General features: G+C 34.1%; 5 protein-coding genes and 2 long non-coding RNA genes across 9 annotated transcripts in view; 2 read left to right on the top strand and 5 right to left on the bottom strand.

Annotated features, from left to right (window-relative positions):
- LOC112003983 (carbon catabolite repressor protein 4 homolog 4) overlaps nt 1-16,131 on the bottom strand; it is a 19,495-nt gene extending 3,364 nt beyond the window's left edge. Inside the window, exons 1-7 of one of the 2 annotated variants that reach the window (XM_024036212.2) lie at nt 15,876-16,131; nt 14,194-14,291; nt 11,682-11,722; nt 8,271-8,320; nt 5,823-5,892; nt 5,502-5,623; nt 3,200-3,330 (exon numbers count right to left, since the gene is read on the bottom strand). In XM_024036212.2, the coding sequence (XP_023891980.1) occupies nt 3,200-3,330; nt 5,502-5,623; nt 5,823-5,892; nt 8,271-8,320; nt 11,682-11,722; nt 14,194-14,291; nt 15,876-15,934 (571 nt within the window). In that variant the 5' untranslated portion in view covers nt 15,935-16,131. Of the gene's footprint in view, nt 1-3,199; nt 3,331-5,501; nt 5,624-5,822; nt 5,893-8,270; nt 8,321-11,681; nt 11,723-14,193; nt 14,292-15,875 lie in introns of those variants that run through there. The other variant, XM_065773455.1, reaches the window with a different exon arrangement.
- Nucleotides 16,132-23,449: 7,318 nt separating this feature from the next.
- LOC112003977 (uncharacterized) lies at nt 23,450-27,119 on the bottom strand. The gene is made up of 5 exons (XM_065773486.1): nt 26,994-27,119; nt 25,235-25,970; nt 24,737-25,023; nt 24,272-24,556; nt 23,450-23,485 (listed from the first exon to the last, which is right to left on the bottom strand). Exons 1-5 carry the CDS (start codon nt 27,117-27,119, stop codon nt 23,450-23,452), a joined length of 1,470 nt encoding a protein of 489 aa, XP_065629558.1.
- Nucleotides 27,120-33,350: 6,231 nt separating this feature from the next.
- On the top strand, nt 33,351-37,867 carry LOC112003978 (pectin acetylesterase 8). Its single transcript, XM_024036202.2, has 13 exons — nt 33,351-33,626; nt 34,103-34,224; nt 34,334-34,416; nt 34,814-34,943; nt 35,039-35,118; nt 35,244-35,330; nt 35,413-35,537; nt 35,643-35,703; nt 36,020-36,073; nt 36,166-36,243; nt 36,944-37,049; nt 37,212-37,357; nt 37,508-37,867. Exons 1-13 carry the CDS (start codon nt 33,436-33,438, stop codon nt 37,634-37,636), a joined length of 1,392 nt encoding a protein of 463 aa, XP_023891970.2. The 5' UTR covers nt 33,351-33,435; the 3' UTR covers nt 37,637-37,867.
- A 778-nt stretch (nt 37,868-38,645) lies between these two features.
- Nucleotides 38,646-41,755, bottom strand: LOC136067495 (uncharacterized). Its single transcript, XR_010628965.1, has 2 exons — nt 39,578-41,755; nt 38,646-39,222 (listed from the first exon to the last, which is right to left on the bottom strand). It is a non-coding gene; the product is annotated as an uncharacterized LOC136067495 (long non-coding RNA).
- A 2,929-nt stretch (nt 41,756-44,684) lies between these two features.
- Nucleotides 44,685-46,029, bottom strand: LOC136067515 (uncharacterized). 2 transcript variants are annotated; one of them, XR_010628968.1, is made up of 3 exons: nt 45,869-46,029; nt 44,895-45,016; nt 44,685-44,773 (listed from the first exon to the last, which is right to left on the bottom strand). It is a non-coding gene; the product is annotated as an uncharacterized LOC136067515 (long non-coding RNA). The 2 variants fall into 2 exon arrangements; XR_010628967.1 differs by lacking the exon at nt 45,869-46,029 and adding an exon at nt 45,383-45,483.
- A 125-nt stretch (nt 46,030-46,154) lies between these two features.
- On the top strand, nt 46,155-60,799 carry LOC112003980 (pectin acetylesterase 8; the record flags this gene model as incomplete). The annotated part of the gene is made up of 16 exons (XM_065773485.1): nt 46,155-46,284; nt 46,405-46,484; nt 46,587-46,673; nt 46,754-46,878; nt 46,992-47,052; nt 47,287-47,340; nt 47,426-47,503; nt 48,513-48,618; nt 48,820-48,965; nt 49,131-49,232; nt 51,638-51,722; nt 51,835-51,904; nt 57,249-57,358; nt 58,645-58,759; nt 58,919-59,027; nt 60,286-60,799. Coding segments are annotated over 15 exons (1,434 nt in total), but the record flags the coding sequence as incomplete, so codon positions are not given.
- Nucleotides 60,247-70,497, bottom strand: LOC112003981 (cold-responsive protein kinase 1). The gene is given in 8 exon segments (XM_065773484.1): nt 60,247-60,592; nt 61,302-61,452; nt 62,118-62,349; nt 62,623-62,836; nt 63,273-63,400; nt 68,696-68,818; nt 68,947-69,365; nt 70,100-70,497. Coding segments are annotated over 8 exon segments (1,983 nt in total). The 3' UTR covers nt 60,247-60,274.
- Nucleotides 70,498-72,089: the final 1,592 nt, after the last annotated feature.

Raw genomic sequence — 72,089 nt, 5'->3', positions numbered from 1 at the left:
TCATCCCTATTCATGTCTGACTCTAACTCTCTAAGGGGCCGTTTGGTAATGTTGTTCTAGTAACGTTGTATGTATTTTTTGGAAATACATGTGGGTGAAAAAGTGTGTAAAAATACGTGTAATATTATTTAAAAACTGAAAACATGTGTTTAAACACATGTACCAAATCCCAAAAACCATCACTCAACCACCATGCAACCCACCACCACCACCAACAAAAAACCCAACCTCATAATCCCGGCCACCATCAGAAAACCTAGATCCAGAAAAACCGCAACCCACACTGTCAAATAAAATCTGCAAGAAGTCAGTGCCGCCACATGACACTGTTGCCAGCCTTTGAAGCCACCACCGCCAAAGACATTGCCACACAAGGATTGCCGATCTCTCAAAATCGTGACACAAGGTTTAGAGGTGTACCCGAGATCCATTCCAGTCAACCTACAAGTACCCATCTGCAATGTTGTTCATGCCGGCAAGAGTTGTCACCAACGAGACCCATGATCACTCCAACGAACCTAGCAAATCTCTCAAAACTGCCCTCTGATGTCTAAATTCAACTTCTAGTTTTTGTAGTTTAGGCCTTTGTTTTCACTTTTCAGTATTCTTTTCTTCTCAACTTATTGTTTTAAAAAAAGAATCAACAGCAGAAAAGATCCAGGCAGAGTCAAATGAGGAGCCCACATAGAGTCCAAACCAAGGTGTGGAACCAAAAAAGGCAATTACAAAATTTATTTATTATGTTGATGCAACACCATCCACATTGATTGACATATCAGTTTGTAAGCTATTTTTAGTAAAAATTTATTATTTTTAGCATTTTCCGAGACAATAAATTGAACCACCAACAAAGGGTGGCAAAGGAAGAAACCACCAGCCACATGCTACTACCAACAAAGCACGTGGGCGTATCAAGGGGTGGTAGCAATATTTACACAGGAGTCATTACGGGGAAGAAGGGGAAGATTAATGGGGGGAAGTAATATGAGGCGAAATAAGGGTCACCTGAATAGAGACACTCTCAGTTTGAATCTTGAAATTGAAAATTGGGCCAAATGGGAAAGTAAAGTGGGTTGGGTTGGCAATAGAAGAACACTAGAGATCATCTTAGCCTTCTACTATTCAAAGTAGTTGGGAAGGGAGGGAAGGATAGGTTAATGGGGACCAAAAACCAACTGGAGAGATGCCATGATTGAGGAAATGGCAGCACAACATGAAAATACAACTTCAGAATTAGTCGAGTTTCCTAAAGGGAAAAAACTATTGGCTGTTCACAGTTAAGAGCAAGGCAGATGGTCTATAGAGAGCTACAACACTAGATTGACTGCAAAGGGGTTCACTCAAACCTACAGGACTGACCATGATGAACTTCATATATGTCCTTTTGTCATTTAGAGCTAATTTGACCTGAGCTCTGAATCATCTTGAGGTAAAAAATTCTATCTTCCATGGTAACTTAAGAGAGGAAGTTTATATTAATATTCCTCCAGGTTTTAGGAGGCCCTCAACTCAAGGAAAGTTGAGCGGAATGAAGGAAGCATAGTACAGATTAAAGCAATCTCCTAGACTTTGAGCGATTTACTCAGTTTATGTGGGGTTATGGATAGAAATACATCAAAGTGATCACCCTTATTTATAGAGCATTCACTTTAGGTTACAGCTCTTAAAAAAAGAGTATCATGTGATGACCCTAAGTAAAAAATATTAAAAGAATATCTAGCTACTGAATTTGAAATAAATGACCTGAGAGATTTGAAGTATTTGCTAGGTATTGAAGTAACAAAGTCCGAGCAAGGTATATTTATATCTTGCAGAATGTGTTTTTGTCATCTCCTAGTAGATATAAAAATGCTTGGCTGCAAGGCTTGTGATGCCCTGGAAGATTGAATCATAGACTGGGCGAAGATTCAAGGGATGCAATAGCTGATACAGAGAGATTCCAACGCCTAGTTGGAAGACTTATGTATTTGTCACACACTTGTCTAGATATTGCCTATTTTGTCAGTGTCTAGTCAATTCATGCATGCACCACAAGAATCCATATAAATGTTTACCGTACTCTTCGGTATCTGAAATCATCTCTTGGTAAAGGATTACTCTTATTTTAGTCTTGGTTACTTATCAGTTGAATCCTACACAAATGCAGATTAGGCTGGCTCCATTACTGACAGAAGATCTACCTCATGGTACTGTAACTTTGTTGGAGATAATTTGGTTTCTTGGAGTAAGAAACAGGCAATTGTAGCTAAATCCAGTGCAGAGGCAGAATTTCCAGCACTGGTTCATGGTATTTATGAGTTTTATTTATTTATTTATTTAAGTGGTATTAATGAGCCTCTTTGGGTGAAGATTATTGAAATGATTGGGGTTTTATACTCAAGAAATACTGCTCACAATCCTGTGCAATATGATAGGATCAAACATATTAAGTTTGACAGACACTTAATCAAGGAAAAGCTGGACAATGGCATCAATTGTACTCCATTTGTGAAAACTATGAACTAACTAGTAAATATCTTAATCAAAGGAGTTTCAAGTAGAGCATTTCATACTATTTTAAGCCAGCAGGGCATGAGCAATATTTTCGCATCAACTTGAGGGAGAGTGTTGGAATTCATGTTTTTTTTTTTTTAATAAATAAGTAAAATTTTATCAACTTAAAAGAGATAAGGCACCATACAGTACACAGGTTGTATACTATAGGTGAATCAAAACCCAATAGAAGTATAGCAGAGTTTTGGAATACATAGTTTATTCTAAATGCCTCTACTTGTCAGGGCATATCTGAAATTTATATATTAATTGCTACTTAAGAGCAATAAAAGTATAAAACAGGTGTTAGGGTTAATTAAGAAACCTCACACACAGCTTTTCCAAACCCAACATTCTTATTCTCCACTATTGACAATAAATCAGGAAAAAAAAAATCAACTCAGGCAACTTCCTCAAGCCACACATGATTTCAAGATTTCTTTGGCATTTGAGTTTGCTTTTCTCAGAGCTTTTTGTGACCCGCTCTCGATACTAACAAGAAGATATTGCAATGTACCACACTTTTTTTTTTCTTATGTTAACCAGACAAAAGTGAACAGTGAATAACTACAGCTCCAATAAGGGAAAATGTCAAAAAACAGAAAAGATGCTTGCTCAAATTATTAACAAAAGGAAACTTTATATATAAAAGGACAAAAAAAATTACCATTTTCTGGTTCAGCTCTTATATTTCCACTAGTTGGCACATCATGTTTGTCATCACCTAAAATCTGTCCATCTTGAATTGAATTTACCAGATCATTGTATTCTATTTTCTCCTCTAAAACCAACTCTGCACTGAATCAATAGCAGCAATGAAGTTTAAGAAGATGTACAACTAAGATAAATTGGTACTATTATTATGAGCATATGACTTTGTGAAGTTGTAGAATGATCAGTGATTAATACTTTATGCAAAGTTACCATCTCATTGTTGGATTGAGGTCCCAAGTCATTTTGCCAAGAAAAAGTTAATTTTATTATCTGAATGTTCACCTTTTTCGGAGGGCAGGATTTACCAAGACAATATAAAAATGAAATTTCAAATGACTTGACAAATTTTTTTAAAAATTTTGAGAAACTTCTTCAACTTTCACATGCTTTTTAGAGTGGACAACTATGAAGCATGGACGCTCCAAAATCCCTGGCATGTGCCAGATACAGACACACCAGGACACTCTGGCATGCGTATCCTTAGTGTGTTGGGAGAAAATTTATATATTATTTTACTTATGTTTTTAAAGATTTTAATTGATTATTTTGAAATTTTAAAATAAACATAAAATATACCTAAAGATGTATATTAATTAATTGTTGTATTCTGCAGCTCATTTCCTAATTTTTCAAGAATTTTCATGTCATCATGTCCTGTGTCTGTGCTTCTTGGGTGGACAAACATACATATTTGTGTTTGAAACTCCTATCTTTCACTCATGTTCTGACAAAGAGTTAAAAAGGCCTTTAAGGCCCTTTGCCACTAATATTATTAAGCCAAGGCCATTCACACATTCAGTAATGGTTAGGTAGCTTCCTTTTCAATTTACTATTATTGATTCAGGTTGAAAGCAGTAGAAGGACACATAAAGGCATTGAGAAGAGACTAGATACTTGTTATACATGCCAAGGGAAGAAATCTAGCCACTAAAATTTGCAGGGATTAAGGCTTTGTTTGATTACGCAACCATTGTGTGCCATTGACAACCTAAAATTGTGTCATTTGGGAGTAAATTTTTTTTTTTCTCTGTTTCCCTTTCCTTTTCCTTTTTCATCTTTTTCTGTTCTTTTGTTCTCTCTTTTCTCTCCTTCAATGCCACCCTTTCTCTCTCAGCCACCAAGAACCCAAAAAGCCTATATCAAAATTCCCAAATCAAGCCCTATAACAGCAACACTATTATCACCCAAAATCACCACAACCAAAGCAAATCCATTTCCCTACACCTTCACTCTTTGTGCACACAAAACACATTCAACATCTGTTCAGGGCTTTTTCTTTTTTAACAAACATCATGTGGAAAGATCCCATCGGAGGAGACTTACCCAGTCAGCCCAACAAAAGGACCAAGGCATGTACAAGCACATGGACCCAATAAAACCACACTACACAGGTTTGCCTAACAAATCTCAAATAATCACTACATGGCATGGGCTTAAGGTCCATTTCAACACAATCGGCCCAAAGATTTATCCTCCTCACTACACAGCATGGACCAATAAGCCCAACAAAGTTCCTCAACAAACTGGGCCTAAAAGGCCCAAAGAAGCCCACTCCACACGGACCAAGAAGAGGGCACCTGGCCACCCATTTGCTAGGTAAGGCTTGGTCAACTCCAAAGTGATAGCCCATAAACAAAATTGGCTCAACACATCCCAAGACGAGGGAATAATATAGCAACTAGCCAACTAATGGGAAACTAGACAACTGTTGGACCAGTCATCTCCTAGTTCAGACAGAACCAGATGGACAGCTGGACAATTTAAACTAAAACTCTGAAAGACAAAATGTCAAGATAAAGTAACAACAGTACACATGGGAAGCAATTTAAAAAGCTTTTTGCAGCATGCTATCAACTAACACGTGATTTGACACCTTTAAAAGTCTCTTTTTCTATTTCCTTTGGCATTCTGTCACTATTCATGTGTACTGCTCACGTGTCTGCCCACATGTATTGTTCACAACAATAATCACATTAACACTTCATAGCTTTTGGACAAGTTCAATCTCAATTTCTTCTCACCTCTATTGCAACCCTAAACTTCCCAGTTCCCGTATCAAACCTAATATTTCTTTCTAAAGTTCTAAACACTAAGTAGAAATCCTCCTAACCTTAAGCCTACCTCAAGCACATGTAAACAGGCTCCCCAATTTATCTTACATCATCATTCATGGAACTATGAGTTTGATATCCACAAAAATAAAAAAATCATTGCTCTCATCTATTTTGAATCAGTAAAGAGGAAGTTTAATATACCTTTTCTGCTTATAGAAAATTCCACATCCATCACGCTTCTGCCCATTTCTCTGCACATAAATACTAGAATATCCAAGACTCTCCATATTCCCCTTGTAAAAGCTATCATACTCATCAACTTCCTGATAAAATTGTAACATATAAGTCACAATAACTAACTTCACACACAATATTTATGTATGTCATGGGCCCAAGCATAAAAAAATATTAAGGAAACTCAACTTACTAACTAGTTGGATTAAGAAAACTATAAATTTTTCTCAGTGTGTGAAGTGTACATCAAACAGACCACGAAAAAGAGGACAACAAGTGAAACAAAACCTGCAGGCAGAGAAAATCAGCCCCAAAGTTCTTGAGAACAGATAAAATCGCCTGCGAACGAGCTTTCCACCTGTAATGAGCACAATTTACATATATAAACTTATTGATTTTCTTCAATGTCAATAAACCTCCCACACTTGCAAATTCAAAATCTACAAGGGCAAAAATATAAACTTATAATATTTGAACATTCAAAAAATCCATAACTCTCCGTGTGATATGGCCACCAGCTGACTTCCCAATTGTTGCAAAGGTGAAAAGGGAAAGTTAATGACAAAAACAATTATACTTGAAAGTAGGATACAAGGTCAAAAAGGAAAGTTAATGAAAAAATACACACACACACACACATAAATCAATATACAAGTCCCAGAACTGTGGTAGGAATACATCTGCTTCGTAAAGCAAGAAACTAACAAGGTCTAAAACATTTAGAAGTAGAAGGCTTATCTGATGCAAGAAGCACCAAAATCATTTAAGATTTTATTTTGAATTTGAAATTATTTCTGTTTTTGAATTTTGAATGTAGCTTTTTAATGTTGAGGGTTTTAAAGGATTTAATTAGGTATTTTCCATATTGGTGTAATCTGTAAAACATATTAAAGTCGTACTCTTGTAATTGTGAAAGGGAGTATGATTTGGAATAAGAATTTTATGAGTTGCGAATGTGCTCCTCTTTTTTGGGTGGTGATGCCTAAGGTTTGCAGGCAGATTCTAGGTGGTGAAGCTTAGAATTTGTTTTGTTTATCCTTTTGTTATCCTTATTTTCCTACACTGTTCTACATCATTATCTATAATAGAAAATCCCTTGAACGTTTGCTTTTTCAAAAGCTTGTCACATCAGAAATAATACAATGGAATCCTGTATTTCGTGTGAAACCTATAGGCTAGTCTAAAGAATGAAATAAAGAAAAGAAACAAAAAAGAAAACTGAGAAGGTTGTTTTCTACACCATGAACAGAATCATAAAGCGAAACCTACCACTAAACCAAAAGTACATCAATATGTAAAATTTATAAAGGATTCAGAAAGCTTTTGAAGTGAAGACTAATTGATCTAAAAGAAGTACCAAAATAGTAAAATGCCTATAAAAATAAACATAAAAATAAAAATAAAAAGGTATCAAAATAGTAAAAAACCACTACCAAACAGAAAAAGGGTGGGTTAGAATAAGATGAGCATAATTAAATTGGATGGGATCGCAGATGAATTGCTAAAAAATGAGAAGAATGTAGCTAGAATCATGACCAACATGAGCATAAAAGAGTGAAAGATATATTGAACATTGTAGGCAGCAACACAATTTTCAGAAGACAGAAAAATTAGAGAGAACAAAACTTCCAGGAGGAAGAAAGATAATCACAAATTTGCAGAACAGTCTTCTACAACAGAGTAATACATGCAACTATCAACTTAAGTTTTGTAATTATAGATTTCTGCTTCCATTGCACGCTGAAATAGTCTATGGTTTTTTGTGAACTACAAAGTTTCTAGTAATCACAACTGCCAATTGATATCACTACCAGTTTTAGAAAACTTGAGCTTCAGTTTGTACAGTTTTTTTCTATTAAGCTTAGCAATATATATATACACACACGCACATAGAGCTTTTGTTAAATTTTGATGGTGGGATAGAAGTTCTTAACTTAGTAAGCAATATTTAAATCTGATTTAACTTTATAGGAATTTAGTTTCATGGGAATAGTTAATCCAAGGCTATGGTTGTGTTGATTTAGAAGGTATAGTATCTTTTTGAAAATATTTCAAGGCTGAACAGATTAGTATTCTTTCAAAGGGATAACAATGTAAAGAGTGGCCTTTAAATAATAAATTTGAATTTCTCTTATAATCCAGCTCAGATTAAGACTTATCATACAACCAAGCCCTCAATTTTGCACAGCCTACAGAATTTAAATGTGAAAAGCTTCATATAACATATAAATTTTGTTAAGAGAACTACTTAGAAATAGGAAATGCCAGCAGAAAAACAGGGTGAATTTTCCTGGGCTGTGTTCAATGATTGACTGCAAAAGTTTGTGAGATACAAATAATCTTTTACCAAATTGTAAGAAAATACTAAACATTTAGATTATGCAATGGGAAAAAGGGTGGGGCAATTTTAACTGGCAAAATAACATGTTAGTAGGCATATGCAAAGCACTGACCACATTTATAGATGCAACCAATGCATTTTCCTGTTATATATGTTCATACAAAAACAAACCGAGCTCCACATGTTTTACAAATATATATATGACCTTGATCACTTTCATGAAAAATTCATTGTCTGCTATACAAAACAACAATCTCAAAGGCAATATCAACTGTTATTAATACTAAACCTCATTGGAGCAACCAAAAACAAATGGAAATTATTAATATCAATATGAGAAAGACATAAAGGACACTTATCTAGTAAAGAAAAAAGATTGAAATGAATTATTTCACCTGAGACAAGGAGATGGAGAGTGTGGAAACAGAGAACTCTTCACATACACCTACACCAAATAAAGGGAGAAAAATGATTTTAAAATGTCATGCTCAAAGTTTTAAGCAGTGAAAAGGAATCTTAAATCCTAATTAATAAGCATTAAAAAGCTTTCACATTGTAAACTGAAATAATCCTAATCCTATCATTGAAGTATCCAAGTAAAGACATGTACAAAATTAGAACAACTGATGGTGCAATCATAGCATGGTACAAGAAAGAATATCCTTTTTGGAAGCCTAAGGCTAAGGCAAAGCCCAAGAATAAGTGTCCAGGGTAGTTAATTAGGTTTTCATATTTTATTTGGTTATTCTAGAGTTAAGGGTATTTTAGTAATTTTACAATTGTTGTGTATGAGCTATAGCTAAGAGCCATGGGTTTTATTTTATTAATAAGTCTTATTTACTTTATGGGTCTTTATGTATGGGTTTTGGTTTAATTCAATTAGGTTTTGGTTTATTAGTCAAACTATAATAGTAGGAGTCTTATTACTACTAGTACAACAAAGAGTCTTTATATATATTGTGCTCAATGTATTCAAAGGAGGTAGAGTGTTGATTAATAAAATTATTGAGTGTTTGAGTAATAGGCATGTTGGCCTTCGTTGGTCCTTTCTCCTTCTCTCTTCTCTTTCTTTCTTCTCTTCTTTTTCTTTCTTTCTCACAAGTACTGTTCATTAAGCCACTGAACACCCTAAAATTTTCTCTCTAATTTTCTTCAAATTCCCCAATTTGTCCTACATCAACAATTAATATTAGGAAATAAAAGTATATCACATTATATAGTAAACTATTATTGTTCCAAAATAAATTTAATTTCTTTCACATGGATAATATCACTAGTTTTTGCTATTGATCTCTAACTCAAATGACACCTTTTCTGTAAGAGCAATGTGAAGGGTGATATTGTGGGTTCAAGACTCAAGTGTAACTTACTAGTTAAAATTCTTTTTGCTTTTTTTTTTTTAAAAAAAAGTAAGAATGTTATTGAAAAGGAAAAGGGAACAAGGATGTGAACTAGCCCAATTCGAAGAATACAACTCAAAATGAAAAGGTGTCAATAAAATCAACAAAAGCATAAAGGGGTGCCACCCAGAGCATACATCCAATCAAACAATGCAGCAAAATAGGCTCTTCGATGATATAGGCAGGACATTCGACGCCATCAAAGACTCATCTGTTTATTTCGATCACAGATTCCACATGATGCACAAGGACAAGGCTTGCCACACGGCTCCTCCATGGCACTGAAACCGACCTTGCCAACATTCAGTTAAATCACAGATTTAGGCATCATCCAAGCCAACCCAACCAAAGTAAAGATAGGACCATATATTGGATGCCATAGAGCAATGGAGGAGCAAATGATCTATAGATTCCCTGCTACATTTTGACATACAACGCCAATCAACAATTAAAATGTGATGCTTCCAAATATTATGCACTGTTAGAATTCTTCAAAGAGCCACAATCCACACAAAAAATGCCACCTTCTTTGGAAACTTAGCCGTCCAGATGCTCTTCCATTGGAAAGAGACTCTTGTAGGAACCCTAAGAACATTATAACATGATCCCACCTCATACACTCCTTTCTTTGATGCCAAACCACAATGCTTGGTCTTGACCGAATGAGGTAGGCAAATTATCATATAGTGCCCCAAAAAACATATGAAAAGCTTCTAACTCCCAATCCTGGAAAAGCCAGATGAAGTGAGGATTCCAATGCCCAGCTAGATATGAAGACACCAAGGCATCCTTGTCCACCGCTAAGTCAAACAAGTTGGGACATAAATCCTTAAGGAAGCAGTCCCCATGCCAAATATTTTTCCAAAACCTCACCTTGGACCCATCTTGAACTTCAAACCGTAAGAAATTGGAATAAGAATCCCATCCTGAGCGTATGCCCTTTCACAAGCTAATCCCATGTGAACCCCAAATTTGCTCCACTGTCCAAACCTCCCCCACCCTTCTCCATATTTGGCATAAATTACACTCCACTACAAATGGTCCCTTTCCACTCCAAATCTCCAAAACCACTTTCCTAAGAGGGCTTGATTATAAGAATTGAGTTTTCTGATACCCAAACCTTCCTCTTTAACAATGGAGCAAACCACTCTGCAGTCCACCAAATGGAATTTATTATTGACACCAATGCCTCCCCATAGGAAATCCCTTCAAAGTTTCTAAAACTTATTGGCCAAATTAGTTGGCATCGTAAAGACTGACATAAAATAATACTACTAGTTTTCCAAAATAACTTTTGAATGAGCACACAGGGCCGAGAAAAGTGTTAAGACACCAACTGTATTGCATTATTGAACACAATATAAGTCAATTTTTTTCAATATCAAAAGGGCACTATCAGATAATGATGCAGGATATGTATACCATAAGAATTGAATGGACAGACTTGGTAAGGGATCAGCAATAGAATGGTGCCTAACATAAATTCAATGCTTCTTTAGTACTAATGGTGATACAGTAGAGGCTGTATCAATTAGCCCTAACATTTGAAATTTTTCGCCAAGAAATCAGATTACTGAGGCTCTATTTGGAAGTAAGGAAATAAAAGCTGAATGATGAAAAATGTAGGAAGGATGACAAAGTGGAATATAGAAAAGATACCAAATTTACATCATATGGTGTTTGGTAGGAGGAGAAAGTGAGGATAGAAAATTGGTATCAATTTCCTTTATTTGATTGAGAGGAAAAATTGGAGGAAAGAGATAATCAACTGTACGAATTTACTATTACACCCATATTAAACAAAAATCACTTCTTTTTCACTATTTTTAATATTACATGAATTTTCATTATAACAATATGAATTGTGAAATATCATATTGCATCAAGTAGAATTTACAAAAAATAGGATCCAAATTCATTATAGGCTTCCTGTAGTTTATTGAATAATGTACTGTGATTTTTTTTTTTTTTCATATTAAATCCACTGTATTTTCATAAACAATAATAAGGTAAAAATGAAATTGATTTTTTTCATATTTGATACGAGAAGAAAATAAGGGCTAAAAATATTGCTTTCATACCAAATTTGCATGAAGTTTATTTTTCGCCATCAATCTTTAAAAGGCTCTTTTTTTACCTTAAACTATTGAAAATTTCACTTTTTTCCCTTCAACTTAAAAAATATATTTTTTGTCCCTGAACTATTTCCAAAAGTTTTATTTTCAACCCTAAGCTTTAAAAGATCAGTCGTGCCATGCATGTAATCAAAAGTCTCGTGCCATGCATATATGCCGCAAATTGCAAGCTTCTACTTACTTAATGATAACATAGCCAGTTACTCCTTATGAATGTAATGAAAGAAGAAAGATAGTACAAGGAAGTACATTGGATAATTGGTATTCATACCTGAGCCAAAATATTATACGAGACAAGACGGAATCTGATGCCTGCAATATAACATTCACATTATTTCAAGTTCAAATTGCGAATTAAAATCATGAAACATCATACATCATTAAATTTTATTTTAAATGGTCATCTCATACTTGGTGGGAGTCGCACCAGTTTCGAGGGTCATGGGCTATAAATTGACTAACAAACTGAAGATTTAAAGTTGGATTTGAAGAGATGGAACAAGGAAGATTGGAAGAGTTTAGAACTGTGATTCTCAAAAGGAATAATTTGTTACATGATCTCAATGAGCTGGATACTATAGAGGGAAAGCAGATAGTTAACAAAATGATCTCAATGAGATTTTCTTATCTACTTTATGAAGTTTCATATTTGAATGTTTCTTGAGCCCTTTTTGAGCTTAGAAATCAATATTTGATTGTTTCAATTTCAGTCATTTATCTTTTTCTCTACTTTAATCTTGTTTGTTGCTGGAATTTCTTCTTAAACTCTTCTTTTACACTAAACTGAAATCCTCACTGCATCACGTTGCCCTCCCCCTATCTCCTTATATCATATAACTAATAGAAGTGGTTAGGTTTCTTAACTGTCACACCCCCCCTTTATTAGAACGAATTCCTTTTTCGCCTCCCCTTTTAACTACATTCTCCCCTTCCCCCCCAACCCCCACCCCTCTCTTCGAACACCATATAATTAATAGAAATGGTTAGGTTTCTAAACTGTCACCCTCCCTTTAAGTAAAATTTGATTGCCTCTTCAACTCCCCTTTTGACCACGCACTTCCTTTTTATTGATGAATGGTTGAAAAAAGGCTCATCGGCTGGTTTTCAAAACCTTATAGAAACACAAACTTTTGATGAAACCTAACCATCCTCAAAACCAATCTGAAACCTCCCCTATGCTATGCCAGCTCCTCCAGCTCCTACCCTCTCCTTAGAATTGGCAAGTCAATTCAACTAATTAGTTCACAATAGATGGGACCAAAAGGCATTAGGTTGCCACCTACCACATCCTTCCCCACTACTATGAGCCATAGTGCACCTATTAAAACCTGTGAGAGGTTCCTCCCAGTACCAATCTCAGAGTCAGAGTTGGTCACTCTCATAAAAAATGCAAGCCTGAGACACCTTCGACCTTCGACAAATCACAAATTTTTTTTTTATGAGTAATGAAAAATATATTTAAAAAATTAAAAAGTAATGTCACCTGAGTATACAGGTAGTATACACAAGGGACAAAGCACAATCACGTGCATACAGTACAAGAGTCCATTAAACCATCGACCGAAAAAACAGAACGAAAGCCTAACACTGCTACCCAGTCCATGAGAGTATTAAAAAGGAAAAGTTTGAGATCTAGAACTGTTTTTTTCTGAATACTCAAAAGTGCCGGTTATTCCTCTCCCACCAAAAGCACCACATCAAACAATGAGGGACCACCATCCAAATAGCACCATTTCAATGCCGACCAAACTTCCCTTGCCAACAAGCCAAAAGCTCAACCACTGTCTTTGGCATGGTCCAATGAATGCCAAACAAAGTGAATACCATAGACCACAGGTCCGAAGGAATGGGACAATGAATAAGGAGGTGGTCTATGGATTCCCAATTTCTTTTACACATACAACAGCAATCTAAATTCCACATTTTCCGCTTCTGAAGATTATCAATAGTCAAAATATTCCCCAAAGCTGCAATCCAAACAAAAAAAAAAAAAAAACTCTAGAAGGGATCTTAGGCTTCCAAACAGTCTTCCAAGGGAAGGACTGGTCTGTTCTTTTAGTTAAAATCTAGCAAAGTGAACGAACCTCAAAACCTCTTCTCTTAGCAAGCATCTAGCAAATCTTATCTTTTCCAACTCCCCTCAAAGAGGCTCCATAAATTACTATCCATAAAAGTGGATAAAGACTCCAATTCCCAGTCTTGAATGGCTCTTACAAAATTCAAATCCCGAAAGAGAACACCATTTGGGGATTTCATCAAATCAGCCACATAAGCCTCCTTATTTCAACTTATAGTGAATAGTTCTTGATAGCAGTTTCCCAAAGAGGTGTCCCCACTGCAAACGTCTTGTCAGAATTTAACAATAGACCCAACCCCAACCTCAAACTGGATGTGACAAGAGAAAGAAAGCCAGCCACAACTAATAGATTTCCACAAACTCACTCCATAAGTACTAGTGACAGGACAGGAGCACCAACCTTCCCCTTCACACCCATACTTAATCTCTATCACTCTCCTCCACAACCACAGAGCCTGTTGCTCATTCCCAAATCTCCAAAGCCATTTTCCAAACAATGCTTTATTCAAATTTCTCAAACTCCTCTGGTAACCTAGTATTAGAAAAAGTAAACTAAAGATCCAAACCCTAAAACAGCCCAAAGATGGTAAAACAATCACATTTAGTGACCAAAAATAAGAATAACAAACTTGAAAATGCTCCTAAAAGTAGTCTACAATTTTAAAGCAAATGTTAAAATAGAACAGGCAGAAAAATATAGTTGTACCATCTGGTCTACTTCTCGAATTACTATCACTTCCTTCCACAGAAATGAACTCCCGATATATTGGTGATGGTGTCGTGCTCATTTTGTTTGATACTATCCTGCAACAGATTAGACATAAATCCCAATTAAAGGATAGCCATGATTCTCAGATCTTTGGAAGTTTAACAGTGATAATTGGCATCATGTACTGCAATTGGTGAGCTATTATTATTATAGTTTTTTTTTTTTTTAAGATAAACAACCTGGTTTTAAATGACTAGATTTTCAAACAATATTTCTGCAGCATCCAGTAAAAAGCACTTTAAAAAATACAGCCGGTCGTACAATTCTGAGTATCTTCTACACTTATGCCAATTAAAAAGCATGATACACATCCATTGTTAGGTGCAAATGGCAAATTAACATTTAGGTTTTTAAAAATTTTGGGAAAATACCAAAGCTATACTTCATGTATTTTAAAGCAAAACTGAGAAACACATATCTCACAAATTCAAGAATTACATAACAATGAGAATAGAAAATAGTTCATACATAACATATCAAATGATATTTGCCATCCCATTTGCTTTGCCACTCAATGAATCCAAACAAAATGATACGGTGAAAAGAACTTACATATGGTTTAGAAATAGGGTTTAAAGGGTTACACAAGTAGTCCGTTTTCAATAAAATTATTCTTAATTTTTTTTTAAATAAAATAAAAAAGAAATTTCAAGCAAGAAAACAAGATTACAGCTAGGAGACGAAAATAGGACTAAAGTCAGAACCCTAGGCTTAAAGAGCTCAAGAACTAATCAAGGTTGCGTTTGGCATTGGCTTAAAAAGCCAACTTTTTTTTACTATTTAGCTTATTTTTGTTACTATTCATAAGTCTTATTGCACTTTTTTGTAATATTCATGAGTCCTACATTATTATTTCAGCTACTTTTTAGCTTTATCTACAGTATTTTCAGTAAAAAGTTTTCATTTTCAACTAAATAAATTGTTCCCAAATGAACTCCAAATCTGAAATTCCATAATTAGATTAGAAAATGTCACCTATAACGACCCTAAGAAAAAAGCTATTCATAATAACATATAGTAACCCTAGATTCCTAGCCCTATATAAGAGTTAATTCTTAATTATCTAACTTCACCAAAGCCATTGCATCTTTTTCTTTTCTTTGGACTTAATTTCTCCTACATCACAAAACCCATTTGGTAAAACATTTTAAAAGAACCCCCCCACTCCCAAAAAAAAATCCGAACAATAAAACAACAGAAAGATATTCTAGTCCATTTAACTTGCATTGCATTACTTGGCAACTTCTTTTTTTTTATGTGAAATACATAATTATCAGAACTATTTTCTATTCTTTTCCTCTGCAAAAAGTAAAGTTCAATGAGCTCCAACTCAAATGGTAATTCCTCCTCCCACAAAAAATGAATGGAGGGTGAAACTCTGGATTCAAAACCCATCAGTGAAGTTAGTTCTTTCGTACCATGTATGTAATCTTCATTTTGTTGCAATCATTGAAAATATGAAGCAGCAATGACTGTTTTTTCACAATGAATCACTATAAAACTAAAAACTGAATCCAAAAAATCCAAATCCGAATCCAACCCACTTCAGGAAATCAATTTTGAAATAAGAGAGAGCAAAATAGGATATAGAAGAAGAAAGTGTGGAGTGTAGGGCGTACCTTTTGAAGGAGGGAAAAGTGGGCAGGCGGCAGGGAAGCGCAGGGAGAGCCTTAAGCATTTGATTGATACCAAAAATTTGATACTATCAACAACTCTCGTCTTTTTTACTCTGCTCTCAATATACCTATAATAAATTACATACATATGAAACTTTTCATTGTTTATTCGTTAGAGCCAAAAACTTTTTCTTCATCCTCCTCCTCTCCCTTTTTTTTATAAGATTATATTTTTTATTTTATCATGTTTAATTAGACTTTATCTTTCCAAACCTTTAATTTTTATTTTATTAAAAAAATAAAAAATAAAAATACTACCGCTTTTAATTTTGGGAGAAAAAAAAATAATTGGGTTTGTCAAACTATAAATAATAAATAAATCAAGCCGATCTCTTTGGATTCAATCCAAACAAAAAAAATTTATATAAGACAGTCTCATGAGATTTATGTCTCAATGACATGTGAGTCTTATACTTGTAGAACCCACATGTTATTGACTCATGAGGCCGTTTCATACAATATTTACTCAAACTCAAACAAATTTGAGTTGGAAATTTATTGAACAAATACTAGTTGCTAGATCTATAACCCTTACCTAGTTTTTGATAGATTGGGTCGACCCAGAATGACTAGTATTTTTCCACATACTAAACAAATAATTAACATACTTTCTAGCCTCTTTTTTCATATTTCTTTCAATACAAATTAAAAATATATATATTCAAATATGGAAGTTAAATATAAATAAATCCTTCAATTTATAATTTGATAATTAATTCTAATAGTCTACCAGTCTAATAAGTCCTCAAAAAAAAAAAAAAAAATTGTGTATACATGTTATAAGCTGTGTCTAGCCCAACTTTTTTTTTTTCCAAATAATCTAAATTTTTAGCTTTTTTACAATAAAGACCCACCCTTCTATGAGGAGGAGAAAATATACTCTTGAAGTATGCAATAACAGCCTTGAGCTAGTTTATAGCCTTTTGTCACGCATGTCCATTATTTGTATCTAGCTTATTAGGTTAGCTTTTATGTATAATTTTTTAAACCTCATTTTTTCAAAGTAAGTGTACTTTAGCACATTTTTAATAAAAAGCTAAATAAGCTAATGTCAAATACTCAAATGAAAGTTACCAAAAACTATCTTTTAATAAACACTATGCAAATAAGCTTTCGGAAAAAAGTTGTTCCCAAACTTGCTCACACTTTTGGATTAACTTTTCGCTAAAAAAATTTTTGTTGAAAGTTGGAAAAATTGTAATTTTACTAAAACAAATTTTAGGCTTTTAAAAATGTGAAATTTATTTTTATTTAATTGCTTCTTAGTACTTTTATTTAATTTCTTAGTTTAGTTTAGTTTTTATTACTTCAACTAGTGTACAACCCTGTGTGTATGGTACAATTAAAAATAATTACAATTATATACATATATGGGTTCAAATTATACTTGTTGTAAAAGTTATACATTTTTTAAGTCATAGATATGTACATGAGATTTACTCTCTTTTTTTATAGTTTTTTTTTTTTTTTTTTTCAGATACACAAATGAGTTTACTCTCTTTTTTTTTTTTATTGTTTTTTTTTTTTTTTTTTTTCAGATACACAAATGAGTTTACTCTCTTTTTTTTTTTTATTGAGTTTTTTATGGTTTATTTATATTAGACTCTTCATCTTTTGCACAACATTAACCCACTTAAAGCAAAAAATTTTAAAAACTTAGATAGAACACATGGCATAAAATTAGTAAACAACTGAAATTCAATTTAGAATCTAATTGGATTTTCTCTCATTTTTTGCTTTATATATATATATATATTAATTAGTTTAGAGATATACTCGGATTTTTTAGAAAATTAACTACAAAACCCAAACAATATTATTAGTTAGGCAACGTTTTAAACATATTGCATTTCTAACAATTCGACTTCAGAGAAGTCGATTTTACTATTCATATCGCTTATTTTTGGGCCACGTAGATAAAAAAATTGAGTCCTCTATAATCTTCTTCTATACATAAAAATCTACAATACAAAGAAAATGACTCCAGTGGAGTCGTTTTCTTTGTGTTGAAAGCGACTCCGCTGAAGTCGTTTCACTCTATACAGATCCAAAAAACCATTCACCTTCAAATCCAAAACGGACTGGATTCTTCGTGCTTCGCCGTCGGGGTCTGGTTCGTCGGCGCACATCACAACCTTCAAATCCAAAACGGACCCGAGCGTGTTAGTCTTCAAATCCAAAACGGACCCGAGCGCGCTTGGATTCTTCGTGCTTCGCCGTCGGTGTTCGTCGGGGTCTCGTTCGTCGGCGCCTGGGTTCGTCACGCCTGGGTTCGTCAGCGCCTGGGTTCTTCGCGCCTGGGTTCGTCGGTGCCTGCTTGCTCGACGGTGCCTGGGTTCATCGGCTCGTCGGTGTTGCTCGTCGGTGCTGCTGGTCAGCTGGGTTCGCTTCTTCTGTAGCTGGGTTCGTTTGCTTCTTCTGTGAGTTGCAACTAAAGCTTAACTGTGTTTGTGGGGTTTTGGGCAAATCGACTTCAGCGGAGTCGCTTTCAACACAAAGAATACGACTCCAGTCGCTGAAGTCGATTTCTATGTACAAAAGATGACTATAAAGGACTCGATTTTTTTATCTACGTGGCCCAAAAATAAGCGATATGAAGAGTAAAATTGACTCCTCTGAAGTCAAATGGTTAGAAATGCAATATGTTTGAAACGCTGCCTAACTAATAATATTGTTTGGGTTTTGTAGTTAATTTTCTAAAAAACCCGATATACTCCAAGATAGAAGTAGCTTAAAATCTGGGGGGTTTTCGCCTTGGGATGCGCATGCTACTCGATCCTACGTGCACACAGCTTAAGGAGCATGCGCACACAACCTTAGTCATGCATACACAAACTCATTTAGAACCCGAGTTTTCAATTAAGTTTGTTGTCTTTTTTAATTTTCTACCTTCGATTGCGTAATAGCAAAATGTGTAGGACTTCTTTGATTCCTTAGAAACGTGATTGGGTTGATTTAATTGATTAATAACATTATTGGGATTTGAATGCTGAACAATGATGATACGATGATGATTAGCCTACTATAATGTGATGACAAATATGATGATGATATGGTGATAACATGAAGTTGTGATGATAAGATGATGTTTGTGATGGCATGGTGCATGAGATGACGAATGAATGATAAGCCCATTAGTGCGTTCCTTAATAGAATCAGGCTATGCAACATGAGCGTGGAGCTAAGTTAACCCATAGGTTGAATGAGCTAGGTACACCTTCCTAAGTCCATACCTTAACATGAGAACATTTTGCGACATTTGTAATTGATTTGTTTGTTTGCAGAGAAGTTGGTGAAAGAGCAAAGCTTCCGTGAAGACTGATCTAGAAATGGCAGTATGATCTCTCTCTGAGCAGGCGTGTTTGTTGTTGTGTGTGTGCGCGCTTTTGTTTGTGTATGTGCTTTGATTTCTAAATCATTGTTCAATAAGTAAGGGTTGTCTATTACTATATATTTTGTGATTAATTTGAATTGAATGGTAATTTGATTCAAAATTTGAACAATTTGATCAGAACAACAAGCTAAAGAAATCAATGGATCATAGCCGTGCATAAGAGTAAAAATTGCAGAATGCTTTCAACGAAAATGCTAAGCTCAAGTTGAAGCCGAAAGAAGATGAGAAACTCTAAATTCTCTTCAACGAAGACTCTGTGTGATGAACTCACTACTTGGCTGGTCAGGTTCAGGATGGTAGGTTTTCCTTCAAGCTCTTGAACCTTTTTAGAGGTTGTTTGGTTCACCTGTTTTCATAACTCAATTCTCTGTTTCCATAACTCATAACTCAAAAATGGTGGGACTCATAGCAAAAAGGTTGTTTGTTTGCACAATAACTCTGTTTCCATAACTCTATTCCATCACTCAATTCTCTGATTTTTGAGTTATAACTTATGGAAACTAAAAACATATTTTGGTTGTTTTCAGTTTCCATAACTCATAACTTAATGACAATATTGTAATTAAACACACATAGGGGACCCACAAACAATACTCAGCCGCACCTTTTGACCACCTTTTGACTTTTTTTTTTCCCTTTCTTCTCCTAGGTTGGCTGTTCGGTTCTTTTTTTTTCTTCTTCTTCTTCTTCTTCTTTCACTGGTTTGGTCTTCATGTTCTGAATTTTTTTTTTTTTTTTTCATTGGGTTCAGTGAGTTTGGGTACTTAAAAAAAAAAAAAAAATGCACCAGGTGACATATATGTGTGTGCATATATATATATATATATATATATTTTTGCAGCATTGCCATTTGAAATTAATTATAGAAGTTGGGAGTTGGAAACTATAGTTTTTTTTTTTGAATTGAAAACCATATAGTTGAGCTAAAATAAAAAGCAAATGTTAACAAGCACACCATAGGTGCTTGTTTCAGACCAATTATTATGGGCATAGCTAGCTGGACACTAGAAAGCTGAAAAAAAAAAAAAAAAAATCTACTTCGTTGTCTATGGCAATTCTATATATATATATATATATATATAGAAACCATCGTTTTTAAAATTAATTATAGTAGTTTGAGTTGGAAACCATAAATTTTTTTTTTTGGCTGAATTGAAAACCATAGTTGAGCTAAAATAAAAGGCAAATGTTAACAAAGCACACTGTAGGTACTTGTTAAGGTTATACAGAAGTAGGTCTTATTTAATAAAAAATTAAATAAATAAATAAAAAGGACATAAAATTAATCCTTTAAGTTATTTTAATATTTTTTTCTCTCTACAAAGTTGACTCTACACTGAAAAATATGACATAAAATTGCAAAAAAAAAGGCAAAAAATTGTGTGAACGAGTACCCAAAATAAAAATTGTTTCAGAATTCAACTTCAAAGTCTACATAAATAAAAAGAAAAAGCAAGTTGAACGGTCTGAACTGAAGTCACAGAGTCAAACTGAACAGAGAAAAATATACAATCCTAATTCCCTCTGCATGTATATAGAATTAGATAAAATATCGTATTTACAAGTTTAAATTGTAGCAATAGTAACACAAAAGTGTTAAATTATTGCATCAATAATAATAAGTTGTAATAACTTATAATTTTCAGTTGCAAAAGAAGCTTTAATAAGTTAGGAAAAATTGTTATAATAACTTAAAATGNTTTTTTTCATTGGGTTCAGTGAGTTTGGGTACTTAAAAAAAAAAAAAAAATGCACCAGGTGACAGGTATGAGGCCCACAAATAGTGTGAAAAATATTAAGGGATGAGAAATGAGTGATGGTGCCAAACAAACATGATATTTTAGAGTAATGAGTGATAGAAATTGAGTGATGAAAAAAAATGAACCAAACAGCCTCTTAACATTTTGCTTAATGATCACAGTTGTAATGGTTGTCTACCTTTGTTAGCAGCTAAGAAAGATAAGCAAGTTCGATCGCTATTGATGGCTCGAATCAAACATTCATGATCTATCCCTAAAGTTAGAGTCTTCAGAAGAAATTATTGGAATTCGTGAGTGTTCTCATCCATAATAGGCCCTGTTGGTAAAGATGTTTAAACACCACAATACGTATTTTCACACACTTTTTCATCCACACGTATTTCTACAAAATTTAAACAATGTTACTAGATATCTCTTATCAAATGAACCCTTAGTATCAAAAAAGCATAAGACTTGCATATACTAGGTTCACTTTCACAGCTCAAAGAGTCATAGTCACTATTAAAATTTTTTAAATGACATGAATTGGAGTAATACCATCATATTTTCATATTGTCTTAGTCATTATTATTATCATTATTAGCATGTCACCGCCTAGATACATTATTCTGGATTTTCAACTTTATTGTTAGTACCAAGCATTATTGCTAGTTTTAAAGTTAAACGTAAAAATTAATTTACTATTGGTAGTTCCCCTACAACATGTTTAATTAAAAGAAGAATAGAAAATTTTTGTTTGAATTGAAAATTTTTATAATAAAAGAGTATGAATTTGGTAAGGATGGAGTGTAAAACCTATAGTTTACACAATCCAATAAGAGATTGTCACATCAGTATTTTATTTAAAATTTAATACATCTTACATACCTAATAACATCTCAATAAATTCTCAATTTTGTTGGATTTATATATGAATATTAGAATTGATTGGGTGCAGTTGTGCTTATTCTTAAATATGTGATAAAATGATTGAAAGAGTAAAACATTGGTTTTACACCACATCCTTACATAATTTAATCTCTTATAGTAATCTCTGTATATTAAGAAGATTCAGAAAGCTAGTTATTGTCTTTTTCTATTTCAAAAATATCTCTAATTTAATTAACTTATCATTATTCCTAAAACATAAAAATAAGGTTAAAAATAAGAAAATTATTATAAAAAAAACCTTACCCATGTTTATAAAACTAAGCCATGTTCTATAAAACTTCCCACTGCCCCATGTATACAACCAAAACTACCCCCATTTTCCTATATATATATATATATATAAAACTTCCCCATGTTCTAGGAAAAGAAACCTACCCCAAGTTCCTAAAAAAAAACTACCAAAAAAAAAATCTCATTGCACACGCAAAGCGCATTTGATGAAACTAGTATGTTTTATACTTTCAAAATCAAGAGTAAGGCTACCATGAGAATGTTCTCACTAGCCCTTCTCATATTTGTCACATATATATCTAAGTATGAAAAATATCATTTATTATTGTTATGTTCTAGTTGAGTCACATTTGCGGTTAGGTTATTATACTTTTTCTTTTCAATTTTTTCGTTAATTTTTTCTTGGCGAAAAACCCATTTTCGTCCCTACATTTTCACACGATTCCCACTTTGGTCCCTAACTTTTTTTTTCACCACTTTTAGTCCCTATCTTGGAAAACTCGTCTCGTTTTCGTCCCTGCCATTACATCAAAGACGAAAAATGCACACATAGCAAATGAAGTGTACTGTTGGCACACTAAAAGTTGACGTAGCCATTAAAATAATAATAATAATGCTATTTGGCATTTAAAAAAGCCACATCAGCATTTAATTTTAAAAAAATTAAAAACCAAAAATCACAAGAATTGAGATCTAAGTGTGTCTTGAACAAGAACAACAAGAGCACAAACTCAAATCTAAGAACACAAACCCAGAAATTTAAGGGGAAAAAAAAAAAAAAAACCTCCAGAACAGTTCAAGCTCCCATTGAGAACATCCAACACATCTGGAGGATTTCTTTTTTACACCATCAATATCTCTTAGTCACACTCGTGCTTCTCCAAACAGTCACCAAAATTGCCGCTGTTTACCATCACCAACGATCTCAAAGACCTCGCCTCTTCACGTCTCGACCATCTCTGATCCACGCCGGGGCAAACATGTTCTGAGCAGATGGTAGTGGTCAGGGCAACCAATGGGTGAGTGGGTAATCTTGAAAGGATGCCCACAACAAACCAAAAACAGTTGGTGAAGCCTTAGGGGTAAAAGCTCCAATGTTGAAGTGCACAGGCGGATCTTGGTACAAAATAAAACTACAATGTTGAAGTGCACCCTTCCTAGTTAAGAAATCAGCACAATAATTTGCCTCACGATAGCAATGCCTAATTCAGAATTGGACTAGCTGGGAAATCAGCTGCCTGCAGTCATCAACAATAGGCATAACAAACTGGTTAGTATAAGAAGAATTACTAAGAACATCAACAACAGCTTTCACATCAATTTGAATATCAACAGCGTGTAAATGCAAGTTATGACAGAGGATAAGGCTGTCTTGGAGAGCCCAAAGCTCCAATATAAAACTTGTGGTGACCCCGATGCTTCTAGAGAATCCTCCAATCCAATCTTCACGATCATTCCAAATGATACCACCGCAACCAGCTCTGCCTGGGTTTCCTAAGGCTGGTCCATCTGTATTTAGGTGAACCCAGCCAAGCTGAGGCTTCTCCCATCTGATCTAAATCAACTTTCTGCTACCCGAAATTCTAGGATTCAATACACAATGCAAAAATTCAAGCGCCTGAAACATAGCTTCATTGTGAACATCAGACCGAGTGTTTTGGCCTCTAAACACAACATTATTTCTTCATTTCCACAACAACCAAATGAAAAAAGGAAAAACAATTCTCCATGGTGGCTAATTGTTCACTTGCAACTATTATCTTTGCAATTCTTTTCAAGCCAATTGTGAAGACTATCCTCAAAGAAGCTGTTGTTAGACCGAATACCCAAGCTAGTCCAATTTGTTTTGGCCATCTCACAATCCCTAAGTCTATGGATAATTGTCTCAACTTCCTTTGACAGATGGGACATCTATTCGACTCACTAAGGTGCCTTTTGACAAGGCATTCTCCCACACCAATGCTATTATGCAAGCATTGCCACATGAATGTCTTAATTCAAGGTAAAGTATCCACCTTCCAAACCCAAGACCCCATGAACTCCTCTTCCTCCTCGCTGCATCTAGTGGCTATTGTATAGGCTGATTTAAGCTCAAAATCTCCTCGGTTATCGCCATTCCAAATCAGCCTATCTTCCTCAAGTGATGTTCTCAATGAATAAGGCATGACATTGATTTCCATAAGAATATTATTTGGAACTTGGATAGAAATTTTTGACCAATCCCATCCATGAGGACCAAAAACATCCTTAACTTGGAACCACTCTTCTTCTTCAGAAAGTGGACCTTGGATTAAAGTTCTTAAAGGGGCCTTTGCAATCCAAATGTCATACCAAAGACTCAAATTACTATTTCGCCCTGGAATCCACCGTATGCCTTTATTGAAAACCTCACTACCCTTTTGAATTGCTTGCCACACTCTAGAACAAGGGAGCTTGTCCTTGTTTCTAGCTTGTTATCTTTGGCTATTGCAATACTTGCTTCTAAGCACCTTTGCCCACAAAGCATCATTTTCCATCCGGAATCTCCAATTAAGCTTTGCAAGAAGAGCTTGATTCCTTCCCTTTGCCAATTGAATTCCAAGACCCCCTTTCTCTTTAGCTTTGGTCACTTTGTACCAACCCACCCAATGCATTCTTTTCGAAGATTCCAAAGATCCCCAAAGAAAATTACGGTTAACTCTATCAATATCATCCAACAATTTCTTGGGTAAAGCCGTGCATTGCATGACATAAGTTGGAATAACGGATGTGGAAGCTTGAATGAGCATCATTCTGCCTGCAAGGGATAATAAATTAGCTTTCTACCCCGCCAAATTCTACTTGACCCTATCCAAAATGAAGTTTAGGTCTTGATTGTTCCCTCCCATATGCTTTATAGGAAAACCAAGGTACTTTCCAAGATTTGGAGCTAACTTGAATCCCAAAATATCGCACAAAGATTCTCGTGTCCACATCTATATTTAGGGAGAAATAAACTCTAGACTTACTCTCACTGATGGATTGTCCCAACCGAGCACAAAAAACATCAAGCATATCCCTTATTGTGGAGCAATTCACATGGTCCACCTTCGCAAAGAGGACCAAATCATCCACAAAAGACAAGTGAGAAAAAGCCATCCCACTCTGTAAGCTTTTTATAGGAACCCAACTCTTCTCACTGCACTTATCTTCAATGAGCTGCCCAAGGACTTTCACACAAAGAATGAAGAGATAAGGTGATAATAGATCAACTTGCCTAATTCCTCGCAAAGGAAAAATAGGCTCAACACTTTCACCATTAAAGAGAATAGATGTGGATACAAAAGACACGCAACTCATAATGAGGTTCACCAAGTTGTGGGGAAAGTTGGTATTAATCAGAACTTTTGTTATGAAACTCCATTCAATTTTGTCATAAGCCTTTTCTTGGTCCACTTTAATCGCCATGTAACCTCCCGGTCCCTTCTTATTACTAATAGTGTGAATCAATTCTTGAACCACAATAACATTGTCTACACTTCTCCTACCCAGAACAAAAGCTGATTGGATAGGGCAAACCAACTTATTAACATGCGGTCTAAGCTTGGCTACAATGATCTTTGTGACAATCTTATACACCATATGGAGTCCATTCGAACCTGGGGCGTTGTACGGCTTAAGAGCCCACAAACCCTTTTTGATTTCAACTTCTGAGACCGGTATATTCAAGCTGCCCTTATCCTCCTCCGATAAAACAGCTTGCCACTTGGAGGGGGAGGAAGATGGAAAGGGGAATAGACAAGGGTAGTTGTAAACAATTTGCTAAACCCTTCTCTAATGTAATTCATAGCCCCAAATTCACTATTGATCCATTCTCCCATATCATTCTTTATACAAAAAATTCGATTGCATCTTCTCCTCACAATCGTAAACATATGATGAAAAGCAGTGTTTCTATCACCCTCAATTAGCTGATTAATGCAAGACTTCTACACCCATGACTCCTTTTCTTGACATAAAGATCATTTAATTCTTTGTGTAAAGATTTCTCCATTTCGATCAAAGAATGAGAGGATTTTCTGCCAAGGCTTTCTGAATCCCATTCAATTGAGCCAAAACTCTCTTATTTCTCCCAAAAATGTTTCCAAAATGATGCTTATTCCAATTCAAAGCTTTCCTAGAAAAACATCAATAGCAACTTGGAGAGGGCGGGAAAAGACCTCAGGCTTCCAAAACAATCCCAAGAAATGATAAATCTGATAACCAGAAGCTCTAAAATCTAAAAGGCCTAGGAATATGAATCCCATTATTTGGGTTGGATTCGAGAAGCATAGTACAATGGTCAGACACACATCTTGTAACATGGGTCACCCTCGCATTGGGGTGAGCAGCACACTAGCTTAGGTTAGCGAAAAAACGATCAATTCTTTCTTGGATAAGAGCATTTATATTACGTCTATTTGTCCAGGTGAATCGAGGCCCAGTGAACCCCATATCTATCATGTTGCATAATTAAGACAATCTTTAAAGAGTAAAGACCTATTTGAATTAATAGCTCTACCCCTAAATTTATCCCCATCTGCAAGCACTTCATTAAAATCTCTAGCTATTATCCAAGGTTTCTCATGTAAATTGCCAACAATTTTTAGATTATTCCACAAAATGCATCTTTCATTAAATCTAGGGCTAGCATAAACAGCTGAAAAAAATGAATTCAAAGGTAGAAGAGGTTACCTTCACCAAGACGTGAACCTCCTATTCTGACATGGCTAATTGGGTTATTTGAACCTTATCTAAATTCCAAAGAAGCCAGAGACCACCAGCAAAACCAGTCGTGTCTATGTGAATGGCTCCATCAAACGACAACCTATCCGTGATATCCCTAGCTCTATCACCACCAATTCGGGTTTCCATGACAATTATAATAGTCGGGTCGTGATTCTAAACCAGCTCCCTAACATGATTTTGAAAGAAGGGCTTTAAGGCTCTTCTACAATTCCAGGCTATAATATTCATCACTAAACAATGGTTGGGGGTTGGACACTAATCAAACAAGGGAGTAATCTCACTTCCTCCATCAAATTCCATCCGGTCATCTGTACCATTTCCGTCGTCTAGCCTTTGCCCGACATCAATGTCGCACAATGCTCCAACACACCCATCATTTTCTTCCGTGGCTATTGAGTGAATGTTGAACTCCGTGTTAGGCTGGAAGACTTGCAGTAAACTTTGTTGCATGATTTTTTTTTTTGGCTGAATTGAAAACCATAGTTGAGCTAAAATAAAAGGCAAATGTTAACAAAGCACACTGTAGGTACTTGTTAAGGTTATACAGAAGTAGGTCTTATTTAATAAAAAATTAAATAAATAAATAAAAAGGACATAAAATTAATCCTTTAAGTTATTTTAATATTTTTTTCTCTCTACAAAGTTGACTCTACACTGAAAAATATGACATAAAATTGCAAAAAAAAAGGCAAAAAATTGTGTGAACGAGTACCCAAAATAAAAATTGTTTCAGAATTCAACTTCAAAGTCTACATAAATAAAAAGAAAAAGCAAGTTGAACGGTCTGAACTGAAGTCACAGAGTCAAACTGAACAGAGAAAAATATACAATCCTAATTCCCTCTGCATGTATATAGAATTAGATAAAATATCGTATTTACAAGTTTAAATTGTAGCAATAGTAACACAAAAGTGTTAAATTATTGCATCAATAATAATAAGTTGTAATAACTTATAATTTTCAGTTGCAAAAGAAGCTTTAATAAGTTAGGAAAAATTGTTATAATAACTTAAAATGAAAAACTAGTTGCAATAAATTAATACCAATTATTTTTGCAACCTATTGCAACGAAAATTTCAAACTAATAGCTTATTACAACAAAGTTATTGTTGTAATAATTTGATATTAATTCTTTTACATTCTATGGCGATGACAAACGCGAAACTGCAATGAATATTGTAGGTGAAGAATTTGTTCCTCCCCACATCTAATTGTTGTCCTCCGCGGTGCCTGGCGCGGTGCGGTTTTTGCCCCTCGTCCCCGAGTGCAGGCAAGCAAGGAGGGTTTCATAGTCTCAGCCCCAAGCCTGGAATCCCACATCGGTTAGAGAGAGCGCCCCACTACCCTTTATAACGCTTCAGGAGCTTGGGTAGTTTCAGTACCCAAGTACAAAGTAGCACTATCCAAACCAAGGCATAATGTATTTTATTTTCATTTCTTGTTTTCTGTAAAATTTAACAATGAAAAGTATGTTTGGATCCATTTTCATTTTCAATATATATATATATAAAAGAATATATTGGTCAAAAAATATATATAAAAAGGAATATATATATATATTAATTTTTAGAAAAAATGAGTTATTGGCAATATATCCCAACTTTCAATAAATAAAATCAAAAACAGAAAGGGACAGTAACGACAGTTCATTGAATTTTCTTCGCTTTTGGCTTGTTCGGGCAAGTTCGGCTGTTCGGAGATGACAGCTTATTGACTTTTCTGACAAAAACTTAAAAAAAGTAAAAAGTCTGAATTCTATGTTTTTGATATCAGAATAAAGCATATATTACTTTACTTTTTACAACTCTACAAATTAGAGGGTCCCACTTATTTTAAATTATAGTCAATCACGTGCTCCAGTTGTAAGTTGTAGGTACACCACCGTCACCATCCACCACGTACTCATTCTTTGTTGGTGGGGACCCCATTCATTATGCCCATCAGATTTCCTGTGCACCAAACGAAACCCCTTTCTCTCTCCCTCTCTCAATCAATAAAATTAATTATAGAGGTTTTTCACTTTTCCTCAAATCTTAATCTTATTATTCATGAATCCTGATTATAAAAAAGGAAAAGTCTAGGACGGCAAAAATTTTCACGGCTTCGTGTAACAATTGTGAGATAGCAAAATGTGGTTAGTGAAGAAAAAATTATGAGTCTATGTAAAAGTGATGGTTAACTACTCGCAGTCTATCATATTAAAATTGTAATAAATTTTTTTTGAAATAATTTGTAATCCTATCATTATTCTTATAAACATGAATCACTAATTTCATAACCCATATCACAAAAGTTGATGAGTAAAGTTTATGGTAGATATGCAGTCAAAATAATGTCAATAAGATGGTGTAAAAATAAATAATGTATTGCAAATCATATTTTGTCATTTTAATAAATTGTAAAAAACAATTAATAAAATTGATTGTGATGGTAAAATTCATGAAAAATCAATTACTCAAAATTGAAAACAGTATGATTAAAAAAAAAAAAAAAGCTTTGTTAATTGGAGTGCGAATGCATTGATTAAGGAATATATCAAATGAGTAATAAAAACAAATAAATAATTACCCCTTAAATTGAATGTTATGAAACTCTTAAAAAAAAAATTTGATTACAATAAAAAACTTAACCTTAACGGATGCGTTTTGAGTCTCATTAACTAAACTTGAAATAAGCAAAATTTAAACTCATTTCTTAGCGAGTTCTAAATTGATTGTAGTTGATACATAACAAATTTCTCGTCAATATATATAAACAGTCGTGGTCTTGAAGGAGTTAGGATTTGTTTGGTTAGATGGTTTTGAGAGATTAAGAGTGTTTTTAATATTTGAAACTCTTTTTTTGCAACCACAACTCCTCATAGTTTTTTTATTTTTATTTATTTTTATTTTTTAATTTCTTTTACAAACATTCATTTTAAACTGAAAATACAGTTTTCTAACCGCTTATACAAACGAACCCCTATTCTTGGACCACAACTTTTGTGCCACAATTTTGATGTGCTGTAATTAGTTGTTTATCACTTTTACATGAATCCAATATTTTTATAGAATATTTCTATTAATGAATGCTCTAAGAGTACTAGTTTAGAAAATGTTTTTAGAAATTTTTTAAGGAAAAAGAAAAAACAATTAATTTTTTTGAATTAAAAAAAAAGAATTAAATGACTTTTTTTAATGGTGCCTTGCGCTTCAACCCAAGCCCAAGCAATAGAATTGTTTTAATATAAAGATGGGAAGGTAATCACAATACAATTGTACATTTAAGGCTAATGATGTAGGTCACAGTTAAGGAAAAACAAGAGTCAAATAAGTAAAAAAGCTATCCTCGGTCCTTCCCGAGGATGTGTTCTTATATAAGTCTTTCTTAGGTTTTCTTAGTTTATACACTATTCTTTCTCCTTTTTTCTTGTTTCATTCAAAAAGTCCTTTCATTTCAAAACTTCTTTCTTCTTATATATCCCACTTCTTTGCATCATGACCTTTCACGTGTACGTCCAAAGCTCCCCCTTTGATACTTGTCTCATCAAGGCTCTACTAAAGGTGGTAGAAGGGGTTACTAGATATGAAAACATTGTTCAGGAGTCACCTATTCATTAATGTAACAAATTAGTTTGCTACATAGTATTTAATGTGGGGTAGTAGGTGTACCCTTTCAAGTAACTTCCTACAACCCCACTGTTCCTCCCTTAGATTGTTACCTCTCATCCTCAGGCGCTTGTAAAACCTCATACCTCTTTCCCATCCTCTACTTGGGTAGACCACCTTCTCAGATCTGAGGCACTTTACAAATGGTTTGGTGAGGACATCCTGCTCCTTCTCCTTCCTAGTCCTCAGACACCACACATTTTCTATAAAAGTACAATTATTTTTTTTAAAAATAATTTATTAACAAATTTCCTAGGCCATTCATTAGCTAGATTCTTTATAAAATAAATAAATCTAATATTACAAACTAAACTACAATTTTTGTCACAATTGCCTACGTCACTATTAAAAATATGTGATTAAATAATTAAATTTATTAAATTTTAATAATTTAAAATTTTGAAAAAATGGGTGATGTAATGATTTTAATTATAACAAAAATCGTGGCTTTAGTAAATCTCACTATCATTTTTGTTATAGAATTATTGATCTAATCGCATGGCTCTAGCTTTCTCCCACCCATTTATTTCGGTAAGAACGCGTAAAACGATAAGATTCATATTCATTGTTGAGCTCAGAACCTCTATCCCAAGCCTCTCTCTCTCTCTCTCTCTCTCTCTCTCTCACTGTCACTTGACAATTTGCTAGCTCTCAGAAGCTGGTCGGGGTGGACCCACAAAGCCGAGATAATAATAAATGTTTTTTTTTTGTTTTGTTTTTGAGCGTTTTGTGGTCCGAAGAAAATGAGTGTCGGTTCTTGGGTTCTCTGCCGACTGCTACACAGTCTGCACTGCACTCTTTCCATTTCCAACTGAAATGTCAAGCTCTGTACGAAGTTTAAATATATATTTTCAATTAAAAAATTGCTAACGGGTGTTTTTAAATTATTGTTAATAATTTATTTTAAAATTTTTTTAATATTACTTCTATGAAAAATAAAAAATTATTAAAATATTAATTATTTTTTTATTTTATTTTTTTAATATTTAAACATCATTATACATATTTTTACATTTTTTTTTCACATGTATTTCTAAAAAAATTAAAAACTGTTGTTAAAATAAACGTACCAAATTGGGCAAGGCATTAACAAAGTGTGTTTAAACAACATTTTTTAGTGTTTAAGGTCTCGTTTAGTAATAGAATTTAAATAATGAAAATTGTTGTTTAAATATCATATCACGTATTTTTATACACATTTTCACCCACATATATTTCTAGAAAACTTAAACAATGCTGCTAGAAATCTCTTACTAAATGTATACCATAAATAAATAGTTAATAAATAAGATGATTTTTTAAACTAAAACCAAAACTAAAACCAAAACTTATGCCTCCCACCTTCGACTTATAGGCGCTGAGAAGACCCTTAAGGATTTGTTGAACACATGATGGTACACCTTGACTTAGGCTCAGCGCTTATAAGTCGAAGGTAGGAGGCGTAGTTCCTCAATATGGGACAAATTTGTGAGGGACTTCACCCAAAGTGGACAGTACCTCCTAAGAGAGCTCACGCTTCCACAATATATATATATATATATATATATGTGTGTATATATTCACTTATATGTGCATAAATGTGATATCAAATGTAATTTTTGCCCACCCTAAAGTTAAATCTTCGATCTGCTACTGCCCTAAATATAACCATATGTATTTCCACGTCACTCTGTCCAAAAGGACTCATAATATTCTTTAAAAAAATAAAAATAAAAAATCTTTCCTTATTTCTTCGTGTTTGTGTTCATATAGATAAAGCACTACTGTCTCTCTCTTTTTCATTGTGTAAGCTCCCACTTATACAAACTGGTTTTTGCATTGTTGGGAGCTCTCAGCTCTATACTGGGTATTATATTTAGATTTACTAAACTGGGTTCTTTTTATATATATACATTCTTCTCTCTCTCTGTCTTTGTAGAAGCTCCTACTTATACAAACTGGTTTTTGGATTGTTGGGAGCTCTATAAAGGGTATTATATTTAGATTTACTAAACTGGGGCTCTTTTTATATACATTCTTTCAAAACAAGTTTGCTTCAGATTCCCTCCTTTTTTTGGTTGTTCTAGTACAGGTACATGTGGTGATTCTTTTACTCTATATCTACTTTTCTCTCCTTCTCAAAAAAAAAAAAATCTACTTTTCTCTTTTCTCCTCTTTTTGACAAGCCACCTTTTATTCTGTTCACAAATTTGGATTCTTTTTTCTGTTTGTAAGTAATAATAATGGTCTTTTAATATGGTTCAATGGATTTTTTCTTCTTTTAGTTTTGCGTTTGTGATGAAGAAGTTGCTGTATATATGTGTAAAGTTTAGTGGTAGTATATTGCTTATTGTATTAATTTGTGTAAGTGTGTGGTGAGGGTGTTTTTTTATTTTTATTTTTTATTTTATTTTATTTTTATTTTTTTAATTTATGGGAATATGTTTATTTTGGATATTTCCATGAGTGGAAGTAATGATTGTGATGTTGTAATCAATTCCATCAATTATTTCACCAAGTGGATTTAACTAATGGATGGAATTGATTTCTTGATCTTAATAATGAAATATGATAGATATCACTGCATGTATATGATATGGATTAACGATTAAGTTTGTTTTTCTATCTTTGATCTGAGAAGCAGGTGTCATTTGTCAATCTATTTCTTTTTCATTATTGATGGTAACGACGCGTATTTGATTATAAATCAGATATCAGTAACTGCATGTATTTGTTGATTATGGACAACTAAGTTTCTATCATTGGTCTGAGAAGCATGTGTCATATGTCAATCTAAATTTTCATTATTAATAGCAATGATGTGCTATCTTATTCAATCCTTTGTTTCTTTTTCTTTTCCCTTCTTTATTTTTTTTTTATGTGTAAATAATTTATCAGTTTTTTGTACCTATCTGGGTTTCTACATTTCTGGATTTACCACTGATGTTATTGAGTTAAAGTATTTGTTCATAAGCCAATCTTATCCTATCCATCCCAACTTTGTCAGGTTACTATTTGTTACCCAATGATAATATATATATAAGTAGCACCTTCAAAGGATTTTTTCATAAATTTTTTTATGTAATTGGGTTTTGGTTTTGTCAAATAACTCAAGTAAGTATTTTACACTAATGATATCATGTCTGTAGAGTGCAAATTGATTATCCATGGTAATCATATTATAGATTTTATGATTTCCTTGCAAAAGAAGAGGAAGATGGAATTCATAATTTTTTTTTATGCATGCTTGATATCAAACTAGAATTTACTCAGGATTATGATTCTATTATCTATTTGGAAATTATATGGAATGAAGTCATTAAGCTTCTTTTTTTTTTTTTTTGGAAGTCATTGAGCTACTTGTTGATCAATTTACTCATAGAAAATTCTGAAAGCAATGACCTGATCTGTTTTCTCCTCTGTGTTATCTTAGTTTTCTTCAAAATTTTCTGTATTTTGAACAATAAATTTTGATATGCACAGAATGGCTGGGACAAGATTTATCCAATGGTTGAATCTTCTAGTATTTGCACTTGTAATGCTCAAAACAGAAGGTGTTGATGTAGGAATTACTTTTGTCCAGGATGCAGTGGCAAAAGGAGCTGGTAAGAAACCTCTTGCAAAATAAACTGAATAAATCCTTTTCCTTTCATAAACAATAAATTCTTTCAAATCTTCATTTCATTCTGTTCTGAAATTTGACATATGGAGCAGTTTGTCTAGATGGAAGTCCTCCAGCTTATCACTGGGATAAGGGATTTGGTGCAGGAATTAACAATTGGTTGGTTCACATTGAGGTTTGTCCTTTTGTCGTAACCTGTTTAGTGTTTAGCAATTTCTTTACCAACTAAAGAAACAATGGAATAATTAATGCTTGAACGGGTTGCCTACAGAAAAAAATAAAAGGGTAAAATTCTAATACTGAAGCAATTTTTCTCCAACAATGCAATAATGCCAATTCATCTGCTTTTATTGATTTATTCTAAATAAAACTAATAGAAAAAGCTGAATATTGTAATTATCCTAACATGTTATGACATTTGACTTGAATGCAAAAATTTTCTTTCAAATCTACTTCTTGAAGGCTTTAACAGTTTTTTTTAGTTAAATTCTTAAGTTATAAAATATTTGGGTCAATCTTAAATTTCTAATATCTTTATGTTATCTATATGTTACTTTTTTTCCCATTCTTAGGGAGGTGGATGGTGCAACAATGTGACCACTTGCCGTTCCCGTACAAAGACTCGTTTAGGTTCATCTAAGCTTATGGACAAGGAAATTGCCTTCTCTGGGATTCTGAGTAGATTCCAAAAGTTTAATCCTGGTATGACTTAATTGTTTATTGATTTAGCTAATTTTTTTAAGCTTTGTTAACCTTGTTCTCTGAATTCATTAATGGAATCTGTTTCAAATATCCAGACTTCTACAATTGGAACAGAATTAAGGTTAGATACTGTGATGGGTCATCATTTACTGGTGATGTAGCTGCAGTCAATCCAGTAAGTTATTTGAAATTCATTTGGAATTTCAATTTTTAACTTCAGATGAGAACCTGATTCTAGTGTATTTTTTTGTTTATTTTTCCCTTTCTTGTTGGGTTTTAATTAAATAATAATTTGATCAGGCTAATAATCTTCACTTCAGAGGAGCAAGGGTTTGGCGTGCTGTAATTGAGGACCTATTATCAAAAGGAATGAAAGATGCAAAAAATGTATAGTCAATCCCTATAATCATTTGTTGATTTTTCCCCACCTGTAATCCTCACCCTATAACTCGTTAGGACTTGACTACAGGCTATTCTCTCTGGTTGTTCGGCTGGCGGATTGACTTCTATTTTGCATTGTGATAACTTCCGATCTCTTGTACCTGTTGGTGCTAAAGTTAAATGCCTAGCAGATGCTGGTTACTTCATCAATGCGTAAGCTCATATATTTGTTCTTCTACTTTTACTTCATAACCTAATCAGTTTGAGAGTTGGTGTTGTTACACATTCATGTAAATTTCCCCGAACGTTGTCTAACAGGAATGATGTTTCTGGAGCACAACACATTCAAGAATTCTACAGTCAAGTGGTTGCAACACATGTATTCATACCTCTCTCTCTCTCTCTCTCTCTCCCTTGGATGAGGAACTTTTGTTTTGCAATTTGATGGTTTTTGCACCTATACTGCTATGATTTGGCAATTTATTGTTTATTTTCCCAGTTCCTCACTTATTCAAGAGTCTCTTTTTTATATCTAGCAAGACAATAGAATTTATCTGTTCTCTCTTTCGAGGAAAGGAGAGCTCATCCATTTTGTCAAGCTTTTATTCTATTTTAAAGATCAATACCTGTTCTCCACCAAAAAAAACAAAATCAATACCTGATTCTCAATGTAAATCTTTTTTTTTGGAGTCTAGGGTTCAGCAAAGAATTTGCCTTCATCATGCACTTCAAAAATAAGACCAGGGTTGGTAAGTGCGTCTATTGTGGTATTAGTTTCACACTTCACCATTTGCTTTTCAACGTTTCCAACATTTACCAACATTTCTCAATTATATTGTAGTGTTTCTTTCCCCAAAATATGGCACAGCAAATTCAAACACCAATCTTTTTCGTAAATGCAGCCTATGATTCATGGCAGGTAAGCTCATTGTAGTCCATGACAAAGATTACTATTTCTTGAAGTTCTTTTTAATTAGATGTATTAGATATTTACATGTACTGTTCTTCCTCTGCTTCTAGTCTATTGGGAGAATTCCTTTAACACTTTCCTTCAAATATATACGCATGATAGTTATGTCATCTTTTGAACTCTGGCCTTATGGTTGATGTAATGTAATTCATTTTCTTTTAAAATAATATATATTGAAATTATCTCGTTTTTAGTGAAATTGGAAACCAAGGCCAGCCCCAAATCCACCTTCACTCACCTGATGTGACTCTGTGTTTTGGGATTTATCTGTTTTTCTCTTAGTGGGATGTACCCATTTTGTATTTTTCCCCTCTAAAATTTATATTCTGGTTCTGGAAAAAAGAATTTGTAAAGCATTATCTGATAATGAAATAAAAAAAAAAAAAAAAAATCCTCAAGAACAATATGATGGAAAAGCATCATGTGATTATTGGACGTCTGCTTTCTTTCTCTGGTAATTATTCTACTTCACAATTTTTTTGCCCAATTATTTTCATAGTAGTGAAAAGTAATCGCATGCCTTCTTAAATACTGATGACAAATGGTAACAAGCATATCTATAAATGAAATTATTACTTTTAGTATTTACTTTCAGTGAAAAATTTCTCTCTTCATTCCTTTAAGATGTGAATTCATTTTATTCTTTCAGATAAAAAACATTTTGGCACCAGGCGTAGCTGATCCCCATGGCACCTGGCATGGCTGCAAACTTAATGTAAAGAAATGCTCACCCAATCAAATTAAAACCATGCAAGGTGAATACCAAAAGCCACTTTCTTATCCTTATACAATTCTTCAAGGAGGCAAGCATAGAGTTCTTCAAGCATATAGAATACCATTGCTATATATCAAGGAACAGGATTGGCAATGATAATAACTATCTTCTGGATACTTATTATTATGATGTTTATTTTCAGATTTTAGGCTGCAATTCTTAAGTGCATTGGGTAAAGCTGGCACGTCTTCATCTAAGGGACTATTTATTGACTCTTGTTATGCCCACTGCCAAACCGAAATGCAGGAGACATGGTTAAGGGATGATTCTCCAGTGCTGGGTAAAACGGTAAGGAGCAGCTTTTTTGTTGTCCATTATTTTACTATCACATTTTTCTTCATCTTATTTTTTACCTTTCATTGTTGATTTCCTTTTTTTTTTTTTTTTTTGGCTGTGGAGAAACTCATTCCATTATTTGTATGAAAAACTATTCTGCAGACAATTTCAAAGGCAGTTGGAGACTGGTATTATGACCGAAGTCCTTTCCAAAAGATAGATTGCCCTTATCCTTGCAACCCCACTTGCCACAACCGTATTTTCGATCCACAAGAACATCCAGAACTATAGATTTATGTCAAAATTTATCATTTCTATGAATGATAGTTATAAGAAAATGAGCTTGAATAAGAAAAAATGAAAAGAAAATTAATGATTTATCAAGACTTCGAAATAAGCAAAAGGCACCACTTCACCAAATTGTGTGCTGGGTGTCTTTCCCTATTGTTTATGTATTCAATATTTACTCAAGATAAAAAAGAAAAGAAATCAACACATTCAGTGTTGATTCTATTATGAGCATCTATATCATGTTGTATAAGAATTCTATTATGAGCGTCTATATCATATGGTAAAAGAATTCTACTCTAAGCATCTATATGTAGCACTGGGTGTTTATCAAAAAAATATGTAGCACTGGGTTTAGCTCCAACCATCTTGCAACAATGTAGTACATCAACAGTATATTTAGTTTGAGAAAGGTATATATTGGATGCATTACGATCAACCTTGATTTTTAAAAGATAATGCAAAGGTCCTAAATCCTTCAGACTAAAGTCACCTTTCTGGCAATTTATCAGATAAAGAATGAATGGTAGACTAGTTCCAGTGACTACGATATTGACTACATAAATTAGAATGAAAATCTTCATACCCGATTTATCATAAGAGCATTAGCATCCGGAATTGCAAGTGCCATATCTAAGCTTCATTTAGCATTTTTCCCTCAAAAACCTCCCACATCCGGAATTGTAAACACCAACTATTGCAAAAAAATTTGCAATAGTGCTACAGTGCAATTCTAAAGATAGAATTGTACTGTAGCACAATTCTAAAAAAAAAAACTAATATTTTATTGTGATGGTGATTGGGAGAAAGAAAGAATAATTGATGGTGATTGAGGGAAATATTATTTTATTGTATAGATATATTATTTTAATGAGTAGAATAGGAAAATAAAAGTTTGAGATGCTAGAAGTATTGTATAATGGGATGGTATAATTGATAAAATAGCTTTTTGAGATGGTAAAATAGAATAGAGTAGCATTTCCTGATGCTAATGCTCTAAGTAAACAAAGAATAATTAACTGAATCATAAATTAGAATGAAAATCTTCATACCCGATTTATTAGAAGTAAACAGAGAATATTTAACATAAGATTCAGTGAAATCAAGACTTGAGTAAGATAATTAGATTGTGTAAGTCAATTAAACCAAGTACGTGGTGCTTGCTTGAGACCGTTGATGGTTCTTCAACTTGCACATATAATTTGGAGAAGTTGAATCAACAAATCCCGTAGGTTGCTCCATATAAACCTCTTCTTCCAAAGTCCCATGTAGGAAGGCATTTGAGACATCTAATTGTCGAAGAGGCCAATTAAAATGAATTGCGAGTTCAAGTGCCACTCTAATGGTTGCTGGTTTGATAACAGGACTGAAAGTCTCTTTGTAATCCAAACAAACCATCTTGTTGTTGGAATCCCTTAGCCACCAATCGGGCCTTGAACCTCTCAATAGAGCTTGCTTCACTTTATAAACCCATTTGTTGCGGATTACATTCTTGTTGGCTGGTCTTGGACATAGGCTCCAACTATCATTAGCATGCAATGCAAAAAATTCATACTGCATTGCGTTTTACCATTCCTTAAACATGACAGCTTGAGAGTAAGAAGAGGATTCAGTAGTTGTTGCAAGAGTATGCAATGCACACAAAGGATGTTTAGTGGAATGATAAACTTGACAGTCTAGGAAGGTCTTTGGGCAATGAATACCAGATTTACTAAGTACCATAGGGTGATCATTGTGAGGTGCAGAGGATGAGTCCAATGAGGAGTTTGATGATAGGGTGGTATCTGTTGTGGGTTGATTTGATGATTCAAGAGGGGTTGTAGGGGTTGTTACAACAGGTGTTAAATAAAAATATAGTCGAAGGCTCTTGGGTGCTGCTATATGTGAATCAGGCAAGGTAATGACAGGTTGTGAAATTGTAGTCGAAGGAAAAGAGGTTATTACCTGATTTGTGGAGTTGGAGTTGCAGGGATTCTGTCTCACTTGGTCAGAATCTGTTGCAGCAGACTGAAGTAAGTTGAGACTCTCCCTTCGGGCAGGAAATTGAAGTTCATCAAAGACCATGTGTCAAATCAAGTACACTCTGTTGGTACTTGGATCAAGACACCTATATGGCTAAATCCTCTGTGATTAGCACTATTCCACAAGAATTTGCACCTTTTGGAATGAAAAAGCAGTTTGTGATTGTTATAAGGCCTGGGCAAAGGATAGCAAGCACAACTAAAAGTCCTAAGAATGGAGTAATCAGGTGTTTGATTAAGGAGCACTTGAAATGGTGACCGATTATCCAAGACTGTTGTGGGTAATCTATTAATAGGATAAATGGCTGTATTGAAAGCTTCAACCCAAAATGTTTTTGGTAGAGGAGATTGAGCAAATAAAGACAACCCTGTTTCCACCAAATGTCTGTTTCCTCTCAGCTAGTTTTACTGAGGAGTATGAGGACAAGATATGTGGTGCATCATAAAGATGAGTTTGTTAGCGACTCAATCTCCTAAAGAAGTGCTAGCATTATCTTCACTTAGTGATAGACTTTGCAAGTTGTATTTATCATGTAATTTGAATTAAAAGACTTCAGAGTGGAAGATCTAGTGTGTGTAATGCACAAACACGAGCCATTTCTTGCAGTAATCTCATCACCGAGGTATGGTACCCTTAGTTCCAAGTTATTCATATCAGCAGTGATATGATTTTTTGCTCCACTATCAGCAAACCAAGTTTAATCTTCATCTGAGTTGAATTCGGCAGCCATAGCTACCCAATTGAGCTGGTGGGTGTCGTCCTCAATAAGCAAAATCCATCATGTGAAAGCAATCAAGAGCTTGATATCCTTGCTTACCACAAATCTGACAAGTTGGTCTGCTGTTGGCTAGAAAGGTAGAAGAGCCACTGCCTGGATTTTGTGAAGGATTCTTCTTCTGATTTGATGGAGAACCTATGGATTGTGAAAAGTTCTGACAAGGAGGTCCAGAGGGTTTGTTCTGTTGAGTATAGAGAAAATCCTCCAAATACTATTCACTGGACTGCCTATGATTAGCAAGTAACATGTCACAATTAAGCTGAAACCCATCAAAGGACCATTCACAGTGACTGAGTGGCTACTGTATAAGATGTGATAAAAGACTGATGTGAGGGATTCAAGCTACAGTTGATAGCGGATATTAAATCATCATCATCATCAATAGGCTTACTAGCAATTGATAGTTGATCAACCAAAGACTTAACTTGCAGCAGGAGATCAGCACAAGACATGGATCCTTGCTGCAGGGACTGCAATTGGCCCTTGAGCTGTGATATTCTTGAATTTGGATGGAGAGTCAAATCCGCTGGCCAAACAGTCCCAAACCCGCTTAGAAGAGGTATTGAGACCATAAACTGAGGAAATAACACTCTCAGTCATGGTGGAACTGAACCAGCTTAACAAGAACTGGTCCCTGTTTTGCCAGAGAACAAAATCTAGATTAAGGGTGGTATTCTTTTTGTCACCATTAGAGATGGGCTTTGGTGGGCACAGTGGCGGCTCCAATATATATATTTTTTTAGGAGGTCAGCGAGACTATGCATTCTGGGTAAAAAAAGTGAATTTTATGGTCAACCTGATTTCTTAAAGGTAGGGGCCATTACACTCCAAACTTTTGTTTTAACCGATTTACTACTTTTAACTTTGCACTGTGCCAAATTAGTAATTCAGTTAGTTTGATGATAACCCGTGACACACGAATGAACATATATAAAAATTATCTGAAACCAGTGGAAAGGAGAGAGAAGCCTGCTTTCAGTTTAGAGAGAGAAAGAGACCTAGGAGAGAGAGAGAGAGAGAGAGAGAGAGAGGATCCCTCTCAATCCAACCGCACCATCCCTCAATCTTGCCACTGATCTAGCCTTTGTTAATCTCAAAGGAGCTGAATTTCTTTGTCCCGTTGCAGTTTGTGGGTTCGATTTTCTACACAAAAACCGTCGTTCAAGGGGTTCATGGTCAGTTGGTCACTCTATTAGCAACTAGGAGTAGTAGGAGATGTTAAGCCTATTTAAAAGGTGTTATTGAAGAAGTGTGAGGAGGAGGTGGTTTTGTATCAGAGGTTGAGTATATGACTTGAAAAAAAAAAAAAAAAAAAAAAAAAATAGAGGTTGAGTATATGACTTGAAAAAAAAAAAAAAAAAAAAAAAACTGAGGAGATCCTCTCTCTCTCAACTGAATGCAGGTTTATCTCTCTTCTCTCTACTAGTTTCAACTGATTTTTTTTTTATCTTCATGACTGTCTCACATAATGAAGTACTAATTTGGCACGTGTAAAATTCTAGGAGTAAATTGGCTAAAATGAAAGTTTAGGGGGGTATTTAGGCATTTTTTCCATTGTTAGGTTATAAGTTGTTATTAGTTTTAATTTAAACTTATTACTGAAATTATTTTTTTCCCAATCGATAATAACAAGTAGCAATCTGCCACCTAAGCTTTGTTGTGAGCGTATTATGAATATAGTGTTTCTAATATAAGATAAACTATAAGTTCAATGCATATTGTTTATTACTACGATGAAAATACTAATTATTGTTGCTAAGATTAAATCTTGAAAATCATCTATTGTTTTTAAATACAATCAACATATGAATTATTGTTGTTAAGTGCACTCTAAGTGGGATCTAAATACAATAAACTTTTATATATTAGATGAACAAATTTATATTTTTGTTGTTGGGCTTACTATTTTTTCCCTCTATATTTTAGATCAAATTGGTTTTTTTTGTTTGTTTGTTTAAAAAGATCAAGATATTATCAAAATGATTATATTCAAGTTCATTTTAGCTAGCGTGATTAACTCATAATCAAATGAGTTTCATTGCATTAGAAAGTAACAAAAACTAATAAATAAATACTCCTTTCGCTTAATGTTATGTAGCTCTCTAGAAATATTAATCGATTGCAATTTAAAAAAAAAAAAAAAAAACTCAATCTTAATCATTGACACATGTTAATCAAACCCTACAAGAAATAAGCAAATCTAAACTCATTTTTCAGTGAGTTCTTAATTTATTCTTATCGATGCATAACATAATTGACTTCAATGGTAAATCCATATAAAAATTGATGTTACTCTATTTTGTAAAAAAAAAAAAAAAAAGTTATGAGTTTCAAGTTATTCTAGGACCACTATTTTTGCCACCACTCATATGACAGGCTGTGACTAGATGTCTATTATTTTAATTGAGACTCACTATCTTTTCTCTACCATTCAAGCTCTAGTCTTGCTCCACTCATTTATGAGAGAACACGTAACATTATAAGATTCTTGGTGTCTGTTTGAGAATCAGTTATTTTTGTTACCAGTATCTTATTTACATAATACTAGCCTCTAAACACGTGCTCTTCTATTATTATTATTTTTTATAAAAGGAAACACACCTCTTTGTAAAGAAAGATGATGATGAAAAATTGTGGATATCAAAGGAATTGTAGAAAGAGACTTGAGAAAGAGATAAATAAGAAGAGATTAAAAAAAGGCATAAGATTAGTAAAAAAAAAAAATACCAAAAAAAAAAATACACAAACTAACATAATAATAATTTAACAATATCAAACGAAACAAACCTTTTTAAAATTGGAGATGGTGATAAAGTAAGCAAAAAGTTGAGGTAGTCCAAAAGCCCTGTGCAAGGAAACTAATGTGTGAGATAGATGGTGTGTGTTAATTTTTAGGAAAAAGATACTTTTGTGAGATATATCTAAATAGAGATAGAGTGTACTAACTTTAGAGTACAAGAGAATTTTTGAACCATGAAAAAAGTCCATCCCAATCAAGAAAGCTCTTTAAATAATAGTATAGACAAGATAAAAAGCTAAAACCTAGTCATAGCTTGTCATGCGACATTTCCTTTTTTTTTTTTAAACTAAAATTTATATTATTTAAAATAAAATGGAAATAATAAAAATAGTATGAGATCGGTAGAATAACTTAAAAGTTAAAAACTAGCTTTTAATAGGTTGTCAAACGCACACACATCTCTCTCTCTCTCTCTCTCTCTACAATTTGTTGAGAAGCTGGTCCGGTGGACCAGCAAGCCCTAGATAAGCACACCTAAAGATCGAAAAAACATAAATGTTTTTGTTTTGTTTTGAGTGTTTTGTGGTCAGAATGAATGTCGGTTCTTCGGTTATCTATTTACTATTAATTACACTCTTATCATGTCAAACTCAAATATGAGAAATTGTTAGGTCTACCATGAGGACTATTGACGTGGTCCTTTTGACCTCCAAACTAAAAAAATGCTGTTATTTATGCAAATGTAACATCATTTAGTAATTTTTATTTTTTATTCCTTATACTGATTAAGAAGCTTACACATATTTGTATAGATGACGTTATCTTATTGGTCAGGGAGGACCACATCAACAATCCTCCCTATGTAAATAATAATTTCTCCTAAAATATAACCGTAAACAAATGAAAATTATTGAATATTCTGGGAGTACTATAAATGTGTATTTCCTCTTTTTACATGAATTGTGGGTCCTACCATAAATTTAATTAATGGGACCCATAGTTATATGAGAGGAGAGAGTACGCATTTATGGTACTCTGGGAGTAACTAATAATTACCATTAAACTAAGCACTTTTCTTATCTATTTCGTGTGTCTGTGTTTACGTAAATAGGAGCTCTCTCTCTGTCTTCTTGTATGTAGAAGCTTCTACTAATTCAATTCTTTCTATTCATTACCAACAAATTGGTTTTTGCATTGCTGGGAGCTCTATATAGGGGATTATATATAGATTACAAAACTGGGTTTTTTTTTTTTATTCACATTCTTTCAACAAAGAGAGAAAGCTCGCTTGAGATTCCCTACTTTTTTTGCTAGTTCTAGTTCAGGTACATGTGGTGATTCTTTTACTCTATATCTACTTTTCTTTTTTACGTCCATTGGGTTATGTAGCCACCTTTGTTTCGTTCACAATTCTGGTTTTTTTTTTTTTTTTTTTTTTGTAAGTGATAATGGTCTCTCAATATGGTACNTTTAGTTGGTAAAGAAATGGCTAAACAGGATGTGACAAAAGGACAATCCTCAATGTGAACCAACCAATTGTTAATTCCTGCACCAAATCCCTTATCCCAATGGTAAGCTGGCGGACTTCCATCCAGACAAACTGCTCCATATGTCTAATTTCAGAACATATTGAAACAAAGATTTGAAAGAATGTATTGTTTTTGAAAAGAAAAGAATATAGGTCTAATTTTGATCAGTTTATTTTGCAAGGGATTTCTTACCAGCTCCTTTTGCCACCGCATCCTTAACAATAGTAATTGATACATTAGCACCTTCTGTTTTGAGCATTACTAGTGCCCATACTAGAAGATTCAACCATTGGATTAATCTTGTCCCAGCCATTCTGCGCATATCAAAATTTAGTGATCAAAATGCAGAAAATATTGAAGAAAACTAAGATAACACAGAGGAGAAAACAGATCAGATCATTGCTTTCAGAATTTTCAATTAAGTATAAGTAAATTGATCAACAAGTAGCTTAATGACTATGTCCCATACATAATTTCCAAATGGGTAATAGAATCAAAATCCCTGAGTAAATTGATAAACTAGTTTGATATGAAGCATTCATTAAGAAAAGAAAAAAAAAATCTCAATTCCGTCCTCCTCCTTTTCGTTTACTCGGAAATCATAAAATCTACAATATGATTATCAAGATAATTTAAACTTTAAGTCTAAAGATATGATATCATTAGTGAAAAATACTTACTTGAGTTATTTGACAAAACCAAAACCCAATTGCATCAAAGGTGGGATGGCTATGATAAGACCGGCTTATGAGCAAATATTTTATTACACTTATACCAATTGAAATTCCCAAAATGTAAAAACCCAAATAGATACAATCATCTGATAAATAAATTACACATTAAAAAAAATAAAATAAAGAAAGAAACAGAGGATAGGGTAAAATAGCACATCATTGTTATCAATAGTAAAAATATAGATTGACATATGATTCTCAGACCAAAGATCAAGACTTAGTTGTCCATATCAAAAACATGCAATTATTCAATTACTGGTACCTGAATTTTGATCAAATACCCGCTATTGCCATCAACAGGGGAAAAAATAGATTGATACATGAAACACGCAATCAATTAGTCAATTGCATGACACATGCCTCTCACATCAAACACATGCAATCAATGATATCTATCATATTTCATTATTTAGATTAAGAAATCAATTGCACCTATTAGTTAAATCCACTTGATGATTTTCTCTGACCAGAAAAAGGGTATTTCAATCTAGTCTCAACCAACAAACATTGCTTACAAACACCACCATCATAACTTCCATCCATGGAGATATCCAAATTATACTGCCTCCCCATTAAACTGTACACACACATATATATAGCAACTTCATCACAAATGCAAAACGAAAAGAGGGAAAAATCCATTAAAAAAAAAAAAAAAAAAACTTAATTTTCTAATATCTTGATGTTATCTGTATGTTACTTTTGTTCTGTTTCTTAGGGAGGTGGATGGTGCAACAATGTCACCCTCTGTCTTAATCGTTCAGAAACTCGTTTAGGTTCATCTAAGCATATGGACAAAGCAGTTAATTTCACTGGGATTCTGAGTAGAGTCCAAAATTATAATCCTGGTATGACTTAATTGTTTATTGTTTTAGTTAATCTTTCATGCTTTTTTCAGCTTGTGTCACCTCTGTTCTCCTGAGTCTTGCCTTTTAATGAAATTAATAGAATCTATCTAAAATTTCCAGACTTCTACAACTGGAACAGAATTAAGATTAGATACTGTGATGGGGCATCATTTACTGGTGATGTAGAAGCAGTCGATCCAGTAAGTTAATTGGAATTTCAATTTTTAATTTCAGGGGAAGACCTGATTCCAGTGTATTTTTCCTTTTTCTTGGTGGGTTTTAATTAATAATAATTTGATCAGGATACTAATCTTCACTTCAGAGGAGCAAGAATTTGGCCTGCAGTAATTGAGGACTTATTATCAAAAGGAATGAAAGATGCAAAAAATGTATGGTATATGTATATCCCTATTATCAGTTGTTGATTTTTCCTCCTCCTGTAATCCTCACCCTGCCTATAACTTTTCAGGCTTTTCTCTCTGGTAATTCAGCTGGTGGATTGGCTTCTATTTTGCATTGTGATAGCTTCCGAGCTCTCATACCTAGTGGTGCTAAAGTTAAATGCCTATCAGATGCTGGTTACTTCATCAATGTGTAAGCTTGTATATTTGATCTTCCATCTTGACTTCATATCATAAACAGTTTTGAGAGTTGGTGTAGTTAGTAGTTACACATTCATGTAATTTGCACCTAGCATTGTCTAACAGGAAAGATATTTCCGGAGCACGACACATTGAAGAATTCTACAGTCAAGTGGTTGCAACGCATGTATTATTCAAACCTCTCTCTCTCTCTCCCTTGTATGAATTGGCAATTTATATTGCAGTTGTTTTTTTAGTTGCTCACTTATTCAAGTGTCTCTTTTTTATGTCCAACAAGACAATAGAATTTATCCATTTTTTCAAGCTTTCGTTCAATTTTAAAAATTAATACCTATTCTCCACCAAAAAAAGAAATAAGCAATACCTGATTCTTAATGTAAATCTTTCTTTTGGTGTGTAGGGTTCAGCAAAGAATTTGCCTTCATCATGCACTTCAAAAATAAAACCAGAGTTGGTAAGTGAGTCTATTGTGGTATTATTAGTTTCACAGTTCACCATTTCCTCTTCAACGTTACCAACATTTCTCAATTGTTTTGTAGTGTTTCTTTCCCCAAAATGTGGCACATGAAATTAAAACACCAATAATTTTTGTAAATGCAGCCTATGATTCATGGCAGGTAAGCTCATTGTATTCCCTGACAAAGTTACTATTTCTTGAAGTTGTTTTCAATTTGATGTGTTACTATCCTCTGCTTGCAAGAAATCTTTTAAACTTTCCTTTTAATATATACATAGGATAGCTCCTTATCCTTGAAGGTAAAATAAATGTATAAACTGAAAAATAGAAAACTGGCCACTAGCTTGGTTTAAGAAGTAGGAATGTCTTCAAGAATTGGTATCTCACTTGCTTTTGAACTTATTTGCATTTAACATGAGATGGTTCTGATATATGGAGACCACTCCATTTCTCATCCATAAATAATTAAAAGAAGGATAAAATTGGTATTGCCTCCCTAAGTCCCTTCATCTTAGAGGATATATAACATCATAACTTCTTAGGCAACATTACTGACATAGTTTAAACTTTGAGAAGCAACTTCAAAATATCTTCCTTTGGACTCAGGAATCTTGCTTGATGTAATGGTAATTCGTTTTCATTTTAAAAATCTAATTTAAGTTAATCTGATTTTTAGTGAAATTGGAACCTAAGGCCAACCCCAATCCACCACACTCATTTCCCCACCTGAGCCAAGGCCTTGGTGCTTTGAAGAATGGTTTACCACCTTCACTCACTTGATGTGACTGTGTATTTTAGGATTTATCTGAAAAAAAAAAAAAAAAAAGGGTGTAACTGGGATGTTTCATTCAATATTTTTCCCCTCTGAAACTTATATTCTGTTTCTGGAAAAAGCTTTTGCAAAGCTTTCTCTGATGAATGAATAGAAAAAACAAAAATAAAGTCAAGAAAAATATGATGGAAAAGCATCATGTGATTATTTGACGTCTACTTTCTTTTTTTTTTCTTTTTTTGTGATTATTCTACTTCACAAATTTTTTGCCCATACTGATGACAAATGGTAACGCATATCTATAAATGAAATTATTATTTTTAGTATCTACTTTCATTTCAAAATTAATCCCTTTCATTCCTCTAAGAGCTGTACTATACTCATTGTTTTCTTTCAGATTAAAAACATTTTGGTACCAACTATAGTTGATCCTCATGGCACCTGGCATAACTGCAGACGTAATATAAAGAACTGCTCGGACGATCAAATTCAAGCCATGCAAGGTGAATACCAAAAGCCTCTTTCTTATCCTCGAACAATTTTTCAAGGAGGCAAGCATAGAGTTTCAACAACATCATCTTGTCTTCAAGAATAGGGTTCTTCAAGTATATAGAATACCATTGCTATATATTGAGGAACAAGATTGGTAATGATAAGAACTGGCTTCTGGAAATTTGGCTTATTATCTTGATGTCTATTTTCAGGTTTTAGGCTTGACTTCTTAAAAGCATTAGAAAACGCTGGGAACTCTTCATCTAAGGGACTATTTATCGACTCTTGCTATGCCCATGGCCAAATCGAATTGCAGGAGACATGGTTATTTGATGATTCTCCATTGCTGGCTAAAACGGTAAGAAGTAACTTTATCTTCTCCATTTCTTCTTCTTCTATTACGTTATCAATTATTTTACTATCACATTTTTCTTCACATTCTTTTTTACCTTTCATTGTTGATTTCCATTTTTTGCTGTGGAGTAACTCATTCCATTTTTTTGTATGAAAAACAATTCTACAGACAATTGCAAAGGCTGTTGGAGACTGGTATTATGACAGAAGGCCCTTCCAAAAGATAGATTGCCCTTACCCTTGCAACCCCACTTGCCACAACCTTGTTACCATTTAACAAGAACACCCAGAACTATAGATTAATGTCAAAATTTATCATTTATATGAATGATAGTTATAGGTAAAATAAGCTTTGATAAGAAATAAAGAAAATAAAATTAATGATTTATCAAGTCTTCAAAATAAAAAAAAAGGCACCACTGCACCAAATGGTGTGCTGGGTGTCTTTCCCCATTGCTTATGTGTATTCAACACTTAATCAAGAATTTTTTTTTTGATACATTCAATGTTGATTCTATTATGAGCATCTATATCATATTGCAAAAGAATTCTACTCTGAGCATCTATATGTGTATAATAAACAATTTCACGTTGGATGAGATGTGAACTCAATAGTCATTATTGGAAGATTTTTATTATTCTTTTTAAAAATTTTAGAGTTTTAGGTTTTATACTTTTATTTCCTTATTTTTAGTAGCTTCATGATAGTTTTTTGTGATTGTGTATCAAGGGACATGTTTAGGAATCTTTTATTTGGAAAATAATGTTTTTCCTTTATATCCATCTCCCATATACAAATGGCCTTGTTGTCTAATGATAAATTTCATCCAAATCAATGAAAAGAAAAGATTCAGGGCTTGATTTATCATTGGCATGCATTATAACGATGCAGATCACAAAGAGTTATCAGCTCAAAACCTGAGTTTCCTAATGCCAATCCCGCCATCCTTTGAAGCTTTATCCTTAACTTTAATGTGTGCAATCTAAAATACAAAGTTTCTTAGCAAACGAGAGATTTTACGAAGCATAATGTGCCCCATTACGAAGCATAATGTAAATGGCGGTATGAAAGCATGTGATTGTTGTTGTTTTTTGCATGTTTTTTTTTTAATTGAATAGTAATTTGGTTCAAAGTCTTAACAATTTCAGAACAAGATCAATGAAAATACTAAGACTCTGTGTGATCAACTCTTTGAGACCTTACATCAGTTGGCTGGTTAGGTTCTAGATGGTAGGTTTTCCTTCAAGCTCTTTAACCTTTAATATTTTGCATAATGATCAGTTAATTAGGGTACGTTTGGTACATTAAATGGAGATTACGGCAGAAATTGTAATCTTTATTACTAGTAATAAATTGTATTGTAATGTAATAACTAAACATATTCACTAGTTTCGTTGTAAGTTATAACATTAGAATGAAACTTAATATTTATTTTAGGAAATATCTTACTCATACAATTATATCTCCTTAAAAATTGTTATTTTTAAATTTAAGAGAAATATGTATTATTTTTTATGATTTTTTATTTTTATAATTGTAAGATGTATATAGAAAGTTTGTTTATTTAGAAATATATTAAATTTTGAGATTATTGCATTTGCTAAGGAATAGCCAATAGAACCTTTTAAAGAGAAATAGCTGTTCATCATTTTGAAGAATAACTATTTATAAGGAATGAATATTCCTTGTAATAAAAACATAACAAAACTAAAGAATAATTAAACCATATGAATAACTATTACATTACAACGCTTATTACAGTCTACCAAACATGCCCTTAGTCATTTAACGTAAAACAAATAATGATTTAATAATTCTTGCAAACTGTTAATTAATTTATCATTTAGGTTTCATCACATGCTTTTATGCTTAATTTTCCCTTACTTTGGACCAATGAAAATTAATCTCTAAATTAATAAGAATTAGTCCTATTCAAAGATGAATTAAAATTAATTAACATTTATCATGCGTACTCTAGCCCTTTTGAAGGACGTTCTTCAACCAATGAGAATCAAGTTTTAGTATTTTCTTGAATGAAGTTTTCAATTTTTGTGCAATAAATGACCAATTTTCTTTTGAGGGTCCAAATTTAGCATGAATTTCATCCTAAATCAACTTTAGTTACGTAATAGTGGTCAAGAACTTTGTAACTTTATTGGCACTACCACTTGATGTTTCAAACAAAGATATTTGAGATTTAAATCTTCCTCTCCAAATGATCAAATCATAAAATAAAAAAAGGTTGCATGACAGAGTAGAATGACATTTTAGCCATAAGTTTGTAAAATTACCATTTTGACGTTTTTTTTTTTTTTTTTTTTTTTTTTTGAGGAAGACCATTTTGACGTTAGCCTTAGAGTTTTCAACCAATAATTTGGATTATTATATTATCTACTATTCACAACTTATCTCAATAATTGTAAAATATTTTGTGAAAATTGGTAGTGACTAAATTTATTGGACTAATGGACTAAATCTTCTCATCTCCGTTCTCCACTGAGCATTCACCTCTGGGCCCACATCCACATGCCCAATATGGGTTTTTTTTATTTTTTTTTTTGGGAAAAGACCTTAATAAAATTCAAATCAGATTGTTCATTTCCTTAACAGCATCAAACACCTTGTGCCTCGCCTGAGAGCCTGAGAGAGACAACTACTTCTACCAGTACTGAGAGATCGTTTTGAGAATAAAAATGGAATGGGGTTTCGTACATAAAGTTTGGGACAAGTGGGCTTCCAACAATATCTCCTCTTCTTCTGGTAATTACAACCCACAATACAAACCACAACTGCTATGTACTGTGTTTTGGTTTTGGTTTTATTTTTGTAAAAATTAAAGAAATATTTGCTATTATTGCTCCTTTCTTTGCAGGTGAGCCCTTGAAAGCTGCTCTTCTAATTAACTATGACCCAACTGGACCCTCTCGCTTGTTGTCTACAATGTAAGTACTAATTAGATAATACTACACACTTGTTATTATAATTTTATTATTATTATTATTTTTTTGTGTTAGTTATTGCTTTGTGAGTGAGTACTGTATCATGTTTGGTGGCAATTGAAGCAAATTGTCAAATTAGAAATTCTTTGATTGAAATTTTGTTTTGGGGGGTTTCAAATTCTAGCCCAGGTGATTTTTTTGTTTTTTTGTTTTTTTTTTTTTGTTGTTGTTGATAATTCGACAGTTGGGGGGAGTGGAATTTGAATCCTGGACATCTCTGTTGGAAAAGGCTCTTGGCAGTGTGTTTTGACTTTTGACAAAATCTGCAATGCTTATTTGAGTAACACGTTAGAGGTTAGGTTGCTTTCATGGATTGAAAAAAAGTTTTAATTTTTGCTGTGGGTGGAGAATTTAAAGTGTATTTATATGAAATTGGAATGTCTAAACCACCTCCTATTAAATCCACTAATCTAATACAACCTTGGTGCGTATCGAATATGTTTAAGTTGTATATTAATTCATGCCCAATTGTTTCCCATCTATTTGGATTATTGTTGTCACATTCTCTTTTCATCTCTAGCTTTTATTAGATGCTATAGGAATTCTAGTATTGATGTTTGAGATTTCTTTTGGGTGTGATATGTCTGACATATAACTCATAAGAAAAAGGGATGGCAGTGCGGTGGACTGATATAGGTTTCTTGCAATTGGCACACGACGTTCTCTTCTCTAGTTCTCCTAGAGTTGATAGGCTGGTTTTGAGACTGGGTTGGACAAGACATGATGCAGACAGTTAGAAGGAGTTTGAGGAAAAAGAAGATTAAATACAAGATTCAAGAATTGTGGTTTTGTTTTGATGCAGGACCTTCTTGGCACCTTTGAGGTTACTTTAGTTATTAATAAATCTTTAGTCTTTAAGTTTTTTAGGTTAGAAAGTTGCTGGTTCAGTTTTAATAAAATAGGGGTGGTTTGGTAGTTTTTAGATTTTCTGGAAAGGGCTTTTCTAGAGGCCCATGGGTCTTATCTTGTGTTTTGAGGCCTTTCCTATATGGTTTAGAAGTTCTTAAGTACTTTTTTTTCCCTATTAGTAATTCTAGTCTTTCTAGTAATAGGTTATTTAGAGTCTAGACCTTCTAAGAAAGGATTTAGCTAACTTATTTAAGGCTTTATTGTGGTCAATAACATCGATAGTGAGACTGTTCTTGATAAAATTCCAGCAGCATATTGTAAGCTTTGAGGGTATGATTGCCTTCTCCTACCAAAGAGTCATTTCTTAGGAAAACCTAGGTGTGATTACTTAGTGTTTTATCTTTCTTCATTTCAAGTTCTAGTCATTGTTTTAATTAGAAAAAAACAGCCATGAACACATTTAAGTTCTCATCTAGAATCTAATTTAGTGCTGAATTCCTAAAGATCCTACACATCAAGACGTTAGTAAACTTCGGGTTGGCAAGATTTTGATGGGGGAAAATTTGGTCTTTGGGGGGGGGGGGGGAAGGAATCTAGTAATTTAGTTTTTTATGGGCAGTTTGATGACCATTGCTTCTATATTGCCCCTCATTTCAGTCATATTATGGCATATTTTTGGGTTTGTGTGGAATCCAGTGGATAATGCCTAGCATTGTGGCAACTTGATGGATGGTTGGGAGAGTCAAAGTTGGTGGCTTAGAGGATCAAAAGAATCTTTGCTAGCAATCCTTTGTGCAGTTTGGGAGGACAATAATAGGAGCATGAAGGCATGGAAAATTTGGTGTGAGTATAATAGGAATCTCTATGTGATGGGAATATGTACGAGATTCCCAGATTTGTGAGAAGCAAAAAAAAAAAAAAAAAAAAAAAAAGAGGAAAAAAATATGCGCCAGATAAAAATAATCACACACAAGACAATATTTACGTGGTTCGACAATTTACCTACGTCTATGAAATTGCAGGGATTTCACTATTCTTAGGGAAAAATAGTATAGTTTTCTCTCTAAAAAAAAAACATCAAAACCCTAATCCCCAAAACAATAGTTTTTATATTCTGCGCACAAGATTCACAATGAGTGCTATGGCTTGGGCCTATCGGCCGAAACCTCTGCTCTATGGACTAAGCCTTAGAAAATCTCCCATTAAAAACTGTAACAATATTATTTCGGATTGAGTCATAATCCGGATTAAACACAACTAGACTCCACAAAACCCAACACTATGCTATAATGATACATTCTTTTTGGCCCCATGATTTAAATGTTTGGATGGAGGTTGATGGAGGAGAGAAATTTAAATATTTAGGGTAAATTACACCAATCTCCCTTGAGGTATTACAAAATGATACTCGCTCATGACAACTTTTGCATTTATACAAACCTCAAGGGGGAGTGTCATTTATACAAACATTTGGGGAAAAGTGTTAATTTCAATAAACCTCAAGGAGGTGGTGTAATTAAGTAATTTACCCAAATGTTTGACTCTATGCTTGAATGGGGGTGATGAAGGGAGAGGAGAATGTTTACTACATTCCAGCCACCCTCTCCTTCTCCCCTTCCCTCATCTTTCTTTGTTCCAAACATATGCTAAGTCTATAATGGAGTCATATTACTTTGATTGCGGTTATATTTTACTTATGGAAGCCTTTAAGGTTTCAATGAATATTACATTGGTTCCATGTGTTTCTAGGGTTGTATGAATAAAAATTGATAAATTGGAAGAGCTTGTTCTCTCTATCTCTCCTCTCCTCTCTTTGTCTCTAGCATTTTTCCCCTTTTCTTCTCCATTGGTTATCCTGTTCCCTAATCCCTTCCATTTTACTATCATACTATCAAACTCTAGCCAATTTTTAGCCCTAACCTAGCCCTTTCTTCTGCAACAATCCATAAATTCTCCTAGCCCAATTACCCACCACAAGCACGCATAGATTTCCCCAATTACCAACTTGGAATCTTCTTCTTCTTCTTCTTCTTCAATTTATTTATTTATTTATTTTTATGTTTTTTACTTTCTTTCTTTTGGGATTGGTGATAAGTGAACTTTATTAACACATGAAAATGAACACTACGTCAGATCTTTGGGTCAATGAGTATACTTTTATGTATAGCCACATGAATCCTAAAAAACTTGAAAATTTTCTCTCCCTTAATAGTGTTCCATGAGTTCATCTTACTGAGGCAGTCATTAATTGTCCCTGCCTTTCCCTTATTTCACTTTCATGCATTGTATCAAGGTGAAGGATCTTGTACCTGTTAAAGGGTGATTGAATTCACTTTTGAATTGTTAGTTCATCAATTCAGGAAATATGTGAAGATGGGTTTGGAAGATGTCTCAATGCACATAAAAAATCCTGAAACAGGATCCTCATCAAGAATCGTGAAACTTGAACACAAGCTTTCACCTTTAAGGGGTGACGGAGGCACTCTCTTTTCATGTGAACCTGTGATGCATAATTATTTGAGTTTCTTTAGAGTCATCTTATATTGGCTGTGTTGTTTTATTTTAGGAAGCCTTTAGGATTCTCAATCATATAGGTCTGGTTAGTTTTTGATAGATTCCTTGGAATTCTGGGTTTGTGGTGCCTAATTCAGTTCTGATTTTTCTGAAATGAAATGGAGTTTGAAGATGTGTAAAAGTTGATATTTGAGTGAGTTTCTTCTTGGGGGTGAGCTAGACTTTCTGAAAAATAAATAAATAAATAAATAAAGAAAAGTGAGTTAGCTGAATTTCCCTTTTGAACCTTTTGCCAAATAAGTCAAAAAGATTTTAGGAAGCATGCAAAACCTTTGTTTTGCAACATTATTAATGTCACATGCCTCTTAAATCTTTGAATTGAGTTAGTGTAAAGTGCTGGTTTGTGTTGAATTTGCAAATTCATCTGATAGCTTCATTTTCGAATCAAGATTTATGCTAACTAGAGCAATGTTGTTTGTGGGTGTGTGATCCATTTATCATAACCTTATAAATGAAAAGAGAATATGTAATTCCACATCTAATAATGCTCTAAGCTCACAAGTAATTGCTAACATTTAGCTCGTGAGTGTTAAATCCAATGGCATCTCTTTTTATAAGAGCATTGGTAGCAGCTTCCCTAAAACAGGGTAAGGGGTCAATATAGGTAAGCAAAACGAAAAATCACCCAAAAAACAACCCACATCAGCCTTCATATCCATTCCTGTTTTAGGATTTTGTTACAGTGAATTTTTAAGGAAGCATTGTTCATTCCCCAAATCCATATTTTATTACTGTTGTGTCTTGGTCACTGTGATAAAGAAATGTGGGTTTTTTTAAAAATGAGAGAAATAATAAAAAATGAATGAGGAAATACTATTTAAATGAAATATGATTCTAAATAGGGAATTTGATTTGGGTGAAAAAGAAAAATAGGTAGCTAAAATAAGAAAAGTAGGTTCTTATCCTAAAATAGGGAGAAATTTTTTGGTAAGCTACTGCCAATGCTCTAAGAATAGGATGGGAAAAGGTTGTGGGTTTAAGACCCACCAAGTGCATATGTAACTTCTCTCACCTAAAAGCACTGGTAACCCCTTCTGTAGCCAAGAATGATGTGAGCAATCTGTGACAATCTCCCCTTGATGGGCCTTCTGATAGTTTCTGGAAACATAAACTATCTTCTTCTCAAGAGATCCTTGAATTCAAACTAAAATCAATAAAAAATGTAATTGCTAACATTTAATGGTCCTTTGACCAAAAGGCATCCCCACCCCACCCCTCCCACCCCCACAAAGGATAAATTATTAGAATTAGCTTTTGCATGTATTTCTTTCTAAAGAAATAATAAATCAATAACTATGTCAATTTGATTGTTGGATATAGATTGCACCCTATTCATCAGAGCTATTATGAAGTGTGCATGTCTATTTTTTGTGTTTTGCCTTGCCTTTTCAAATAATTTACACGTCATTTCTTTTTTATGTTATGACGTGTGATACTTAAATGGAAAAATAAGGTTTTTATTTTTATTTTTATTTTTTTTAATTTCCTGTTGCTCTGCGAATGCTTTATGTGCTTCCTTTGCCACTTATGGTTTGTTCACTGTTCATTTTGTGACGTCCCAATGTACTGTCCATTCAAAAAGTCAACAGGCAGATTATTAATAACTTTCCTAACAGTTACTTTATCTAAAAAGTACTCTTTTTTGTTTACTTTATTTGAGTGTAAATTTTCGGATGGCAATTTTGGAAAATGATAACTATTTATGTCAAAGACAATAGAATCCCTATAAAAATTTGGATCTTCTATGCTGGACTAACAAAATGGGATGGACGCAAGGAGTAAGTCACAAGAAATGTCTCTTATGTGTTTTTTAGTTCATTTTGTTTAGATGTACTGAATTTGATGGTTGACTAGATTCTTGCAGTGCAAAACAAGAAGGAATTAAAGTAAATCCCATTGAATTGAGCCAATTTGTGGATTTCATCAAGCGTGACAAACTCCAAACTGAGACCTTCATTATTGGGCCAAACCAGTGTAAGTTATCCTTTGGCTGTGACCAGCAATTATAATGCCTATGTTCTGGAAAAGCAAGTTCATTTTTAATATATTTTGCTTAATATGTAATGGAAAAACAATGTGGAGGTTTATTAATATTTCTCATTACAGAAAACATGTAAGAAAAAACTATGATCTGGAAAAACAACGAATTCTTTTTTTTTCTTGGTGGAGTATATGTTAGCTGAAAGAATCACCTATAATTGCTGTTTTAGTGTGGACTGCAGCTTTGGGAAAGATTTGGACAGTTGATATATGAGGAATCAAAATTTAATTATAGTAGTCTGGTGCTGTATGTGCAAGACGAATGGCAAGACTGAATCATTTAGTACTTCATTGTCCCATAGTGAGAGATCTCTGGTCTTTCCCCGCTTTTTTATCCCCTTTTTGGTGTTATGTGGACGATAACATATACTGTGGTACATCTGTTAGCTCGTTGGAAGTGTTGATTGGGAGAGCATAAGCATAATATTATTTAATATACCGTGTATTTGGAGTGAATGAAATTCCCTCATTTTTTTTTTTTTTTGAAGGATGTGAATGTGCAGGCAAGATGTCAATCTCTTGTTCCTCAGAACATTAATGGCTATACTTTTCCTCCTATGTTGGATTTTGTTGAGTTGCTAAACTTTTGATGTTAGCTTCTTTTATTTTCTCATGTATGCCTCTAGTTTACTAGGGCTGTGCACCCTTTTTGCACTCTTTTAACATGTTTATTCCTTATATAAATAAAAATGGTAATGAAAAATATATGTTTTGGAATCTGTAAGCAACTGCACAGTACCAGGATACTATCATTTTATAGAAAACTAGTAGAACTATGTAGCAAATGGATCATGCAACTTCATATCTAAATTTTTTTAAACATAACCTATATGTATTGTAAAGCTTTTACAATTCTAATGATTGTTCTATTGATTTGAAGCATGGAGGAGCCAATGATATTTCTGTCAAATAGCATTTTTTAGTGTTTCTAAATGAGACGTCCATGGTTCAAATCACTGTCCCCACTCCCCCCCCCCCCCCCCCCCCCCCCCCCCCAATTGAGGATATTGTACCATGTTTTGGAACAGTTGCCACTAGATTGCTAGGGACTAACACTTTATGCTATATGGTGAATTTGCTCGGCATATCACATCAGGTCAATCCATATGTAATAGGTTTTATACATTGAACCTGTGTCTCATAACGCTTTATACATCTTAATTATAATGATATAGCTGCTTTATTGTTTTTAAAGTTTGGTGGATGGGATTTGATGACAGACTTGGTCACTTCAATTCATGAGAATTGGTTCTGTGCAAGGTGCATGAACACTTCAAAACCTGCTGGTGAAGGTGCTATTATCATGCAAACAGCAGCATTCCTCTTGGTTGCATTGTAAGTATGCATGCACTTAAATGCATTTTGTTAATGTATACTTTCAATACATTTAGGTATTAGGATGGAAATTTGAATGGGATATGGGATGGGGAACAAGAGGTTATAACTTTTCAAAGAGTTTTAACCTTTTTGCCTACTTTCACCCTTGTTTGGCAGGTATGATGGTTCTATTGGATCAGCATCTCGTGCTATGGCGGCTGTTGATCAGTTTGCATGGCAATTAGGTCGAAGAAATCTTTAACCTTGGTTCTAGCGATAGTAGATTGTAAGTTTTTATTTCCAGTTCCATTTGCTTGTTGGTATTACCTTTATATTTATATATAATAATTCTATTCTTCTTGTCACTGTGATCCTCATCATTATCACAATCTTATTAGGCTTATCAAATGATTTGATACAGGGGTTATCTACAATGAATGAATCAATACATAGAAAGCATGGGTGGTAGGATGGTTTTTCTTGGTGTTTTTTTTACCTTGACTTGTTGGTGCCTTGTAACACCAGATTTGTTAGGCTATTTATAGAGGTTGAATATTTTTGGGTTTTGATAGCAAAGGTTTTAGAAAGTAATAGAATACCCTCCCTCAAATCAATTGTGCTAGCCATGCCTTGGTAATTTCCTAATATTTGGTATGTGTAGGGATACTTCAAGCAAAGCTGAACTGAGTTCTATGCTGTTTTGACCTAGGTTTGGTCATTGGCTTGGCTCAAGCTTGAGTCAAGCAGTTGAACTTTTGTAAGTTTGTCTAGGCAATTCTTAGCCAGGCCTGTGCTTGGCTTGATTTAGCACTTTTGTGGATTTGATTTTTTGTATGCAGATAGGGAAGCAGAAACATAGAGCCACATTAACTCTTTAACCAATTTATATCAACAAATAATGGAACATTTAGGAAAGTCCCCATTCTTTATATTCGTTTAACTGAAACCTAACTATAGAAATGAACTATTGTAAGCATGGGCTGTAATTATGGTCGACTGGGTCTTATTTTGGGTTTTATTTTGTTATTGGGCTTTGATTGCAGGTTGTAATGGTTATTTAGTTTGGTTTTTGTAGTCAAAACCTATAGAGTCTTGGTCCTATTAGGTTTAGGTATTACTTGCACATATATATATATATATATTACTCCTAGAATCTATAGTACAAATAGGGTTCAAGTAATAGTTCAATGGTAGTGACATAATTTGTGATGCCCCATGTCTGTGGTTCGAACCTCAACTCCCTTTCCCCTGGTATCTAATTGTCTCAAAAAAAAAAATCCTTTAGTACAATGATCTAGCTCAACTAACATTTATTAGCTGCTAAACTAGATTTGCTACAGTTCCTGATTTAATGTTCACAATCCTGAATTGAATATGATTTTCTTTATCACATAAGATCAAATCGTAAGAGTTTCTTAATTCACATCAAACTAAACTGTGGCTCAATAAAAAAGTCAAATCAATCAAACAGAATAGTAATGTTGATGGACTTTATTTTTCACTTGTCACATCAAAATTTTGCACATTTACAACTCAACGACCAGAGAGCTGAGAGTTGGAGGCAGTGGCATTGGAACTAGCGGAGCCAGTGGAGGTGGATGTGTCTCCATGGACTACTCTTGTATCAGAATCAACAAAGGCAGGTCTATTTTGCGGCCTATGCTCCAGAGGGCCCTTGCTTTTGAGCAAAACGACGACTTCAGACATTGTGGGTCTCAGGGAAGCTGATGCCTGAGTGCACATGAGGCCTATCTCTATGATTTTTTTCACATCTTCTGCTTTATACTCATCTGGGGCTAAATTTTCGTCCACCAGCTCCAAGTGCATATCATTCACATAGAGTCTCCAGGCCTATGTCATATGATAAAACATAATCAACTTGTAAAATAGGAAGTTTAAGCTTTGTTCTATTAGTCCCAAATGAAATTTTAGTGAAAACAATTTATTTAACTTGAATCCTTTTCTCACTTGTAATTTAGGTAACATAAACACATAACAGCTACCTTATGTCAGTTTATCCATTTTTTGGGAAAAATATTATGAGACATTAATGAGTAATTTCCTCTTAGGAAAGGACAAACTTTTCTTTAAAATTTATTTGAGGAATCTCTTTTAGCCTATTATTTGGCAATTCTTATAATTTATTACTGTGCCTCACATCGATTCTCTCTTTATTATCACAAAACTTTTGGAGATGTTGACAAAGATATTAGTAATGTCATTAAATCATAAGACTTTGGAATATATGATTAGAAGCACAGATAAATGGTCACTTAACAAGTTAAAAGGGTTGTTTCCCCTCCCCAAACTAATTTGGAGCTCAGTTTTATCCAATTAAAAAACAGTTCTACTACGTCAGACATGGATCTACCACTTTTTCCCACCAATCATACTTGCACATGTCGAGATTGTGGCAGAAGTACCAAAAAAGTTGTGTCCACTGACTCTCATTAAAAAAATGAGCACTAAGTAGTAATGTGTACGTGCACTTGATACATACTGGCTTGATTTCTTATTGTTCTACATTGCTAACAGGAGGTATGTAGCTTTGAGAACATACCCGTTCAAGTAGATATTCGCTGTCAGCATCAACATTCACGTTGGTAATCTTTTGGCCACTAATAATTTCGAGGGCAACAACGCCAAAGCTGTATGCATCAACCTTCTCAGATAATTGACCTTGAATAGCATACTCTGGTGCTGTGTATCCCCTGGTGAGTAACGAGATGAGATCTAATTAATACATATTTGGTAGAACCAAAAAAGGCCTTAATGGAGCTTTTGCTACCAATTGGTCCCAATCCGCGTGCACAAATATCTTGCATCAGTTGATTACATTTGTAGTAACATGTAAATCAATTTACTTGTTAAACTAAAAACCTTATATTGAAATAATATTGACATTCTCAAGTTTCAATTAACCATCTAATTTGATATTCCCCGGGTGATTTTCTAATGTTAATGATGTCTTGATATCAGGCAACTAGCCTAGTGTCATCCAGTAACCTTATGAAACTAATGAGATGTGATTAAATAAGTGATCCAAAAATCTACTTTGGAAAATTTTCAATTATTTACTCTTTAGAATCGTTTACACCATCATTATATATATATATATATATATGGCGTTAGAAACACCTTTGCAATGTTGATTCCCCACCCCCCAAAAAAAAAATCTTTGCCTTTTGGTTTTCTTTACTTTTTAATTCCCATGATTGGGTATTTTGCAAAAATGAATTAATGTTATAAAATTATAGATGTACATGAACACGGTAAGAAATGTTGTCTAATACAATTACAAATTCCCTTGGACTCTGAACTAAAAATTGTCACAATTTTGTTCTTTTGGTAATTAGTTGTTACTATTTTGACTTACATTGTTCCTGCGAAATTGGTGCTGAGATGACTTTGATCCTCTGGCAAAAGTCTTGCCAACCCAAAATCTGCAATTTTGGGTTGCATGTCGTTATCAAGAAGAATATTGCTGGTTTTTATATCTCTGTGAATGATACATACATGGAATTGCTCATGTAGATAAGCAAGACCACTAGCTGTGCCAACTATAATATCATTACGTTGTTTCCAGTTGAGAATGCTCCTTCTTTCACCTATTTCTCATGGAAAAAATGCACAAACAGAAATTTTTTAATTAAATACATAAGTAAATAAATAAATTTTGACAAGTGAACTTTAGCCTCAAGGTGAGAAAAAAGGAAAAAGGGAACTTATTACACTAATTGTGCTAAGGTGTGTAATTTTTTGATTTATAAGCTAGATTGACACCAACCTATATAATAGTTAACTCCTAGAATAACAATGTTCTTATTCTCTTACAATAACATTCAAGTTTTCTTGAGATTAGAGAGATAGGCTTGGATTACCAAATAAGTATTTGTCAAGGCTGCTGCTTGCCATGTATTCATAAACGAGAAGTAGTTTTGGTCCTTTGCTACAGCATCCAAGAAGACGAATAAGATTCCTGTGATGAACATTACTTATAAGCTTGACCTCACTTTCGAAATCTGCCTTTGCTCTGCGGGATTAGCCTATGACTAGCTTCTTCACTGCAACTACTCTCCCATTCTTAAGAATACCCTATTTGATGTTGTAATAAAAAGAGAGAATTAACTTAATGCAAGTATTGTCCATTATCGAAACATGATTAATAGTAGTGGTACATACTATGGTTATGGTAGTCAACTAGTTTCAAGAAAAAGAGTCATATAGATGAGATCAATATTTTGAGTTATATATGTATTTACACACACATAGAAATTCAATTTGAGATGTTCGTTCCATGATAATTACTCTTTATTATCAAGTTTAAGACACATATTAGTTTTTTTATGTAAGTGAGGTTGAAACTCTAAATTTCTTATTCGTTGCCAGCTAAGTTAATTGAAATGTACGCAGTATGATAGGTTACCTAAATTCATAAAAATGACATAAGCTCACTGAAAAATTAAATGATCATACACGACGTGCATGTAATATTTTCTAAAATTTCATATTTTTCTCTAGTCTTACGTACCTTATATACTTCACCAAAGCCTCCTTCACCTAATTTGTTTTCTTCACTAAAATTTTTTGTAGCTGATTTCAAAACATTATACTTGTAATTCACAGGGCCTCGCAACTCAGATGCTCCTAATATGCCATCTGTCAAAAAAAGAAAGTAGTTGAAATCCATCAGTGTTATATGTAGTAAACTTGTATAGATAAATCATTGGTGAAAGATTAAAACTATAATGGAGGTATGTATCCAAATTATAAAAAAATTTAAATGATATGACACCATATACACCATTAAATATAAGAAAGAAAATATTAATTTTGAAATAGGTTCTCTTCATTTCACTTGAAATGGAGAGGGATGGAGAGGATCCTATTTTGTTGGTTGACTTCTACGTTGGTGTTAAAAAAATAAGGGTAACATATATATTTATATTTCTAAGAAAAGGTAAAGACTATATTTGATCCTTGAAGGTTGGCTCAATTTTTTGGTTTATTTATTTATTTATATTTTTTAAAGCAATCCAATCCTTGATTAATTTAAAATGGTCCAATTTAGTTCTTACCATAATATTAATTATGATGTTTCATCTGACTAGCTTATTTACAATAATAAAAATGTCTAGGTATTTTATAAGATACATGCACAACTTAGGTGAATTAAAATTGTTATGCTACTTGACTAACTGAACTATAATTCCATGTGACCAGGTTGGAGGCTCATCATTGCTACATGACTAATATTTTACTAAATCTGCACACATTCTCACACTCAATTTAACAACTTGATGATTTGTGCGATTATAAGCAATCGATAAAAAATTATAGTCCACGTAAACATGAACGAACATAGAGTGTTTATCATAGTCGTACACTTCAATAAATTGTGAAATTGAGTGTGAGAATGGGTGTGTCTCTTGAATTATTCTAGGAGAGGAGGGTGTTTTCTATAATTTGGACATTCAAAATTTTAACTTTGACCCTCCTAATTTATTTAAACTAGCAACATTTTAACTTTAACCCTCTTAATTTATTTGAATTTTGAACTAGTCTAATATGTCCAATTATGAATGTGCCTAATCAGATGGCACGCCCGTAAACACCTAGATTAGGGTATGGACCTAATTGAATCATTTTATAGATTAATTAATGCTTCAGTTGCGTGGTAAAAAGTATGGTTGATTCCTATGTGTAATCATACATGATGTAGAAATTAAAAATAAAATTAAAAAAGAATGCTTGAGTCTAGATTATTCCTTACAAAATAGTAGAAACCCTCACATGATATTAGAGATTACTATAATATTGTCATGTCTAATCAAACTCATTCGCTTATATATTTTTGGATTAAATATTGTCCAAATATTATAAAAACAATTACCGAAGAATTTTGAATGTTAAAATTTTAAGTTTCTTTAAATATTGCAATAGATGGCATCACATGAGTAGGGACCCAAGTTTACAGAAAAAAACTACAAATCTTTTTTGAAATCAGAATATGTTTTGCAATCGACTCTGATTTGAAGACAGAAGGGTTGAGGAAAAGGCACTAGCGAGTTTGAAAATATATAGGATATTGTTAAAAAAAGGTAATAAAAAAAAAAAAGGAATTTTGCGAGAGAGTGGGGCTCATATTTTGAATGAGAATGTAATATTGATATCCAGTATAGAGGTTCATACGACAGAAGAGTAAGTTTAGTGCCACAAACTTTTTCATAATTTTGCCACAACTTTACTGCATAGCAACTTGTGAGTTGTGAAAATAAAATAGTGGATTTATGTGGATCAATGATTTTACCACTCACGAGTCACCACGTAACAAAATTGTGATAAAGTTATAGAAAAGTTTTATAGCACTAGACTTATTCACAGGCGAAATGGGTAATGAGTGGAGCAACCAATAATAGGTTGAAAAGGTCAGTACCATGCATTTCAATAAAGATATATTGGGAATTTCAAAGTACTAAGTTAAGGTATTGACTCTCTCTCTCTCTCTATATATATATATAAAGGTTAAAGTTTTGACCGGGAATCAAAACCCTAGTTTTTTGATTGCATGAATAAAATAGTTGCCACCCCCGAGGATGTTGGTGTGGTTGAATTCAGATAAAAATATTTTTGTTGTTTTTCTCTATATTTTTAATTATGATAAATTCTGACGGGACTGACGAACTCATTTACCGAAGACGACGACCATGATACCGACGAAGATATCCCTGGACGAGCATACTAATACCCACGTCACTGACGAAGGCAGGAAGGCCATTCAATGCAGCATAATTACACCTAGAACGGTTATAAAGCCAACTGTATGAACTGTTGGAGCACATTAAAGCCACATTACACAGCACCAAACGTTACTAAGAGGAGCATTAAGACCTCCATAACTACTCCAATGGCTAGAAGCTATGAAAAACATATATAAAGCCCACACATTGCCAAGTAGAAGATACACACATAGGCACTAAGAGATCTCTTTCATTCTATTCAATTACATTGTTTATTCCTAAGAGAGCTTCTTATACTGACTTTGGTATCGGAGGCATTGTGGCAGGCACCACACCGGTGACCACCTTTGAGAGTACGTTTATGCAGGCTGAGGATTGCTTCCATCTGACCAACTCGACTGACGAGCTTACTCTACTGACGAACTTACTTGACTGATGAATTTACGCTTCATCAATTTGGCGCCGTCTGTGGGGAACGAAATTTTCGTGTTCAGACTCGAAAGAGTAGTTTCCGACCAACTATTACGATCAAATGGAGTCCAATCAAGATTCTGCAGCCTTGGCTCAACAAGTCCAGGCTCTTGCAGCTACCGTCGAAGAACTTACCAGGCAAAATCAGGAAATAAAGCTAAGGCTTCAACAGGAGGATATTCGGTTTAAAGAGAACCAAGATGACGAGGGAGATAGCCACAGAAGAAGTGACCATTGAAGGCCAAACACTCCTGCCGAGCAGAATTCAGACCTTCTTCGAGAGATGAGGAGGGAGATGGACGAATTAAGAAGCGCCATCAAAGAGAAAACAGAACGGAGTGTGGATCGAATGGTCAGGGCAACAGATTCGCCTTTCACCACGGCAGTCCTTGAATGTCCCGTGTCGTCGAAATTTTGGTTGCCACAACTTGAACCGTTCGATGGGCTCAAGGATCCTCAGGATCATCTTAATACCTTCAAGACGACACTAGGGCTTCAGCAGCCCCCAGACGAGATATTGTGTCGTTCACAAAGCTGCCAACGTCGTCCGTCGATAACTTCGAACAGTTGAGCAGCTTCTTTTTACGTCATTTCATTGGAGGACAACATCCTAAGAAGCCGGCAGATCATTTACTCACCATCAAACAAGGAGAGAAAGAAACCTTAAGGTCCTATGTGAAACGCTTCACTCGAAAAACCCTGGAGGTGGACGAAGCTGATGATAAGGTGCAGTTGACGACCTTCAAAGCGGGACTGCGATCCAGGGAGTTCGTTTCTTCACTCGCAAAAAATCCTCCAAAAACGATGGCGTAGATGCTCCTGAAAGCACAGATGTACATGAACGCAGAAGAAGCACTGGCTGCCATGAGAGACGTGGAAAAACCAGAGAACAAGGAAAGGAAGGAGGACAAACGTAGAGGACAGAAAAGGGACCGCCTAGGTCGTCGGTTCAGTGACGAAGGTCTGAGCAGCTACAAGTCTCAAAAATGGCTAAGTAACAAGATTCCGCCTCGATGGATGTAAGTTACTGACGATGACAAGATCCCTAAAAGGGTGTAAGTCACAAAAGCCAAAAATGGCTAAGTAATAAGATTCCACCTCGACGGATGTAAGTTATTGACGATGACAAGAATGGCTAAGTAACAAGATTCTGCCTCGACGGATGTAAGTTACTGACGATGACAAGATCCCTAAAAGGGTGTAAGTCACAAAAGCCAAAAATAGCTAAGTAACAAGATTCCGCCTCGACGGATGTAAGTTATGACGATGACAAGAATGGCTAAGTAACAAGATTCCGTCTCGACGGATGTAAGTTATTGACGATGACAAGATCCCTAAAAGGGTGTAAGTCACAAAAGCCAAAAATGGCTAAGTAACAAGATTCCGCCATCGTCAAGAATGGATACGTAACAAGATTCCGTCTCGACGGATGTAAGTTACTGACGATGATAAGATCCCTAAAAGGGTGTAAGTCACAAAAGCCAAAAATGGCTAAGTAACAAGATTCCGCCTCGACGGATGTAAGTTACTGAGGATGACAAGATCCCTAAAAGGGTGTAAGTCACAAAAGTCAAAAATGGCTAAATAACAAGATTTCGCCTCGACGGATGTAAGTTACTGACGATGACAAAATCCCTAAAAGGGTGTAAGTCACAAAAGCCAAAAATGGCTAAGCCAAAAATGACTTAAAAGGGTGTAAGTCATAGAAGGTACTGACGAAGATAAGGGGAGAAGTTTAGAAACAAAAGCCCAGAAAATTGAAAACTAGTGAGAAACCCAATGGTCACACCAATTGGAGTTATTTACAGCCCAAAACCTTTCACATTCTACGGTCATCATTACAAGTCACGACGACCATAGAATCGGGGGGCAGTTGACGGGACTGACGAACTCATTTACCAAAGACGACGACCATGATACCGACGAAGATATCCTTGGACGAGCATACTAATACCCACGTCACTAACGAAGGTAGGAAGGCCATTTAATGCAGCATAATTACACCCAGAATGGTTACAAAGCCAACTGTATGAACCGTTGGAGCACATTAAAGCCACATTACACAGCACCAAACGTTACTAAGAGGAGCATTAAGACCTCCATAACTACTCCAACGGCTAGAAGCTATGAAAAGCATATATAAAGCCTACATATTGCCAAGTAGAAGATACACACATTGACACTAAGAGATCTCTTTCATTCTGTTCAATTACATTGTTTATTCCTAAGAGAGCTTCTTATACTGACTTTGGCATCAGAGGCATTGTGGCAGGCACCACATCGGTGACCACCTTTGAGAGTACGTTCATGCAGGCTGAGGATTGCTTCCATCTGACCAACTCGACTGACGAGCTTACTCTACTGACGAACTTACGCTTCATCAAATTCCATTAATATGTCCTGAAGTTTGGACTAATATCAATCAACTTTAAAATTTTTCAAGACTAATCAATTTGGTTCCTAAAGCCAACTTAGCTCCTACAATAGTTGAGAAAAAATAACTACAATTTATGGACTAAGTTGACTTTAGAGCCTAAATTGACTAGTTTTAAAAAGTCTTAAACTTAGTTGGTATTAGATCAAACTTTAGGGCATGTTAGTAGAATTTACCCTTTTAACTAACTTACTTAGGTCAACAATCATCAAACAAATTGTAAATTTATAACTACGATTCCAACACCTTCCTACAAAATCAAATTGATTGATAGGCTAAATATGATTGTCAAAATCCACATTGGTTTACCTCTAATCACTTCCTTCCGCTTTCTTGATAGTTTATACCAATAAACCAAGAATACAATGATCAATAAAAGGCATACACCTCCAACTCCTCCTCCAATGATGAATTTCTTCTTCTTTGAATCACCTGCAAAAAAAAAATGGCAACACCAACCAATATTGGAAATACATGTATGAGTGAAGTCATACAATATTGAATACTGACCAATACTACTGCATTAACATAGATAAGGGGTACGTGGTTTCACCACTAACCATTTCTTAGAAAGGGCGTGATATTAGTAGTTTGGTTTTCAGCAAAGAATGGTGTGTCTGAATACCTCAGGAAACACCCAGCATCCACTGCCTTACCACCAGTTTCAGGAAGGCATCTCTCAATGTTGCCATACGCCACCTTCAAGCATTCTTGACAAGCACCTTTACTGGCTGACTCCACGCATTGTGCCACACCATACACTGTCATGTTATTACCACTATCACCACCACCACCACCACCCACTTTCTTCTTGATTGCTGCAAAGAAACCATCAATTCTTGGGACTGCAACTTGGAGCTCTGCTAGCACTCTCTCCATTGTCTCAACAAATGCATTACTCTGAGATGCAGTCCGATTCCCACAGAAACCAACATGGCCAGGCATTGTGGTTTGGTCATAGAATGCGTTGCTTTCATACCTTAACCAACAAAATTAAAATTAAAAACATCCAACATGAAATAAATAAAAAAAAATTTCTGAAAAACTAATAAATAGGCATCACTATTTTAATGGACAAAATTGGGAAATGCCCCATTTGGGTAAAAATAGCAGCATAATGCCCTTTTCTCCAAACTATATAGGGAAATGCCCATCATTTGTAACTCGATTTTCTAAAAATCGAGTTAGGCCCTATAGCGGCGTTTTTTAGGAGCCTATAGTGACGTTTTTAGGACCTATAGTGACGTTTTTTAACTCGATTTATAAGAAATCGAGTTATAGGTAAAAAAAATTAAAAAAATTGCCTATAACTCGATTTTATGGAAATCGAATTACAAAACGTCACTATAGGTCCTTAAAAACGCCGCTATAGGACTCCAGATTTTTTTTTTTTTTTTTTATAACTCGATTTTGAGAAAATCGAGTTACAAAAGAGGAGCATTTCCTTATATAGTTTGGAGAAAAGGGCATTATGCTTCTATTTTTACCCAAATGGGGCATTTCCCAATTTTGTCCCTATTTTAAATTATTACTATCCTCGATAGATAAGGATGAGAAATTTAAATCCTAAACATCTTTATTGAAATATTAAGAAGTGCCAACTAAGCTACAAAATTCTTGATAAGATTAGATATTGTTAATACAAGTTCATTATAAAATATTGATTTGACTTGTCACTACTTCCATCCATAAAACAAGCATTTTAAATGTTACCTTAAAAAGCAGCCATCATAGGTAACACGGGCACCGTTGGATGCATTGCAGTGACTGCGGATATAAAGCGTGGCGGCATTAAAACATGCGATGCAATCATCCATAGACAGGTACTTCCTACACTGGAACATGGCATAGACTGGGTCTGAACCCCTTGCTTGTTGAGAAGTGGCAAAATGGTTGCTCTTGTTGTTGTTGGTCAGCTGTTCCTTGAGGTCCAAGAATGTTGCGTTCAGATTGGTGTTGAAGTCCAACAAATCAGCTACAGTGTATGTGCTGCAACCCTTGTTTAACAGATTAATCTGTGGATCTGCTGAACTCTCTTTCAATAAGCACAACAATACTAATACTATGGTTGTTTTAAGAACAATATGAAACATCTTTCTACGTAGGTTCATTTTCATTCACTTTCTACAAACATATACTATATGATTATTGAGTAGCAAAATGAAAGTATGGTTGCCAATAATATTTTTAAAGGCACCCAACTATGATTTGAACTATATGTTGGGGGATAAATTGTATTGTTTCTCAATTGATGTGTCTTAATGAGAAAAAGTAGCTGTTTAAATAAAGTTCGTGAAAGTTGAATTCTCAAAAAATGGTAAAATTCATGGTCAATTAAACCTACACAATAAAATGCAAAACATGCATGTATAGTGGACCGCAACTGGGACTTTGAAAATCAAATTACAGCTGGAGTCTTCATTTATACATACATTTAATGCATAATTAAGTTTTTTTTGACGAGTCGTCTCTATATAAGTTTGTTTTTCTAAGTTCTACTTGCCTAACCTTTACGCTAGTCAGTCTTACTATAATCGCAAAATTTCCTAATACATTTGTTCATGAGGAGAGAGGGAGAGAGAGAGATTCATAGAAGATTCAATACCCGGCTAAACTTCCAGGCTTCCAGCATGGATTTAACCAAAAAAAAAAAAAAGAACTTTTGTTCTTGGATTTTTTATTGGACACGGCTTGTGTCCAGTGGAAATTTCCACTGAACACGTCCGGATTCGGGCACTTGTCCAAAAGTGAACATATGTCCACCAGCCAACGTGTTTAGTGGAAACTTTTACTGGACACAAACCACACCTTTTTATAATTTCTTAAGCCATACTAGTAGTAGTGGCTACCTCCTAAGTCATAATTACATTCATTATGTGAAAAAAGTTTCAATGGTCATGGTCTTCAACAAAAATTTCCTTTTGGTAGTGTCTAATTAATAACCACGCGTTTTTCTAAATTCTATACGAATCAAGGTGTGTTCAAAGTATTCATTGCATGTATTAAAAAAAAAAAAGTATTCATTGCAAAATGCAAACTGAAGTCAGCACTTTTACTAGGAAAAATCATTAAATTTATGGTTTTTTTTTTTTTTTTTTTTTTTAAAAGTTTAAGAGAAGTAAACACATCAAACACCTACATGATCCACCAATTTCTTTCCTCCCAAATTGAGAGGAAAAGGAGAGAGAAGAAAGAGTTTTGATGGTAGGACCAGGACTTACCAATAAACTATACTTCTTTTCATCTCAGAAAAATACGCCTGTAACAGGGTATACTTCCTCTGTCATTTCTCTCTTACAAATCAAACAACTTCATGAAATTTTTTTCCTCTCTTCCCTCTCTTCTCCCCTCTTCCTCCCTTTCCTTTCTCTTTTCTCTCTTCTCAAAGTAATACCTCATCCCTTGAGGAAGGAGAACTGGCTGATGGACTCCTTTCTTCACTTGAACTGTCAAGATCTTTGTGACCTGATAGGTACACTTCATTGTAGCCTGCCCCGTTGCGGACAAACGACTGGTTACTCGACGCACTAGACATGACCTACACATGACGGTAAATCCTAAGACTCTAACGGGTCTATAATGGATGACGGTAGTACAAAATCTAGAAAAATAAAAAGTGCATAAAAAATTTTTAAGTAAAGGGAAAAGAATGCTTACCAAGTTGGAACTGGACGATAAAGAGGCGTTGATGACGGATGCAATA

Source organism: Quercus suber, unplaced genomic scaffold, assembly GCF_002906115.3.
Source record: "Quercus suber isolate HL8 unplaced genomic scaffold, Cork oak 2.0 scaffold_75, whole genome shotgun sequence".
NCBI lineage: Eukaryota > Viridiplantae > Streptophyta > Magnoliopsida > Fagales > Fagaceae > Quercus > Quercus suber.
Note: the sequence above shows the minus strand (reverse complement) of the source record. Positions and strands in the feature narration are given on the sequence as shown.

Coding starts and splice junctions, on each gene's coding strand:
- LOC112003978 (XM_024036202.2), top strand. CDS start 33,436: ATGATGTGCTATCTTATTCAATCCTTTGTTTCTTTTTCTTTTCCCTTC. Junction 34,225..34,333: donor TGCAGTGGCAAAAGGAGCTG/GTAAGAAACCTC, acceptor CATATGGAGCAG/TTTGTCTAGATGGAAGTCCT. Junction 37,358..37,507: donor CTCCAGTGCTGGGTAAAACG/GTAAGGAGCAGC, acceptor ACTATTCTGCAG/ACAATTTCAAAGGCAGTTGG.
- LOC112003977 (XM_065773486.1), bottom strand. CDS start 27,119: ATGGAAACCCGAATTGGTGGTGATAGAGCTAGGGATATCACGGATAGG. Junction 25,971..26,993: donor TTCTTTGGAATTTAGATAAG/GTTCAAATAACC, acceptor TCCCCCTCCAAG/TGGCAAGCTGTTTTATCGGA. Junction 25,024..25,234: donor GGGACAATCCATCAGTGAGA/GTAAGTCTAGAG, acceptor TATCCCTTGCAG/GCAGAATGATGCTCATTCAA.